Genomic DNA, 72,089 nt, shown 5'->3' with positions numbered 1-72,089 from the left:
AACCAATCAGAAACTAGAGCTGTTTTAGTAAGGCACTGTTGGTGGGTTACTATCTGCTGTAAATCTTGTAAAAAATTTGCAGATTCACTACATTCCAAACAACTGCCGATTTGTCCACTAACGCAAAAAGTTTGAGAAAAATGGTATCATATGATAAAATCTTCCCCTACTTCTCTGCTTTTCAAATCCACAATCGATTTCAAAATCGCATCAACCAATCAGAAACTAGAGCTGTTTTAGTAAGGCACTGTTGGTGGGTTACTATCTGCTGTAAATCTTGTCAAAAATTAGCAGATTCACTACATTCCAAACAACTGCCGATTTGACCACTAACGCAACAAGTTTGAGAAAAATGGTATCATATGATAAAATCTTCCCCTACTTCTCTGCTTTTCAAATCCACAATCGATTTCAAAATCGCATCAACCAATCAGAAACTAGAGCTGTTTTAGTAAGGCACTGTTGGTGGGTTACTATCTGCTGTAAATCTTTTCAGAAAATAGCAGATTCACTTCATTCCAAACAACTGCCGATTTGACCACTAACGCAACAAGTTTGAGAAAAATGGTATCATATGATAAAATCTTCCCCTACTTCTCTGCTTTTCAAATATACAATCGATTTCAAAATCGCATCATCCAATCAGAAACTAGAGCTGTTTTAGAAAGGCACTGTTGGTGGGTTACTATCTGCTGTAAATCTTTTCAGAAAATAGCAGATTCACTTCATTCCAAACAACTGCCGATTTGACCACTAACGCAACAAGTTTGAGAAAAATGGTATCATATGATAAAATCTTCCCCTACTTCTCTGCTTTTCAAATCCACAATTGATTTCAAAATCGCATCAACCAATCAGAAACTAGAGCTGTTTTAGTAAGGCACTGTTGGTGGGTTACTATCTGCTGTAAATCTTGTCAAAAATTAGCAGATTCACTACATTCCAAACAACTGCCGATTTGACCACTAACGCAACAAGTTTGAGAAAAATGGTATCATATGATAAATCTTCCCCTACTACTCTGCTTTTCAAATCCACAATCGATTTCAAAATCGCATCATCCAATCAGAAACTAGAGCTGTTTTAGAAAGGCACTGTTGTTGGGTTACTATCAGCTTTCAATCTTTTCAGAAAATAGAAGATTCACTTCATTCCAAACAACTGCCGATTTGACCACTAACGCAACAAGTTTGAGAAAAATGGTATCATATGATAAAATCTTCCCCTACTTCTCTGCTTTTCAAATCCACAATCAATTTCAAAATCGCATCAACCAATCAGAAACTAGAGCTGTTTTAGTAAGGCACTGCTGGTGGGTTACTATCTGCTGTAAATCTTGTCAAAAATTAGCAGATTCACTACATTCCAAACAACTGCCGATTTGACCACTAACGCAAAAAGTTTGAGAAAAATGGTATCATATGATAAAATCTTCCCCTACTTCTCTGCTTTTCAAATCCACAATCGATTTCAAAATCGCATCAACCAATCAGAAACTAGAGCTGTTTTAGTAAGGCACTGTTGGTGGGTTACTATCTGCTGTAAATCTTGTCAAAAATTAGCAGATTCACTACATTCCAAACAACTGCCGATTTGACCATTAACGCAACAAGTTTTGAGAAAAATGGTATCATATGATAAAATCTTCCCCTACTTCTCTGCTTTTCAAATCCACAATCGATTTCAAAATCGCATCAACCAATCAGAAACTAGAGCTGTTTTAGTAAGGCACTGTTGGTGGGTTACTATCTGCTGTAAATCTTGTCAAAAATTAGCAGATTCACTACATTCCAAACAACTGCCGATTTGACCATTAACGCAACAAGTTTTGAGAAAAATGGTATCATATGATAAAATCTTCCCCTACTTCTCTTCTTTTCAAATCCACAATCAATTTCAAAATCGCATCAACCAATCAGAAACTAGAGCTGATTTAGTAAGGCACTGCTGGTGGGTTACTATCTGCTGTAAATCTTGTCAAAAATTAGCAGATTCACTACATTCCAAACAACTGCCGATTTGACCACTAACGCAACAAGTTTGAGAAAAATGGTATCATATGATAAAATCTTCCCCTACTTCTCTGCTTTTCAAATATACAATCGATTTCAAAATCGCATCATCCAATCAGAAACTAGAGCTGTTTTAGAAAGGCACTGTTGGTGGGTTACTATCTGCTGTAAATCTTTTCAGAAAATAGCAGATTCACTTCATTCCAAACAACTGCCGATTTGACCACTAACGCAACAAGTTTGAGAAAAATGGTATCATATGATAAAATCTTCCCCTACTTCTCTGCTTTTCAAATCCACAATTGATTTCAAAATCGCATCAACCAATCAGAAACTAGAGCTGTTTTAGTAAGGCACTGTTGGTGGGTTACTATCTGCTGTAAATCTTGTCAAAAATTAGCAGATTCACTACATTCCAAACAACTGCCGATTTGACCACTAACGCAACAAGTTTGAGAAAAATGGTATCATATGATAAATCTTCCCCTACTACTCTGCTTTTCAAATCCACAATCGATTTCAAAATCGCATCATCCAATCAGAAACTAGAGCTGTTTTAGAAAGGCACTGTTGTTGGGTTACTATCAGCTTTCAATCTTTTCAGAAAATAGAAGATTCACTTCATTCCAAACAACTGCCGATTTGACCACTAACGCAACAAGTTTGAGAAAAATGGTATCATATGATAAAATCTTCCCCTACTTCTCTGCTTTTCAAATCCACAATCAATTTCAAAATCGCATCAACCAATCAGAAACTAGAGCTGTTTTAGTAAGGCACTGCTGGTGGGTTACTATCTGCTGTAAATCTTGTCAAAAATTAGCAGATTCACTACATTCCAAACAACTGCCGATTTGACCACTAACGCAAAAAGTTTGAGAAAAATGGTATCATATGATAAAATCTTCCCCTACTTCTCTGCTTTTCAAATCCACAATCGATTTCAAAATCGCATCAACCAATCAGAAACTAGAGCTGTTTTAGTAAGGCACTGTTGGTGGGTTACTATCTGCTGTAAATCTTGTCAAAAATTTGCAGATTCACTACATTCCAAACAACTGCCGATTTGACCATTAACGCAACAAGTTTTGAGAAAAATGGTATCATATGATAAAATCTTCCCCTACTTCTCTGCTTTTCAAATCCACAATCGATTTCAAAATCGCATCAACCAATCAGAAACTAGAGCTGTTTTAGTAAGGCACTGTTGGTGGGTTACTATCTGCTGTAAATCTTGTCAAAAATTAGCAGATTCACTACATTCCAAACAACTGCCGATTTGACCATTAACGCAACAAGTTTTGAGAAAAATGGTATCATATGATAAAATCTTCCCCTACTTCTCTTCTTTTCAAATCCACAATCAATTTCAAAATCGCATCAACCAATCAGAAACTAGAGCTGATTTAGTAAGGCACTGCTGGTGGGTTACTATCTGCTGTAAATCTTGTCAAAAATTAGCAGATTCACTACATTCCAAACAACTGCCGATTTGACCACTAACGCAACAAGTTTGAGAAAAATGGTATCATATGATAAAATCTTCCCCTACTTCTCTGCTTTTCAAATCCACAATCAATTTCAAAATCGCATCAACCAATCAGAAACTAGAGCTGTTTTAGTAAGGCACTGCTGGTGGGTTACTATCTGCTGTAAATCTTGTCAAAAATTAGCAGATTCACTACATTCCAAACAACTGCCGATTTGACCACTAACGCAACAAGTTTGAGAAAAATGGTATCAGATGATAAAATCTTCCCCTACTTCTCTGCTTTTCAAATCCACAATCAATTTCAAAATCGCATCAACCAATCAGAAACTAGAGCTGTTTTAGTAAGGCACTGTTGGTGGGTTACTATCTGCTGTAAATCTTGTAAAAAATTTGCAGATTCACTACATTCCAAACAACTGCCGATTTGTCCACTAACGCAAAAAGTTTGAGAAAAATGGTATCATATGATAAAATCTTCCCCTACTTCTCTGCTTTTCAAATCCACAATCGATTTCAAAATCGCATCAACCAATCAGAAACTAGAGCTGTTTTAGTAAGGCACTGTTGGTGGGTTACTATCTGCTGTAAATCTTGTCAAAAATTAGCAGATTCACTACATTCCAAACAACTGCCGATTTGACCACTAACGCAACAAGTTTGAGAAAAATGGTATCATATGATAAAATCTTCCCCTACTTCTCTGCTTTTCAAATCCACAATCGATTTCAAAATCGCATCAACCAATCAGAAACTAGAGCTGTTTTAGTAAGGCACTGTTGGTGGGTTACTATCTGCTGTAAATCTTTTCAGAAAATAGCAGATTCACTTCATTCCAAACAACTGCCGATTTGACCACTAACGCAACAAGTTTGAGAAAAATGGTATCATATGATAAAATCTTCCCCTACTTCTCTGCTTTTCAAATATACAATCGATTTCAAAATCGCATCATCCAATCAGAAACTAGAGCTGTTTTAGAAAGGCACTGTTGGTGGGTTACTATCTGCTGTAAATCTTTTCAGAAAATAGCAGATTCACTTCATTCCAAACAACTGCCGATTTGACCACTAACGCAACAAGTTTGAGAAAAATGGTATCATATGATAAAATCTTCCCCTACTTCTCTGCTTTTCAAATCCACAATTGATTTCAAAATCGCATCAACCAATCAGAAACTAGAGCTGTTTTAGTAAGGCACTGTTGGTGGGTTACTATCTGCTGTAAATCTTGTCAAAAATTAGCAGATTCACTACATTCCAAACAACTGCCGATTTGACCACTAACGCAACAAGTTTGAGAAAAATGGTATCATATGATAAATCTTCCCCTACTACTCTGCTTTTCAAATCCACAATCGATTTCAAAATCGCATCATCCAATCAGAAACTAGAGCTGTTTTAGAAAGGCACTGTTGTTGGGTTACTATCAGCTTTCAATCTTTTCAGAAAATAGAAGATTCACTTCATTCCAAACAACTGCCGATTTGACCACTAACGCAACAAGTTTGAGAAAAATGGTATCATATGATAAAATCTTCCCCTACTTCTCTGCTTTTCAAATCCACAATCAATTTCAAAATCGCATCAACCAATCAGAAACTAGAGCTGTTTTAGTAAGGCACTGCTGGTGGGTTACTATCTGCTGTAAATCTTGTCAAAAATTAGCAGATTCACTACATTCCAAACAACTGCCGATTTGACCACTAACGCAAAAAGTTTGAGAAAAATGGTATCATATGATAAAATCTTCCCCTACTTCTCTGCTTTTCAAATCCACAATCGATTTCAAAATCGCATCAACCAATCAGAAACTAGAGCTGTTTTAGTAAGGCACTGTTGGTGGGTTACTATCTGCTGTAAATCTTGTCAAAAATTAGCAGATTCACTACATTCCAAACAACTGCCGATTTGACCATTAACGCAACAAGTTTTGAGAAAAATGGTATCATATGATAAAATCTTCCCCTACTTCTCTGCTTTTCAAATCCACAATCGATTTCAAAATCGCATCAACCAATCAGAAACTAGAGCTGTTTTAGTAAGGCACTGTTGGTGGGTTACTATCTGCTGTAAATCTTGTCAAAAATTAGCAGATTCACTACATTCCAAACAACTGCCGATTTGACCATTAACGCAACAAGTTTTGAGAAAAATGGTATCATATGATAAAATCTTCCCCTACTTCTCTTCTTTTCAAATCCACAATCAATTTCAAAATCGCATCAACCAATCAGAAACTAGAGCTGATTTAGTAAGGCACTGCTGGTGGGTTACTATCTGCTGTAAATCTTGTCAAAAATTAGCAGATTCACTACATTCCAAACAACTGCCGATTTGACCACTAACGCAACAAGTTTGAGAAAAATGGTATCATATAATGAAATCTTCCCCTACTACTCTGCTTTTCAAATATACAATCGATTTCAAAATCGCATCATCCAATCAGAAACTAGAGCTGTTTTAGAAAGGCACTGTTGTTGGGTTACTATCTGCTGTAAATCTTTTCAGAAAATAGCAGATTCACTTCATTCCAAACAACTGCCGATTTGACCATTAACGCAACAAGTTTGAGAAAAATGGTATCATATGATAAAATCTTCCCCTACTTCTCTGCTTTTCAAATATACAATCGATTTCAAAATCGCATCATCCAATCAGAAACTAGAGCTGTTTTAGAAAGGCACTGTTGGTGGGTTACTATCTTCTGTAAATCTTTTCAGAAAATAGCAGATTCACTTCATTCCAAACAACTGCCGATTTGACCACTAACGCAACAAGTTTGAGAAAAATGGTATCAGATGATAAAATCTTCCCCTACTTCTCTGCTTTTCAAATCCACAATCAATTTCAAAATCGCATCAACCAATCAGAAACTAGAGCTGTTTTAGTAAGGCACTGTTGGTGGGTTACTATCTGCTGTAAATCTTGTCAAAAATTAGCAGATTCACTACATTCCAAACAACTGCCGATTTGACCACTAACGCAACAAGTTTGAGAAAAATGCTATCATATAATGAAATTTTCCCCTACTACTCTGCTTTTCAAATCCACAATCGATTTCAAAATCGCATCATCCAATCAGAAACTAGAGCTGTTTTAGAAAGGCACTGTTGTTGGGTTACTATCTGCTGTAAATCTTTTCAGAAAATAGCAGATTCACTTCATTCCAAACAACTGCCGATTTGACCACTAACGCAACAGGTTTGAGAAAAATGGTATCATATGATAAAATCTTCCCCTACTTCTCTGCTTTTCAAATCCACAATCGATTTCAAAATCGCATCAACCAATCAGAAATTAGAGCTGTTTTAGTAAGGCGCTGTTTGTGGGTTACTATCTGCTGTAAATCTTGTCAAAAATTAGCAGATTCACTACATTTCAAACAACTGCCGATTTGACCACTAACGCAACAAGTTTGAGAAAAATGGTATCATATAATGAAATCTTCCCCTACTACTCTGCTTTTCAAATCCACAATCGATTTCAAAATCGCATCAACCAATCAGAAACTAGAGCTGTTTTAGTAAGGCACTGTTGGTGGGTTACTATCTGCTGTAAATCTTGTCAAAAATTAGCAGATTCACTACATTCCAAACAACTGCCGATTTGATCACTAACGCAACAAGTTTGAGAAAAATGGTATCATATAAAGAAATCTTCCCCTACTACTCTGCTTTTCAAATCCACAATCGATTTCAAAATCGCATCATCCAATCAGAAACTAGAGCTGTTTTAGAAAGGCACTGTTGGTGGGTTACTATCTGCTGTAAATCTTTTCAGATAATAGCAGATTCACTTCATTCCAAACAACTGCCGATTTGACCACTAACGCAACAAGTTTGAGAAAAATGGTATCATATGATAAAATCTTCCCCTACTTCTCTGCTTTTCAAATCCACAATTGATTTCAAAATCGCATCAACCAATCAGAAACTAGAGCTGTTTTAGTAAGGCACTGTTGGTGGGTTACTATCTGCTGTAAATCTTGTCAAAAATTAGCAGATTCACTACATTCCAAACAACTGCCGATTTGACCACTAACGCAACAAGTTTGAGAAAAATGGTATCATATGATAAATCTTCCCCTACTACTCTGCTTTTCAAATCCACAATCGATTTCAAAATCGCATCATCCAATCAGAAACTAGAGCTGTTTTAGAAAGGCACTGTTGTTGGGTTACTATCAGCTTTAAATCTTTTCAGAAAATAGAAGATTCACTTCATTCCAAACAACTGCCGATTTGACCACTAACGCAACAAGTTTGAGAAAAATGGTATCATATGATAAAATCTTCCCCTACTTCTCTGCTTTTCAAATCCACAATTGATTTCAAAATCGCATCAACCAATCAGAAACTAGAGCTGTTTTAGTAAGGCACTGTTGGTGGGTTACTATCTTCTGTAAATCTTGTCAAAAATTAGCAGATTCACTACATTCCAAACAACTGCCGATTTGACCACTAACGCAACAAGTTTGAGAAAAATGGTATCATATGATAAATCTTCCCCTACTACTCTGCTTTTCAAATCCACAATCGATTTCAAAATCGCATCATCCAATCAGAAACTAGAGCTGTTTTAGAAAGGCACTGTTGTTGGGTTACTATCAGCTTTAAATCTTTTCAGAAAATAGAAGATTCACTTCATTCCAAACAACTGCCGATTTGACCACTAACGCAACAAGTTTGAGAAAAATGGTATCATATGATAAAATCTTCCCCTACTTCTCTGCTTTTCAAATCCACAATCAATTTCAAAATCGCATCAACCAATCAGAAACTAGAGCTGATTTAGTAAGGCATGGCTGGTGGGTTACTATCTGCTGTAAATCTTGTCAAAAATTAGCAGATTCACTACATTCCAAACAACTGCCGATTTGACCACTAACGCAACAAGTTTGAGAAAAATGGTATCATATAATGAAATCTTCCCCTACTACTCTGCTTTTCAAATATACAATCGATTTCAAAATCGCATCATCCAATCAGAAACAAGAGCTGTTTTAGAAAGGCACTGTTGTTGGGTTACTATCAGCTTTAAATCTTTTCAGAAAATAGAAGATTCACTTCATTCCAAACAACTGCCGATTTGACCACTAACGCAACAAGTTTGAGAAAAATGGTATCATATGATAAAATCTTCCCCTACTTCTCTGCTTTTCAAATCCACAATCAATTTCAAAATCGCATCAACCAATCAGAAACTAGAGCTGTTTTAGTAAGGCACTGCTGGTGGGTTACTATCTGCTGTAAATCTTGTCAAAAATTAGCAGATTCACTACATTCCAAACAACTGCCGATTTGACCACTAACGCAACAAGTTTGAGAAAAATGGTATCAGATGATAAAATCTTCCCCTACTTCTCTGCTTTTCAAATCCACAATCAATTTCAAAATCGCATCAACCAATCAGAAACTAGAGCTGTTTTAGTAAGGCACTGTTGGTGGGATACTATCTGCTGTAAATCTTGTAAAAAATTTGCAGATTCACTACATTCCAAACAACTGCCGATTTGTCCACTAACGCAAAAAGTTTGAGAAAAATGGTATCATATGATAAAATCTTCCCCTACTTCTCTGCTTTTCAAATCCACAATCGATTTCAAAATCGCATCAACCAATCAGAAACTAGAGCTGTTTTAGTAAGGCACTGTTGGTGGGTTACTATCTGCTGTAAATCTTGTCAAAAATTAGCAGATTCACTACATTCCAAACAACTGCCGATTTGACCACTAACGCAACAAGTTTGAGAAAAATGGTATCATATGATAAAATCTTCCCCTACTTCTCTGCTTTTCAAATCCACAATCGATTTCAAAATCGCATCAACCAATCAGAAACTAGAGCTGTTTTAGTAAGGCACTGTTGGTGGGTTACTATCTGCTGTAAATCTTTTCAGAAAATAGCAGATTCACTTCATTCCAAACAACTGCCGATTTGACCACTAACGCAACAAGTTTGAGAAAAATGGTATCATATGATAAAATCTTCCCCTACTTCTCTGCTTTTCAAATATACAATCGATTTCAAAATCGCATCATCCAATCAGAAACTAGAGCTGTTTTAGTAAGGCACTGTTGGTGGGATACTATCTGCTGTAAATCTTGTAAAAAATTTGCAGATTCACTACATTCCAAACAACTGCCGATTTGTCCACTAACGCAAAAAGTTTGAGAAAAATGGTATCATATGATAAAATCTTCCCCTACTTCTCTGCTTTTCAAATCCACAATCGATTTCAAAATCGCATCAACCAATCAGAAACTAGAGCTGTTTTAGTAAGGCACTGTTGGTGGGTTACTATCTGCTGTAAATCTTGTCAAAAATTAGCAGATTCACTACATTCCAAACAACTGCCGATTTGACCACTAACGCAACAAGTTTGAGAAAAATGGTATCATATGATAAAATCTTCCCCTACTTCTCTGCTTTTCAAATCCACAATCGATTTCAAAATCGCATCAACCAATCAGAAACTAGAGCTGTTTTAGTAAGGCACTGTTGGTGGGTTACTATCTGCTGTAAATCTTTTCAGAAAATAGCAGATTCACTTCATTCCAAACAACTGCCGATTTGACCACTAACGCAACAAGTTTGAGAAAAATGGTATCATATGATAAAATCTTCCCCTACTTCTCTGCTTTTCAAATATACAATCGATTTCAAAATCGCATCATCCAATCAGAAACTAGAGCTGTTTTAGAAAGGCACTGTTGGTGGGTTACTATCTGCTGTAAATCTTTTCAGAAAATAGCAGATTCACTTCATTCCAAACAACTGCCGATTTGACCACTAACGCAACAAGTTTGAGAAAAATGGTATCATATGATAAAATCTTCCCCTACTTCTCTGCTTTTCAAATCCACAATTGATTTCAAAATCGCATCAACCAATCAGAAACTAGAGCTGTTTTAGTAAGGCACTGTTGGTGGGTTACTATCTGCTGTAAATCTTGTCAAAAATTAGCAGATTCACTACATTCCAAACAACTGCCGATTTGACCACTAACGCAACAAGTTTGAGAAAAATGGTATCATATGATAAATCTTCCCCTACTACTCTGCTTTTCAAATCCACAATCGATTTCAAAATCGCATCATCCAATCAGAAACTAGAGCTGTTTTAGAAAGGCACTGTTGTTGGGTTACTATCAGCTTTAAATCTTTTCAGAAAATAGAAGATTCACTTCATTCCAAACAACTGCCGATTTGACCACTAACGCAACAAGTTTGAGAAAAATGGTATCATATGATAAAATCTTCCCCTACTTCTCTGCTTTTCAAATCCACAATCAATTTCAAAATCGCATCAACCAATCAGAAACTAGAGCTGTTTTAGTAAGGCACTGCTGGTGGGTTACTATCTGCTGTAAATCTTGTCAAAAATTAGCAGATTCACTACATTCCAAACAACTGCCGATTTGACCACTAACGCAAAAAGTTTGAGAAAAATGGTATCATATGATAAAATCTTCCCCTACTTCTCTGCTTTTCAAATCCACAATCGATTTCAAAATCGCATCAACCAATCAGAAACTAGAGCTGTTTTAGTAAGGCACTGTTGGTGGGTTACTATCTGCTGTAAATCTTGTCAAAAATTAGCAGATTCACTACATTCCAAACAACTGCCGATTTGACCATTAACGCAACAAGTTTTGAGAAAAATGGTATCATATGATAAAATCTTCCCCTACTTCTCTGCTTTTCAAATCCACAATCGATTTCAAAATCGCATCAACCAATCAGAAACTAGAGCTGTTTTAGTAAGGCACTGTTGGTGGGTTACTATCTGCTGTAAATCTTGTCAAAAATTAGCAGATTCACTACATTCCAAACAACTGCCGATTTGACCATTAACGCAACAAGTTTTGAGAAAAATGGTATCATATGATCAAATCTTCCCCTACTTCTCTTCTTTTCAAATCCACAATCGATTTCAAAATCGCATCATCCAATCAGAAACTAGAGCTGTTTTAGAAAGGCACTGTTGTTGGGTTACTATCTGCTGTAAATCTTTTCAGAAAATAGCAGATTCACTTCATTCCAAACAACTGCCGATTTGACCACTAACGCAACAAGTTTGAGAAAAATGGTATCATATGATAAAATCTTCCCCTACTTCTCTGCTTTTCAAATATACAATCGATTTCAAAATCGCATCATCCAATCAGAAACTAGAGCTGTTTTAGAAAGGCACTGTTGGTGGGTTACTATCTTCTGTAAATCTTTTCAGAAAATAGCAGATTCACTTCATTCCAAACAACTGCCGATTTGACCACTAACGCAACAAGTTTGAGAAAAATGGTATCATATGATAAATCTTCCCCTACTACTCTGCTTTTCAAATCCACAATCGATTTCAAAATCGCATCATCCAATCAGAAACTAGAGCTGTTTTAGAAAGGCACTGTTGTTGGGTTACTATCAGCTTTAAATCTTTTCAGAAAATAGAAGATTCACTTCATTCCAAACAACTGCCGATTTGACCACTAACGCAACAAGTTTGAGAAAAATGGTATCATATGATAAAATCTTCCCCTACTTCTCTGCTTTTCAAATCCACAATCAATTTCAAAATCGCATCAACCAATCAGAAACTAGAGCTGTTTTAGTAAGGCACTGCTGGTGGGTTACTATCTGCTGTAAATCTTGTCAAAAATTAGCAGATTCACTACATTCCAAACAACTGCCGATTTGACCACTAACGCAACAAGTTTGAGAAAAATGGTATCATATAATGAAATCTTCCCCTACTACTCTGCTTTTCAAATCCACAATCGATTTCAAAATCGCATCATCCAATCAGAAACTAGAGCTGTTTTAGAAAGGCACTGTTGTTGGGTTACTATCTGCTGTAAATCTTGTCAAAAATTAGCAGATTCACTACATTCCAAACAACTGCCGATTTGACCACTAACGCAAAAAGTTTGAGAAAAATGGTATCATATAATTAAATCTTCCCCTACTACTCTGCTTTTCAAATCCACAATCGATTTCAAAATCGCATCATCCAATCAGAAACTAGAGCTGTTTTAGTAAGGCACTGCTGGTGGGTTACTATCTGCTGTAAATCTTGTCAAAAATTAGCAGATTCACTACATTCCAAACAACTGCCGATTTGACCACTAACGCAACAAGTTTGAGAAAAATGGTATCAGATGATAAAATCTTCCCCTACTTCTCTGCTTTTCAAATCCACAATCAATTTCAAAATCGCATCAACCAATCAGAAACTAGAGCTGTTTTAGTAAGGCACTGTTGGTGGGTTACTATCTGCTGTAAATCTTGTCAAAAATTAGCAGATTCACTACATTCCAAACATCTGCCGATTTGACCACTAACGCAACAAGTTTGAGAAAAATGGTATCATATAATGAAATCTTCCCCTACTACTCTGCTTTTCAAATATACAATCGATTTCAAAATCGCATCATCCAATCAGAAACTAGAGCTGTTTTAGAAAGGCACTGTTGTTGGGTTACTATCTGCTGTAAATCTTTTCAGAAAATAGCAGATTCACTTCATTCCAAACAACTGCCGATTTGACCACTAACGCAACAAGTTTGAGAAAAATGGTATCATATGATAAAATCTTCCCCTACTTCACTGCTTTTCAAATCCACAATCAATTTCAAAATCGCATCAACCAATCAGAAACTAGAGCTGTTTTAGAAAGGCACTGTTGTTGGGTTACTATCTGCTGTAAATCTTTTCAGAAAATAGCAGATTCACTTCATTCCAAACAACTGCCGATTTGACCACTAACGCAACAGGTTTGAGAAAAATGGTATCATGTGATAAAATCTTCCCCTACTTCTCTGCTTTTCAAATCCACAATCGATTTCAAAATCGCATCAACCAATCAGAAATTAGAGCTGTTTTAGTAAGGCGCTGTTTGTGGGTTACTATCTGCTGTAAATCTTGTCAAAAAATAGCAGATTCACTACATTCCAAACAACTGCCGTTTTGACCACTAACGCAACAAGTTTGAGAAAAATGGTATCATATAATGAAATCTTCCCCTACTACTCTGCTTTTCAAATCCACAATCGATTTCAAAATCGCATCAACCAATCAGAAACTAGAGCTGTTTTAGTAAGGCACTGTTGGTGGGTTACTATCTGCTGTAAATCTTGTCAAAAATTAGCAGATTCACTACATTCCAAACAACTGCCGATTTGATCACTAACGCAACAAGTTTGAGAAAAATGGTATCATATAAAGAAATCTTCCCCTACTACTCTGCTTTTCAAATCCACAATCGATTTCAAAATCGCATCATCCAATCAGAAACTAGAGCTGTTTTAGAAAGGCACTGTTGGTGGGTTACTATCTGCTGTAAATCTTTTCAGAAAATAGCAGATTCACTTCATTCCAAACAACTGCCGATTTGACCACTAACTCAACAAGTTTGAGAAAAATGGTATCATATAATTAAATCTTCCCCTACTACTCTGCTTTTCAAATCCACAATCGATTTCAAAATCGCATCATCCAATCAGAAACTAGAGCTGTTTTAGAAAGGCACTGTTGGTGGGTTAATATATGCTGTAAATCTTGTCAAAAATGAGCAGATTCACTACATTCCAAACAACTGCCGATTTGACCACTAACGCAACAAGTTTGAGAAAAATGGTATCATATAATGAAATCTTCCCCTACTACTCTGCTTTTCAAATCCACAATCGATTTCAAAATCGCATCAACCAATCAGAAACTAGAGCTGTTTTAGTAAGGCGCTGTTGGTGGGTTACTATCTGCTGTAAATCTTGTCAAAAATTAGCAGATTCACTACATTCCAAACAACTGCCGATTTGACCACTAACGCACCAAGTTTGAGAAAAATGGTATCATATGATAAAATCTTCCCCTACTTCACTGCTTTTCAAATCCACAATCAATTTCAAAATCGCATCAACCAATCAGAAACTAGAGCTGTTTTAGTAAGGCACTGTTGGTGGGTTACTATCTGCTGTAAATCTTGTCAAAAATTAGCAGATTCACTACATTCCAAACAACTGCCGATTTGACCACTAACGCAACAAGTTTGAGAAAAATGCTATCATATAATGAAATTTTCCCCTACTACTCTGCTTTTCAAATCCACAATCGATTTCAAAATCGCATCATCCAATCAGAAACTAGAGCTGTTTTAGAAAGGCACTGTTGTTGGGTTACTATCTGCTGTAAATCTTTTCAGAAAATAGCAGATTCACTTCATTCCAAACAACTGCCGATTTGACCACTAACGCAACAGGTTTGAGAAAAATGGTATCATGTGATAAAATCTTCCCCTACTTCTCTGCTTTTCAAATCCACAATCGATTTCAAAATCGCATCAACCAATCAGAAATTAGAGCTGTTTTAGTAAGGCGCTGTTTGTGGGTTACTATCTGCTGTAAATCTTGTCAAAAAATAGCAGATTCACTACATTCCAAACAACTGCCGTTTTGACCACTAACGCAACAAGTTTGAGAAAAATGGTATCATATAATGAAATCTTCCCCTACTACTCTGCTTTTCAAATCCACAATCGATTTCAAAATCGCATCAACCAATCAGAAACTAGAGCTGTTTTAGTAAGGCACTGTTGGTGGGTTACTATCTGCTGTAAATCTTGTCAAAAATTAGCAGATTCACTACATTCCAAACAACTGCCGATTTGATCACTAACGCAACAAGTTTGAGAAAAATGGTATCATATAAAGAAATCTTCCCCTACTACTCTGCTTTTCAAATCCACAATCGATTTCAAAATCGCATCATCCAATCAGAAACTAGAGCTGTTTTAGAAAGGCACTGTTGGTGGGTTACTATCTGCTGTAAATCTTTTCAGAAAATAGCAGATTCACTTCATTCCAAACAACTGCCGATTTGACCACTAACTCAACAAGTTTGAGAAAAATGGTATCATATAATTAAATCTTCCCCTACTACTCTGCTTTTCAAATCCACAATCGATTTCAAAATCGCATCATCCAATCAGAAACTAGAGCTGTTTTAGAAAGGCACTGTTGGTGGGTTAATATATGCTGTAAATCTTGTCAAAAATGAGCAGATTCACTACATTCCAAACAACTGCCGATTTGACCACTAACGCAACAAGTTTGAGAAAAATGGTATCATATAATGAAATCTTCCCCTACTACTCTGCTTTTCAAATCCACAATCGATTTCAAAATCGCATCAACCAATCAGAAACTAGAGCTGTTTTAGTAAGGCGCTGTTGGTGGGTTACTATCTGCTGTAAATCTTGTCAAAAATTAGCAGATTCACTACATTCCAAACAACTGCCGATTTGACCACTAACGCAACAAGTTTGAGAAAAATGGTATCATATAATGAAATCTTCCCCTACTACTCTGCTTTTCAAATCCACAATCGATTTCAAAATCGCATCATCCAATCAGAAACTAGAGCTGTTTTAGAAAGGCACTGTTGTTGGGTTACTATCTGCTGTAAATCTTTTCAGAAAATTGCAGATTCACTTCATTCCAAACAACTGCCGATTTGACCACTAACGCAACAAGTTTGAGAAAAATGGTATCATATGATAAAATCTTCCCCTACTTCTCTGCTTTTCAAATCCACAATCAATTTCAAAATTGCATCAACCAATCAGAAACTAGAGCTGTTTTAGTAAGGCACTGTTGGTGGGTTACTATCTGCTGTAAATCTTGTCAAAAATTAGCAGATTCACTACATTCCAAACAACTGCCGATTTGACCACTAACGCACCAAGTTTGAGAAAAATGGTATCATATAATGAAATCTTCCCCTACTACTCTGCTTTTCAAATCCACAATCGATTTCAAATTCGCATCATCCAATCAGAAACTAGATCTGTTTTAGAAAGGCACTGTTGGTGGGTTACTATCTGCTGTAAATCTTTTCAGAAAATACCAGATTCACTTCATTCCAAACAATTGCCGATTTGACCACTAACGCATCAAGTTTGAGAAAAATGGTCTCATATAATTAAATCCTCCCCTACTACTCTGCTTTTCAAATCCACAATCGATTTCAAAATCGCATCATCCAATCAGAAACTAGAGCTGTTTTAGAAAGGCACTGTTGGTGGGTTAATATATGCTGTAAATCTTGTCAAAAATTAGCAGATTCACTACATTCCAAACAACTGCCGATTTGACCACTAACGCAACAATTTTGAGAAAAATGGTATCATATAATGAAATCTTCCCCTACTACTCTGCTTTTCAAATCCACAATCGATTTCAAAATCGCATCAACCAATCAGAAACTAGAGCTGTTTTAGTAAGGCGCTGTTGGTGGGTTACTATCTGCTGTAAATCTTTTCAGAAAATAGCAGATTCACTTCATTCCAAACAACTGCCGATTTGACCACTAACGCAACAGGTTTGAGAAAAATGGTATCATATGATAAAATCTTCCCCTACTTCTCTGCTTTTCAAATCCACAATCGATTTCAAAATCGCATCAACCAATCAGAAACTAGAGCTGTTTTAGTAAGGCGCTGTTGGTGGGTTACTATCTGCTGTAAATCTTGTCAAAAATTAGCAGATTCACTACATTCCAAACAACTGCCGATTTGACCACTAACGCAACAAGTTTGAGAAAAATGGTATCATATAATGAAATCTTCCCCTACTACTCTGCTTTTCAAATCCACAATCGATTTCAAAATCGCATCATCCAATCAGAAACTAGAGCTGTTTTAGAAAGGCACTGTTGTTGGGTTACTATCTGCTGTAAATCTTTTCAGAAAATACCAGATTCACTTCATTCCAAACAATTGCCGATTTGACCACTAACGCAACAAGTTTGAGAAAAATGGTCTCGTATAATTAAATCCTCCCCTACTACTCTGCTTTTCAAATCCACAATCGATTTCAAAATCGCATCATCCAATCAGAAACTAGAGCTGTTTTAGAAAGGCACTGTTGGTGGGTTAATATATGCTGTAAATCTTGTCAAAAATTAGCAGATTCACTACATTCCAAACAACTGCCGATTTGACCACTAACGCAACAATTTTGAGAAAAATGGTATCATATAATGAAATCTTCCCCTACTACTCTGCTTTTCAAATCCACAATCGATTTCAAAATCGCATCAACCAATCAGAAACTAGAGCTGTTTTAGTAAGGCGCTGTTGGTGGGTTACTATCTGCTGTAAATCTTTTCAGAAAATAGCAGATTCACTTCATTCCAAACAACTGCCGATTTGACCACTAACGCAACAGGTTTGAGAAAAATGGTATCATATGATAAAATCTTCCCCTACTTCTCTGCTTTTCAAATCCACAATCGATTTCAAAATCGCATCAACCAATCAGAAACTAGAGCTGTTTTAGTAAGGCGCTGTTGGTGGGTTACTATCTGCTGTAAATCTTGTCAAAAATTAGCAGATTCACTACATTCCAAACAACTGCCGATTTGACCACTAACGCAACAAGTTTGAGAAAAATGGTATCATATAATGAAATCTTCCCCTACTACTCTGCTTTTCAAATCCACAATCGATTTCAAAATCGCATCATCCAATCAGAAACTAGAGCTGTTTTCGAAAGGCACTGTTGGTGGGTTACTATCTGCTGTAAATCTTTTCAGAAAATACCAGATTCACTTCATTCCAAACAATTGCCGATTTGACCACTAACGCAACAAGTTTGAGAAAAATGGTCTCATATAATTAAATCCTCCCCTACTACTCTGCTTTTCAAATCCACAATCGATTTCAAAATCGCATCATCCAATCAGAAACTAGAGCTGTTTTAGAAAGGCACTGTTGGTGGGTTAATATATGCTGTAAATCTTGTCAAAAAATACCAGATTCACTTCATTCCAAACAATTGCCGATTTGACCACTAACGCAACAAGTTTGAGAAAAATGGTCTCATATAATTAAATCCTCCCCTACTACTCTGCTTTTCAAATCCACAATCGATTTCAAAATGGCATCAACCAATCAGAAACTAGAGCTGTTTTAGTAAGGCGCTGTTGGTGGGTTACTATCTGCTGTAAATCTTTTCAGAAAATAGCAGATTCACTTCATTCCAAACAACTGCCGATTTGACCACTAACGCAACAAGTTTGAGAAAAATGGTATCATATGATAAAATCTTCCCCTACTTCTCTGCTTTTCAAATCCACAATCGATTTCAAAATCGCATCAACCAATCAGAAACTAGAGCTGTTTTAGTAAGGCACTGTTGGTGGGTTACTATCTGCTGTAAATCTTGTCAAAAATTAGCAGATTCACTACATTCCAAAAAACTGCCGATTTGACCACTAACGCAACAAGTTTGAGAAAAATGGTATCATATAATGAAATCTTCCCCTACTACTCTGCTTTTCAAATCCACAATCGATTTCAAAATCACATCATCCAATCAGAAACTAGAGCTGTTTTAGAAAGGCACTGTTGTTGGGTTACTATCTGCTGTAAATCTTTTCAGAAAATAGCAGATTCACTTCATTCCAAACAACTGCCGATTTGACCACTAACGCAACAAGTTTGAGAAAAATGGTATCATATGATAAAATCTTCCCCTACTTCTCTGCTTTTCAAATCCACAATCAATTTCAAAATCGCATCAACCAATCAGAAACTAGAGCTGTTTTAGTAAGGCGCTGTTGATGGGTTACTATCTGCTGTAAATCTTGTCAAAAATTAGCAGATTCACTACATTCCAAACAACTGCCGATTTGACCACTAACGCAACAAGTTTGAGAAAAATGGTATCATATAATTAAATCTTCCCCTACTACTCTGCTTTTCAAATCCACAATCGATTTCAAAATCGCATCATCCAATCAGAAACTAGAGCTGTTTTAGTAAGGCACTGCTGGTGGGTTACTATCTGCTGTAAATCTTGTCAAAAATTAGCAGATTCACTAAATTCCAAACAACTGCCAATTTGACCACTAACGCAACAAGTTTGAGAAAAATGGTATCATATAATTAAATCTTCCCCTACTACTCTGCTTTTCAAATCCACAATCGATTTCAAAATCGCATCATCCAATCAGAAACTAGAGCTGTTTTAGTAAGGCACTGCTGGTGGGTTACTATCTGCTGTAAATCTTGTCAAAAATTAGCAGATTCACTACATTCCAAACAACTGCCGATTTGACCACTAACGCAACAAGTTTGAGAAAAATGGTATCATATGATAAAATCTTCCCCTACTTCTCTGCTTTTCAAATCCACAATCGATTTCAAAATCGCATCAACCAATCAGAAACTAGAGCTGTTTTAGTAAGGCGCTGTTGATGGGTTACTATCTGCTGTCAATTTTGTCAAAAATTAGCAGATTCACTACATTCCAAACAACTGCCGATTTGACCACTAACGCAACAAGTTTGAGAAAAATGGTATCATATAATGAAATCTTCCCCTACTACTCTGCTTTTCAAATCCACAATCGATTTCAAAATTGCATCAACCAATCAGAAACTAGAGCTGTTTTAGTAAGGCGCTGTTGGTGGGTTACTATCTGCTGTAAATCTTTTCAGAAAATAGCAGATTCACTTCATTCCAAACAACTACCGATTTGACCACTAACACAACAAGTTTGAGAAAAATGGTCTCATATGATAAAATCTTCCCCTACTTCTCTGCTTTTCAAATCCACAATCGATTTCAAAATCGCATCAACCAATCAGAAACTAGAGCTGTTTTAGTAAGGCGCTGTTGGTGGGTTACTATCTGCTGTAAATCTTGTCAAAAATTAGCAGATTCACTACATTCCAAACAACTGCCGATTTGACCACTAACGCAACAAGTTTGAGAAAAATGGTATCATATAATGAAATCTTCCCCTACTACTCTGCTTTTCAAATCCACAATCGATTTCAAAATCGCATCATCCAATCAGAAACTAGAGCTGTTTTAGAAAGGCACTGTTGTTGGGTTACTATCTGCTGTAAATCTTTTCAGAAAATAGCAGATTCACTTCATTCCAAACAACTGCCGATTTGACCACTAACGCAACAAGTTTGAGAAAAATGGTATCATATGATAAAATCTTCCCCTACTTCTCTGCTTTTCAAATCCACAATCAATTTCAAAATTGCATCAACCAATCAGAAACTAGAGCTGTTTTAGAAAGGCACTGTTGGTGGGTTACTATCTGCTGTAAATCTTTTCAGAAAATAGCAGATTCACTTCATTCCAAACAACTGCCGATTTGACCACTAACGCAACAAGTTTGAGAAAAATGGTATCATATGATAAAATCTTCCCCTACTTCTCTGCTTTTCAAATCCACAATCAATTTCAAAATTGGATCAACCAATCAGAAACTAGAGCTGTTTTAGTAAGGCACTGTTGGTGGGTTACTATCTGCTGTAAATCTTGTCAAAAAGTAGCAGATTCACTACATTCCAAAAAACTGCCGATTTGACCACTAACGCAACAAGTTTGAGAAAAATGGTATCATATAATGAAATCTTCCCCTACTACTCTGCTTTTCAAATCCACAATCGATTTCAAAATCGCATCATCCAATCAGAAACTAGAGCTGTTTTAGAAAGGCACTGTTGTTGGGTTACTATCTGCTGTAAATCTTTTCAGAAAATAGCAGATTCACTTCATTCCAAACAACTGCCGATTTGACCACTAACGCAACAAGTTTGAGAAAAATGGTATCATATGATAAAATCTTCCCCTACTTCTCTGCTTTTCAAATCCACAATCAATTTCAAAATCGCATCAACCAATCAGAAACTAGAGCTGTTTTAGTAAGGCACTGTTGGTGGGTACTATCTGCTGTAAATCTTGTCAAAAATTAGCAGATTCACTACATTCCAAACAACTGCCGATTTGACCACTAACGCAAAAAGTTTGAGAAAAATGGTATCATATGATAAAATCTTCCCCTACTTCTCTGCTTTTCAAATCCACAATCGATTTCAAAATCGCATCAACCAATCAGAAACTAGAGCTGTTTTAGTAAGGCGCTGTTGATGGGTTACTATCTGCTGTAAATCTTGTCAAAAATTAGCAGATTCACTACATTCCAAACAACTGCCGATTTGAACACTAACGCAACAAGTTTGAGAAAAATGGTATCATATAATTAAATCTTCCCCTACTACTCTGCTTTTCAAATCCACAATCGATTTCAAAATCGCATCATCCAATCAGAAACTAGAGCTGTTTTAGTAAGGCACTGCTGGTGGGTTACTATCTGCTGTAAATCTTGTCAAAAATTAGCAGATTCACTACATTCCAAACAACTGCCGATTTGACCACTAACGCAACAAGTTTGAGAAAAATGGTATCATATGATAAAATCTTCCCCTACTTCTCTGCTTTTCAAATCCACAATCAATTTCAAAATTGCATCAACCAATCAGAAACTAGAGCTGTTTTAGTAAGGCACTGTTGTTGGGTTACTATCTGCTGTAAATCTTTTCAGAAAATACCAGATTCACTTCATTCCAAACAATTGCCGATTTGACCACTAACGCAACAAGTTTGAGAAAAATGGTCTCATATAATTAAATCCTCCCCTACTACTCTGCTTTTCAAATCCACAATCGATTTCAAAATCGCATCATCCAATCAGAAACTAGAGCTGTTTTAGAAAGGCACTGTTGGTGGGTTAATATATGCTGTAAATCTTGTCAAAAATTAGCAGATTCACTACATTCCAAACAACTGCCGATTTGACCACTAACGCAACAATTTTGAGAAAAATGGTATCATGTAATGAAATCTTCCCCTACTACTCTGCTTTTCAAATCCACAATCGATTTCAAAATGGCATCAACCAATCAGAAACTAGAGCTGTTTTAGTAAGGCGCTGTTGATGGGTTACTATCTGCTGTCAATCTTGTCAAAAATTAGCAGATTCACTACATTCCAAAAAACTGCCGATTTGAACACTAACGCAACAAGTTTGAGAAAAATGGTATCATATAATGAAATCTTCCCCTACTACTCTGCTTTTCAAATCCACAATCGATTTCAAAATCGCATCATCCAATCAGAAACTAGAGCTGTTTTAGAAAGGCACTGTTGTTGGGTCACTATCTGCTGTAAATCTTTTCAGAAAATAGCAGATTCACTTCATTCCAAACAACTGCCGATTTGACCACTAACGCAACAAGTTTGAGAAAAATGGTATCATATGATAAAATCTTCCCCTACTTCTCTGCTTTTCAAATCCACAATCAATTTCAAAATCGCATCAACCAATCAGAAACTAGAGCTGTTTTAGTAAGGCGCTGTTGATGGGTTACTATCTGCTGTAAATCTTGTCAAAAATTAGCAGATTCACTACATTCCAAACAACTGCCGATTTGACCACTAACGCAACAAGTTTGAGAAAAATGGTATCATATAATTAAATCTTCCCCTACTACTCTGCTTTTCAAATCCACAATCGATTTCAAAATCGCATCATCCAATCAGAAACTAGAGCTGTTTTAGTAAGGCACTGCTGGTGGGTTACTATCTGCTGTAAATCTTGTCAAAAATTAGCAGATTCACTAAATTCCAAACAACTGCCGATTTGACCACTAACGCAACAAGTTTGAGAAAAATGGTATCATATAATTAAATCTTCCCCTACTACTCTGCTTTTCAAATCCACAATCGATTTCAAAATCGCATCATCCAATCAGAAACTAGAGCTGTTTTAGTAAGGCACTGCTGGTGGGTTACTATCTGCTGTAAATCTTGTCAAAAATTAGCAGATTCACTACATTCCAAACAACTGCCGATTTGACCACTAACGCAACAAGTTTGAGAAAAATGGTATCATATGATAAAATCTTCCCCTACTTCTCTGCTTTTCAAATCCACAATCGATTTCAAAATCGCATCAACCAATCAGAAACTAGAGCTGTTTTAGTAAGGCGCTGTTGATGGGTTACTATCTGCTGTCAATTTTGTCAAAAATTAGCAGATTCACTACATTCCAAACAACTGCCGATTTGACCACTAACGCAACAAGTTTGAGAAAAATGGTATCATATAATGAAATCTTCCCCTACTACTCTGCTTTTCAAATCCACAATCGATTTCAAAATTGCATCAACCAATCAGAAACTAGAGCTGTTTTAGTAAGGCGCTGTTGGTGGGTTACTATCTGCTGTAAATCTTTTCAGAAAATAGCAGATTCACTTCATTCCAAACAACTACCGATTTGACCACTAACGCAACAAGTTTGAGAAAAATGGTCTCATATGATAAAATCTTCCCCTACTTCTCTGCTTTTCAAATCCACAATCGATTTCAAAATCGCATCAACCAATCAGAAACTAGAGCTGTTTTAGTAAGGCGCTGTTGGTGGGTTACTATCTGCTGTAAATCTTGTCAAAAATTAGCAGATTCACTACATTCCAAACAACTGCCGATTTGACCACTAACGCAACAAGTTTGAGAAAAATGGTATCATATAATGAAATCTTCCCCTACTACTCTGCTTTTCAAATCCACAATCGATTTCAAAATCGCATCATCCAATCAGAAACTAGAGCTGTTTTAGAAAGGCACTGTTGTTGGGTTACTATCTGCTGTAAATCTTTTCAGAAAATAGCAGATTCACTTCATTCCAAACAACTGCCGATTTGACCACTAACGCAACAAGTTTGAGAAAAATGGTCTCATATGATAAAATCTTCCCCTACTTCTCTGCTTTTCAAATCCACAATCGATTTCAAAATCGCATCAACCAATCAGAAACTAGAGCTGTTTTAGTAAGGCGCTGTTGGTGGGTTACTATCTGCTGTAAATCTTGTCAAAAATTAGCAGATTCACTACATTCCAAACAACTGCCGATTTGACCACTAACGCAACAAGTTTGAGAAAAATGGTATCATATAATGAAATCTTCCCCTACTACTCTGCTTTTCAAATCCACAATCGATTTCAAAATCGCATCATCCAATCAGAAACTAGAGCTGTTTTAGTAAGGCACTGCTGGTGGGTTACTATCTGCTGTAAATCTTGTCAAAAATTAGCAGATTCACTACATTCCAAACAACTGCCGATTTGACCACTAACGCAACAAGTTTGAGAAAAATGGTATCATATGATAAAATCTTCCCCTACTTCTCTGCTTTTCAAATCCACAATCGATATCAAAATCGCATCAACCAATCAGAAACTAGAGCTGTTTTAGTAAGGCGCTGTTGATGGGTTACTATCTGCTGTCAATTTTGTCAAAAATTAGCAGATTCACTACATTCCAAACAACTGCCGATTTGACCACTAACGCAACAAGTTTGAGAAAAATGGTATCATATAATGAAATCTTCCCCTACTACTCTGCTTTTCAAATCCACAATCGATTTCAAAATTGCATCAACCAATCAGAAACTAGAGCTGTTTTAGTAAGGCGCTGTTGGTGGGTTACTATCTGCTGTAAATCTTTTCAGAAAATAGCAGATTCACTTCATTCCAAACAACTACCGATTTGACCACTAACGCAACAAGTTTGAGAAAAATGGTCTCATATGATAAAATCTTCCCCTACTTCTCTGCTTTTCAAATCCACAATCGATTTCAAAATCGCATCAACCAATCAGAAACTAGAGCTGTTTTAGTAAGGCGCTGTTGGTGGGTTACTATCTGCTGTAAATCTTGTCAAAAATTAGCAGATTCACTACATTCCAAACAACTGCCGATTTGACCACTAACGCAACAAGTTTGAGAAAAATGGTATCATATAATGAAATCTTCCCCTACTACTCTGCTTTTCAAATCCACAATCGATTTCAAAATCGCATCATCCAATCAGAAACTAGAGCTGTTTTAGAAAGGCACTGTTGTTGGGTTACTATCTGCTGTAAATCTTTTCAGAAAATAGCAGATTCACTTCATTCCAAACAACTGCCGATTTGACCACTAACGCAACAAGTTTGAGAAAAATGGTATCATATGATAAAATCTTCCCCTACTTCTCTGCTTTTCAAATCCACAATCAATTTCAAAATTGCATCAACCAATCAGAAACTAGAGCTGTTTTAGTAAGGCACTGTTGGTGGGTTACTATCTGCTGTAAATCTTTTCAGAAAATAGCAGATTCACTTCATTCCAAACAACTGCCGATTTGACCACTAACGCAACAAGTTTGAGAAAAATGGTATCATATGATAAAATCTTCCCCTACTTCTCTGCTTTTCAAATCCACAATCAATTTCAAAATTGGATCAACCAATCAGAAACTAGAGCTGTTTTAGTAAGGCACTGTTGGTGGGTTACTATCTGCTGTAAATCTTGTCAAAAAGTAGCAGATTCACTACATTCCAAAAAACTGCCGATTTGACCACTAACGCAACAAGTTTGAGAAAAATGGTATCATATAATGAAATCTTCCCCTACTACTCTGCTTTTCAAATCCACAATCGATTTCAAAATCGCATCATCCAATCAGAAACTAGAGCTGTTTTAGAAAGGCACTGTTGTTGGGTTACTATCTGCTGTAAATCTTTTCAGAAAATAGCAGATTCACTTCATTCCAAACAACTGCCGATTTGACCACTAACGCAACAAGTTTGAGAAAAATGGTATCATATGATAAAATCTTCCCCTACTTCTCTGCTTTTCAAATCCACAATCAATTTCAAAATCGCATCAACCAATCAGAAACTAGAGCTGTTTTAGTAAGGCACTGTTGGTGGGTACTATCTGCTGTAAATCTTGTCAAAAATTAGCAGATTCACTACATTCCAAACAACTGCCGATTTGACCACTAACGCAACAAGTTTGAGAAAAATGGTATCATATGATAAAACCTTCCCCTACTTCTCTGCTTTTCAAATCCACAATCGATTTCAAAATCGCATCAACCAATCAGAAACTAGAGCTGTTTTAGTAAGGCGCTGTTGATGGGTTACTATCTGCTGTAAATCTTGTCAAAAATTAGCAGATTCACTACATTCCAAACAACTGCCGATTTGACCACTAACGCAACAAGTTTGAGAAAAATGGTATCATATGATAAAATCTTCCCCTACTTCTCTGCTTTTCAAATCCACAATCAATTTCAAAATTGCATCAACCAATCAGAAACTAGAGCTGTTTTCGAAAGGCACTGTTGGTGGGTTACTATCTGCTGTAAATCTTTTCAGAAAATACCAGATTCACTTCATTCCAAACAATTGCCGATTTGACCACTAACGCAACAACTTTGAGAAAAATGGTCTCATACAATTAAATCCTCCCCTACTACTCTGCTTTTCAAATCCACAATCGATTTCAAAATCGCATCATCCAATCAGAAACTAGAGCTGTTTTAGAAAGGCACTGTTGGTGGGTTAATATATGCTGTAAATCTTGTCAAAAATTAGCAGATTCACTACATTCCAAACAACTGCCGATTTGACCACTAACGCAACAATTTTGAGAAAAATGGTATCATGTAATGAAATCTTCCCCTACTACTCTGCTTTTCAAATCCACAATCGATTTCAAAATGGCATCAACCAATCAGAAACTAGAGCTGTTTTAGTAAGGCGCTGTTGGTGGGTTACTATCTGCTGTAAATCTTTTCAGAAAATAGCAGATTCACTTCATTCCAAACAACTGCCGATTTGACCACTAACGCAACAAGTTTGAGAAAAATGGTATCATATGATAAAATCTTCCCCTACTTCTCTGCTTTTCAAATCCACAATCGATTTCAAAATCGCATCAACCAATCAGAAACTAGAGCTGTTTTAGTAAGGCACTGTTGGTGGGTTACTATCTGCTGTAAATCTTGTCAAAAATTAGCAGATTCACTACATTCCAAAAAACTGCCGATTTGACCACTAACGCAACAAGTTTGAGAAAAATGGTATCATATAATGAAATCTTCCCCTACTACTCTGCTTTTCAAATCCACAATCGATTTCAAAATCGCATCATCCAATCAGAAACTAGAGCTGTTTTAGAAAGGCACTGTTGTTGGGTTACTATCTGCTGTAAATCTTTTCAGAAAATAGCAGATTCACTTCATTCCAAACAACTGCCGATTTGACCACTAACGCAACAAGTTTGAGAAAAATGGTATCATATGATAAAATCTTCCCCTACTTCTCTGCTTTTCAAATCCACAATCAATTTCAAAATCGCATCAACCAATCAGAAACTAGAGCTGTTTTAGTAAGGCGCTGTTGATGGGTTACTATCTGCTGTAAATCTTGTCAAAAATTAGCAGATTCACTACATTCCAAACAACTGCCGATTTGACCACTAACGCAACAAGTTTGAGAAAAATGGTATCATATAATTAAATCTTCCCCTACTACTCTGCTTTTCAAATCCACAATCGATTTCAAAATCGCATCATCCAATCAGAAACTAGAGCTGTTTTAGTAAGGCACTGCTGGTGGGTTACTATCTGCTGTAAATCTTGTCAAAAATTAGCAGATTCACTACATTCCAAACAACTGCCGATTTGACCACTAACGCAACAAGTTTGAGAAAAATGGTATCATATGATAAAATCTTCCCCTACTTCTCTGCTTTTCAAATCCACAATCGATTTCAAAATCGCATCAACCAATCAGAAACTAGAGCTGTTTTAGTAAGGCGCTGTTGATGGGTTACTATCTGCTGTCAATTTTGTCAAAAATTAGCAGATTCACTACATTCCAAACAACTGCCGATTTGACCACTAACGCAACAAGTTTGAGAAAAATGGTATCATATAATGAAATCTTCCCCTACTACTCTGCTTTTCAAATCCACAATCGATTTCAAAATTGCATCAACCAATCAGAAACTAGAGCTGTTTTAGTAAGGCGCTGTTGGTGGGTTACTATCTGCTGTAAATCTTTTCAGAAAATAGCAGATTCACTTCATTCCAAACAACTACCGATTTGACCACTAACACAACAAGTTTGAGAAAAATGGTCTCATATGATAAAATCTTCCCCTACTTCTCTGCTTTTCAAATCCACAATCGATTTCAAAATCGCATCAACCAATCAGAAACTAGAGCTGTTTTAGTAAGGCGCTGTTGGTGGGTTACTATCTGCTGTAAATCTTGTCAAAAATTAGCAGATTCACTACATTCCAAACAACTGCCGATTTGACCACTAACGCAACAAGTTTGAGAAAAATGGTATCATATAATGAAATCTTCCCCTACTACTCTGCTTTTCAAATCCACAATCGATTTCAAAATCGCATCATCCAATCAGAAACTAGAGCTGTTTTAGAAAGGCACTGTTGTTGGGTTACTATCTGCTGTAAATCTTTTCAGAAAATAGCAGATTCACTTCATTCCAAACAACTGCCGATTTGACCACTAACGCAACAAGTTTGAGAAAAATGGTATCATATGATAAAATCTTCCCCTACTTCTCTGCTTTTCAAATCCACAATCAATTTCAAAATTGCATCAACCAATCAGAAACTAGAGCTGTTTTAGAAAGGCACTGTTGGTGGGTTACTATCTGCTGTAAATCTTTTCAGAAAATAGCAGATTCACTTCATTCCAAACAACTGCCGATTTGACCACTAACGCAACAAGTTTGAGAAAAATGGTATCATATAATGAAATCTTCCCCTACTTCTCTGCTTTTCAAATCCACAATCAATTTCAAAATCGCATCAACCAATCAGAAACTAGAGCTGTTTTAGTAAGGCACTGTTGGTGGGTACTATCTGCTGTAAATCTTGTCAAAAATTAGCAGATTCACTACATTCCAAACAACTGCCGATTTGACCACTAACGCAACAAGTTTGAGAAAAATGGTATCATATGATAAAATCTTCCCCTACTTCTCTGCTTTTCAAATCCACAATCGATTTCAAAATCGCATCAACCAATCAGAAACTAGAGCTGTTTTAGTAAGGCACTGCTGGTGGGTTACTATCTGCTGTAAATCTTGTCAAAAATTAGCAGATTCACTAAATTCCAAACAACTGCCGATTTGACCACTAACGCAACAAGTTTGAGAAAAATGGTATCATATAATTAAATCTTCCCCTACTACTCTGCTTTTCAAATCCACAATCGATTTCAAAATCGCATCATCCAATCAGAAACTAGAGCTGTTTTAGTAAGGCACTGCTGGTGGGTTACTATCTGCTGTAAATCTTGTCAAAAATTAGCAGATTCACTACATTCCAAACAACTGCCGATTTGACCACTAACGCAACAAGTTTGAGAAAAATGGTATCATATGATAAAATCTTCCCCTACTTCTCTGCTTTTCAAATCCACAATCGATTTCAAAATCGCATCAACCAATCAGAAACTAGAGCTGTTTTAGTAAGGCGCTGTTGATGGGTTACTATCTGCTGTCAATTTTGTCAAAAATTAGCAGATTCACTACATTCCAAACAACTGCCGATTTGACCACTAACGCAAGAAGTTTGAGAAAAATGGTATCATATGATAAAATCTTCCCCTACTTCTCTGCTTTTCAAATCCACAATCAATTTCAAAATCGCATCAACCAATCAGAAACTAGAGCTGTTTTAGTAAGGCGCTGTTGATGGGTTACTATCTGCTGTAAATCTTGTCAAAAATTAGCAGATTCACTACATTCCAAACAACTGCCGATTTGACCACTAACGCAACAAGTTTGAGAAAAATGGTATCATATAATTAAATCTTCCCCTACTACTCTGCTTTTCAAATCCACAATCGATTTCAAAATCGCATCATCCAATCAGAAACTAGAGCTGTTTTAGTAAGGCACTGCTGGTGGGTTACTATCTGCTGTAAATCTTGTCAAAAATTAGCAGATTCACTAAATTCCAAACAACTGCCGATTTGACCACTAACGCAACAAGTTTGAGAAAAATGGTATCATATAATTAAATCTTCCCCTACTACTCTGCTTTTCAAATCCACAATCGATTTCAAAATCGCATCATCCAATCAGAAACTAGAGCTGTTTTAGTAAGGCACTGCTGGTGGGTTACTATCTGCTGTAAATCTTGTCAAAAATTAGCAGATTCACTACATTCCAAACAACTGCCGATTTGACCACTAACGCAACAAGTTTGAGAAAAATGGTATCATATGATAAAATCTTCCCCTACTTCTCTGCTTTTCAAATCCACAATCGATTTCAAAATCGCATCAACCAATCAGAAACTAGAGCTGTTTTAGTAAGGCGCTGTTGATGGGTTACTATCTGCTGTCAATTTTGTCAAAAATTAGCAGATTCACTACATTCCAAACAACTGCCGATTTGACCACTAACGCAACAAGTTTGAGAAAAATGGTATCATATAATGAAATCTTCCCCTACTACTCTGCTTTTCAAATCCACAATCGATTTCAAAATTGCATCAACCAATCAGAAACTAGAGCTGTTTTAGTAAGGCGCTGTTGGTGGGTTACTATCTGCTGTAAATCTTTTCAGAAAATAGCAGATTCACTTCATTCCAAACAACTACCGATTTGACCACTAACGCAACAAGTTTGAGAAAAATGGTCTCATATGATAAAATCTTCCCCTACTTCTCTGCTTTTCAAATCCACAATCGATTTCAAAATCGCATCAACCAATCAGAAACTAGAGCTGTTTTAGTAAGGCGCTGTTGGTGGGTTACTATCTGCTGTAAATCTTGTCAAAAATTAGCAGATTCACTACATTCCAAACAACTGCCGATTTCACCACTAACGCAACAAGTTTGAGAAAAATGGTATCATATAATGAAATCTTCCCCTACTACTCTGCTTTTCAAATCCACAATCGATTTCAAAATCGCATCATCCAATCAGAAACTAGAGCTGTTTTAGAAAGGCACTGTTGTTGGGTTACTATCTGCTGTAAATCTTTTCAGAAAATAGCAGATTCACTTCATTCCAAACAACTGCCGATTTGACCACTAACGCAACAAGTTTGAGAAAAATGGTCTCATATGATAAAATCTTCCCCTACTTCTCTGCTTTTCAAATCCACAATTGATTTCAAAATCGCATCAACCAATCAGAAACTAGAGCTGTTTTAGTAAGGCGCTGTTGGTGGGTTACTATCTGCTGTAAATCTTGTCAAAAATTAGCAGATTCACTACATTCCAAACAACTGCCGATTTGACCACTAACGCAACAAGTTTGAGAAAAATGGTATCATATAATGAAATCTTCCCCTACTACTCTGCTTTTCAAATCCACAATCGATTTCAAAATCGCATCATCCAATCAGAAACTAGAGCTGTTTTAGTAAGGCACTGCTGGTGGGTTACTATCTGCTGTAAATCTTGTCAAAAATTAGCAGATTCACTACATTCCAAACAACTGCCGATTTGACCACTAACGCAACAAGTTTGAGAAAAATGGTATCATATGATAAAATCTTCCCCTACTTCTCTGCTTTTCAAATCCACAATCGATTTCAAAATCGCATCAACCAATCAGAAACTAGAGCTGTTTTAGTAAGGCGCTGTTGATGGGTTACTATCTGCTGTCAATTTTGTCAAAAATTAGCAGATTCACTACATTCCAAACAACTGCCGATTTGACCACTAACGCAACAAGTTTGAGAAAAATGGTATCATATAATGAAATCTTCCCCTACTACTCTGCTTTTCAAATCCACAATCGATTTCAAAATTGCATCAACCAATCAGAAACTAGAGCTGTTTTAGTAAGGCGCTGTTGGTGGGTTACTATCTGCTGTAAATCTTTTCAGAAAATAGCAGATTCACTTCATTCCAAACAACTACCGATTTGACCACTAACGCAACAAGTTTGAGAAAAATGGTCTCATATGATAAAATCTTCCCCTACTTCTCTGCTTTTCAAATCCACAATCGATTTCAAAATCGCATCAACCAATCAGAAACTAGAGCTGTTTTAGTAAGGCGCTGTTGGTGGGTTACTATCTGCTGTAAATCTTGTCAAAAATTAGCAGATTCACTACATTCCAAACAACTGCCGATTTGACCACTAACGCAACAAGTTTGAGAAAAATGGTATCATATAATGAAATCTTCCCCTACTACTCTGCTTTTCAAATCCACAATCGATTTCAAAATCGCATCATCCAATCAGAAACTAGAGCTGTTTTAGAAAGGCACTGTTGTTGGGTTACTATCTGCTGTAAATCTTTTCAGAAAATAGCAGATTCACTTCATTCCAAACAACTGCCGATTTGACCACTAACGCAACAAGTTTGAGAAAAATGGTATCATATGATAAAATCTTCCCCTACTTCTCTGCTTTTCAAATCCACAATCAATTTCAAAATTGCATCAACCAATCAGAAACTAGAGCTGTTTTAGTAAGGCACTGTTGGTGGGTTACTATCTGCTGTAAATCTTTTCAGAAAATAGCACATTCACTTCATTCCAAACAACTGCCGATTTGACCACTAACGCAACAAGTTTGAGAAAAATGGTATCATATGATAAAATCTTCCCCTACTTCTCTGCTTTTCAAATCCACAATCAATTTCAAAATTGGATCAACCAATCAGAAACTAGAGCTGTTTTAGTAAGGCACTGTTGGTGGGTTACTATATGCTGTAAATCTTGTCAAAAAGTAGCAGATTCACTAGTTTCCAAAAAACTGCCGATTTGACCACTAACGCAACAAGTTTGAGAAAAATGGTATCATATAATGAAATCTTCCCCTACTACTCTGCTTTTCAAATCCACAATCGATTTCAAAATCGCATCATCCAATCAGAAACTAGAGCTGTTTTAGAAAGGCACTGTTGTTGGGTTACTATCTGCTGTAAATCTTTTCAGAAAATTGCAGATTCACTTCATTCCAAACAACTGCCGATTTGACCACTAACGCAACAAGTTTGAGAAAAATGGTATCATATGATAAAATCTTCCCCTACTTCTCTGCTTTTCAAATCCACAATCAATTTCAAAATCGCATCAACCAATCAGAAACTAGAGCTGTTTTAGTAAGGCACTGTTGGTGGGTACTATCTGCTGTAAATCTTGTCAAAAATTAGCAGATTCACTACATTCCAAACAACTGCCGATTTGACCACTAACGCAACAAGTTTGAGAAAAATGGTATCATATGATAAAATCTTCCCCTACTTCTCTGCTTTTCAAATCCACAATCGATTTCAAAATCGCATCAACCAATCAGAAACTAGAGCTGTTTTAGTAAGGCGCTGTTGATGGGTTACTATCTGCTGTAAATCTTGTCAAAAATTAGCAGATTCACTACATTCCAAACAACTGCCGATTTGAACACTAACGCAACAAGTTTGAGAAAAATGGTATCATATAATTAAATCTTCCCCTACTACTCTGCTTTTCAAATCCACAATCGAATTCAAAATCGCATCATCCAATCAGAAACTAGAGCTGTTTTAGTAAGGCACTGCTGGTGGGTTACTATCTGCTGTAAATCTTGTCAAAAATTAGCAGATTCACTACATTCCAAACAACTGCCGATTTGACCACTAACGCAACAAGTTTGAGAAAAATGGTATCATATGATAAAATCTTCCCCTACTTCTCTGCTTTTCAAATCCACAATCAATTTCAAAATTGCATCAACCAATCAGAAACTAGAGCTGTTTTAGTAAGGCACTGTTGGTGGGTTACTATCTGCTGTAAATCTTTTCAGAAAATAGCAGATTCACTTCATTCCAAACAACTGCCGATTTGACCACTAACGCAACAAGTTTGAGAAAAATGGTATCATATAATGAAATCTTCCCCTACTACTCTGCTTTTCAAATCCACAATCGATTTCAAAATCGCATCATCCAATCAGAAACTAGAGCTGTTTTAGAAAGGCACTGTTGTTGGGTTACTATCTGCTGTAAATCTTTTCAGAAAATAGCAGATTCACTTCATTCCAAACAACTGCCGATTTGACCACTAACGCAACAAGTTTGAGAAAAATGGTATCATATGATAAAATCTTCCCCTACTTCTCTGCTTTTCAAATCCACAATCAATTTCAAAATCGCATCAACCAATCAGAAACTAGAGCTGTTTTAGTAAGGCACTGTTGGTGGGTTACTATCTGCTGTAAATCTTGTCAAAAATTAGCAGATTCACTACATTCCAAACAACTGCCGATTTGACCACTAACGCAACAAGTTTGAGAAAAATGGTATCATATGATAAAATCTTCCCCTACTTCTCTGCTTTTCAAATCCACAATCGATTTCAAAATCGCATCAACCAATCAGAAACTAGAGCTGTTTTAGTAAGGCGCTGTTGATGGGTTACTATCTGCTGTAAATCTTGTCAAAAATTAGCAGATTCACTACATTCCAAACAACTGCCGATTTGACCACTAACGCAACAAGTTTGAGAAAAATGGTATCATATAATTAAATCTTCCCCTACTACTCTGCTTTTCAAATCCACAATCGATTTCAAAATCGCATCATCCAATCAGAAACTAGAGCTGTTTTAGTAAGGCACTGCTGGTGGGTTACTATCTGCTGTAAATCTTGTCAAAAATTAGCAGATTCACTACATTCCAAACAACTGCCGATTTGACCACTAACGCAACAAGTTTGAGAAAAATGGTATCAGATGATAAAATCTTCCCCTACTTCTCTGCTTTTCAAATCCACAATCAATTTCAAAATCGCATCAACCAATCAGAAACTAGAGCTGTTTTAGTAAGGCACTGTTGGTGGGTTACTATCTGCTGTAAATCTTGTCAAAAATTAGCAGATTCACTACATTCCAAACATCTGCCGATTTGACCACTAACGCAACAAGTTTGAGAAAAATGGTATCATATAATGAAATCTTCCCCTACTACTCTGCTTTTCAAATATACAATCGATTTCAAAATCGCATCATCCAATCAGAAACTAGAGCTGTTTTAGAAAGGCACTGTTGTTGGGTTACTATCTGCTGTAAATCTTTTCAGAAAATAGCAGATTCACTTCATTCCAAACAACTGCCGATTTGACCACTAACGCAACAAGTTTGAGAAAAATGGTATCATATGATAAAATCTTCCCCTACTTCTCTGCTTTTCAAATCCACAATCGATTTCAAAATCGCATCAACCAATCAGAAACTAGAGCTGTTTTAGTAAGGCGCTGTTGATGGGTTACTATCTGCTGTCAATTTTGTCAAAAATTAGCAGATTCACTACATTCCAAACAACTGCCGATTTGACCACTAACGCAACAAGTTTGAGAAAAATGGTATCATATAATGAAATCTTCCCCTACTACTCTGCTTTTCAAATCCACAATCAATTTCAAAATCGCATCAACCAATCAGAAACTAGAGCTGTTTTAGTAAGGCACTGTTGGTGGGTTACTATCTGCTGTAAATCTTGTCAAAAATTAGCAGATTCACTACATTCCAAACAACTGCCGATTTGACCACTAACGCAACAAGTTTGAGAAAAATGGTATCATATGATAAAATCTTCCCCTACTTCTCTGCTTTTCAAATCCACAATCAATTTCAAAATTGCATCAACCAATCAGAAACTAGAGCTGTTTTAGTAAGGCACTGTTGGTGGGTTACTATCTGCTGTAAATCTTTTCAGAAAATAGCAGATTCACTTCATTCCAAACAACTGCCGATTTGACCACTAACGCAACAAGTTTGAGAAAAATGGTATCATATAATGAAATCTTCCCCTACTACTCTGCTTTTCAAATCCACAATCGATTTCAAAATCGCATCATCCAATCAGAAACTAGAGCTGTTTTAGAAAGGCACTGTTGTTGGGTTACTATCTGCTGTAAATCTTTTCAGAAAATAGCAGATTCACTTCATTCCAAACAACTGCCGATTTGACCACTAACGCAACAAGTTTGAGAAAAATGGTATCATATGATAAAATCTTCCCCTACTTCTCTGCTTTTCAAATCCACAATCAATTTCAAAATCGCATCAACCAATCAGAAACTAGAGCTGTTTTAGTAAGGCACTGTTGGTGGGTTACTATCTGCTGTAAATCTTGTCAAAAATTAGCAGATTCACTACATTCCAAACAACTGCCGATTTGACCACTAACGCAACAAGTTTGAGAAAAATGGTATCATATGATAAAATCTTCCCCTACTTCTCTGCTTTTCAAATCCACAATCGATTTCAAAATCGCATCAACCAATCAGAAACTAGAGCTGTTTTAGTAAGGCGCTGTTGATGGGTTACTATCTGCTGTAAATCTTGTCAAAAATTAGCAGATTCACTACATTCCAAACAACTGCCGATTTGACCACTAACGCAACAAGTTTGAGAAAAATGGTATCATATAATTAAATCTTCCCCTACTACTCTGCTTTTCAAATCCACAATCGATTTCAAAATCGCATCATCCAATCAGAAACTAGAGCTGTTTTAGTAAGGCACTGCTGGTGGGTTACTATCTGCTGTAAATCTTGTCAAAAATTAGCAGATTCACTACATTCCAAACAACTGCCGATTTGACCACTAACGCAACAAGTTTGAGAAAAATGGTATCAGATGATAAAATCTTCCCCTACTTCTCTGCTTTTCAAATCCACAATCAATTTCAAAATCGCATCAACCAATCAGAAACTAGAGCTGTTTTAGTAAGGCACTGTTGGTGGGTTACTATCTGCTGTAAATCTTGTCAAAAATTAGCAGATTCACTACATTCCAAACATCTGCCGATTTGACCACTAACGCAACAAGTTTGAGAAAAATGGTATCATATAATGAAATCTTCCCCTACTACTCTGCTTTTCAAATATACAATCGATTTCAAAATCGCATCATCCAATCAGAAACTAGAGCTGTTTTAGAAAGGCACTGTTGTTGGGTTACTATCTGCTGTAAATCTTTTCAGAAAATAGCAGATTCACTTCATTCCAAACAACTGCCGATTTGACCACTAACGCAACAAGTTTGAGAAAAATGGTATCATATGATAAAATCTTCCCCTACTTCTCTGCTTTTCAAATCCACAATCGATTTCAAAATCGCATCAACCAATCAGAAACTAGAGCTGTTTTAGTAAGGCGCTGTTGATGGGTTACTATCTGCTGTCAATTTTGTCAAAAATTAGCAGATTCACTACATTCCAAACAACTGCCGATTTGACCACTAACGCAACAAGTTTGAGAAAAATGGTATCATATAATGAAATCTTCCCCTACTACTCTGCTTTTCAAATCCACAATCGATTTCAAAATCGCATCATCCAATCAGAAACTAGAGCTGTTTTAGAAAGGCACTGTTGTTGGGTTACTATCTGCTGTAAATCTTTTCAGAAAATAGCAGATTCACTTCATTCCAAACAACTGCCGATTTGACCACTAACGCAACAAGTTTGAGAAAAATGGTATCATATGATAAAATCTTCCCCTACTTCTCTGCTTTTCAAATCCACAATCAATTTCAAAATCGCATCAACCAATCAGAAACTAGAGCTGTTTTAGTAAGGCACTGTTGGTGGGTTACTATCTGCTGTAAATCTTGTCAAAAATTAGCAGATTCACTACATTCCAAACAACTGCCGATTTGACCACTAACGCAACAAGTTTGAGAAAAATGGTATCATATGATAAAATCTTCCCCTACTTCTCTGCTTTTCAAATCCACAATCGATTTCAAAATCGCATCAACCAATCAGAAACTAGAGCTGTTTTAGTAAGGCGCTGTTGATGGGTTACTATCTGCTGTAAATCTTGTCAAAAATTAGCAGATTCACTACATTCCAAACAACTGCCGATTTGACCACTAACGCAACAAGTTTGAGAAAAATGGTATCATATAATTAAATCTTCCCCTACTACTCTGCTTTTCAAATCCACAATCGATTTCAAAATCGCATCATCCAATCAGAAACTAGAGCTGTTTTAGTAAGGCACTGCTGGTGGGTTACTATCTGCTGTAAATCTTGTCAAAAATTAGCAGATTCACTACATTCCAAACAACTGCCGATTTGACCACTAACGCAACAAGTTTGAGAAAAATGGTATCAGATGATAAAATCTTCCCCTACTTCTCTGCTTTTCAAATCCACAATCAATTTCAAAATCGCATCAACCAATCAGAAACTAGAGCTGTTTTAGTAAGGCACTGTTGGTGGGTTACTATCTGCTGTAAATCTTTTCAGAAAATAGCAGATTCACTTCATTCCAAACAACTGCCGATTTGACCACTAACGCAACAAGTTTGAGAAAAATGGTATCATATGATAAAATCTTCCCCTACTTCTCTGCTTTTCAAATCCACAATCAATTTCAAAATTGGATCAACCAATCAGAAACTAGAGCTGTTTTAGTAAGGCACTGTTGGTGGGTTACTATCTGCTGTAAATCTTGTCAAAAATTAGCAGATTCACTACATTCCAAAAAACTGCCGATTTGACCACTAACGCAACAAGTTTGAGAAAAATGGTATCATATAATGAAATCTTCCCCTACTACTCTGCTTTTCAAATCCACAATCGATTTCAAAATCGCATCATCCAATCAGAAACTAGAGCTGTTTTAGAAAGGCACTGTTGTTGGGTTACTATCTGCTGTAAATCTTTTCAGAAAATAGCAGATTCACTTCATTCCAAACAACTGCCGATTTGACCACTAACGCAACAAGTTTGAGAAAAATGGTATCATATGATAAAATCTTCCCCTACTTCTCTGCTTTTCAAATCCACAATCAATTTCAAAATCGCATCAACCAATCAGAAACTAGAGCTGTTTTAGTAAGGCACTGTTGGTGGGTTACTATCTGCTGTAAATCTTGTCAAAAATTAGCAGATTCACTACATTCCAAACAACTGCCGATTTGACCACTAACGCAACAAGTTTGAGAAAAATGGTATCATATGATAAAATCTTCCCCTACTTCTCTGCTTTTCAAATCCACAATCGATTTCAAAATCGCATCAACCAATCAGAAACTAGAGCTGTTTTAGTAAGGCGCTGTTGATGGGTTACTATCTGCTGTAAATCTTGTCAAAAATTAGCAGATTCACTACATTCCAAACAACTGCCGATTTGACCACTAACGCAACAAGTTTGAGAAAAATGGTATCATATAATTAAATCTTCCCCTACTACTCTGCTTTTCAAATCCACAATCGATTTCAAAATCACATCATCCAATCAGAAACTAGAGCTGTTTTAGTAAGGCACTGCTGGTGGGTTACTATCTGCTGTAAATCTTGTCAAAAATTAGCAGATTCACTACATTCCAAACAACTGCCGATTTGACCACTAACGCAACAAGTTTGAGAAAAATGGTATCATATGATAAAATCTTCCCCTACTTCTCTGCTTTTCAAATCCACAATCAATTTAAAAACCGCATCAACCAATCAGAAACTAGAGCTGTTTTAGTAAGGCACTGTTGGTGGGTTACTATCTGCTGTAAATCTTGTCAGAAATTAGCAGATTCACTACATTCCAAACAACTGCCGATTTGACCACTAACGCAACAAGTTTGAGAAAAATGGTATCATATGATAAAATCTTCCCCTACTTCTCTGCTTTTCAAATCCACAATCGATTTCAAAATCGCATCAACCAATCAGAAACTAGAGCTGTTTTAGTAAGGCGCTGTTGATGGGTTACTATCTGCTGTAAATCTTGTCAAAAATTAGCAGATTCACTACATTCCAAACAACTGCCGATTTGACCACTAACGCAACAAGTTTGAGAAAAATGGTATCAGATGATAAAATCTTCCCCTACTTCTCTGCTTTTCAAATCCACAATCAATTTCAAAATCGCATCAACCAATCAGAAACTAGAGCTGTTTTAGTAAGGCACTGTTGGTGGGTTACTATCTGCTGTAAATCTTTTCAGAAAATAGCAGATTCACTACATTCCAAAAAACTGCCGATTTGACCACTAACGCAACAAGTTTGAGAAAAATGGTATCATATGATAAAATCTTCCCCTACTTCTCTGCTTTTCAAATCCACAATCAATTTCAAAATCGCATCAACCAATCAGAAACTAGAGCTGTTTTAGTAAGGCACTGTTGGTGGGTTACTATCTGCTGTAAATCTTGTCAAAAATTAGCAGATTCACTACATTCCAAACAACTGCCGATTTGACCACTAACGCAACAAGTTTGAGAAAAATGGTATCATATGATAAAATCTTCCCCTACTTCTCTGCTTTTCAAATCCACAATCGATTTCAAAATCGCATCAACCAATCAGAAACTAGAGCTGTTTTAGTAAGGCGCTGTTGATGGGTTACTATCTGCTGTAAATCTTGTCAAAAATTAGCAGATTCACTACATTCCAAACAACTGCCGATTTGACCACTAACGCAACAAGTTTGAGAAAAATGGTATCATATAATTAAATCTTCCCCTACTACTCTGCTTTTCAAATCCACAATCGATTTCAAAATCGCATCATCCAATCAGAAACTAGAGCTGTTTTAGTAAGGCACTGCTGGTGGGTTACTATCTGCTGTAAATCTTGTCAAAAATTAGCAGATTCACTACATTCCAAACAACTGCCGATTTGACCACTAACGCAACAAGTTTGAGAAAAATGGTATCATATGATAAAATCTTCCCCTACTTCTCTGCTTTTCAAATCCACAATCAATTTAAAAACCGCATCAACCAATCAGAAACTAGAGCTGTTTTAGTAAGGCACTGTTGGTGGGTTACTATCTGCTGTAAATCTTGTCAAAAATTAGCAGATTCACTACATTCCAAACAACTGCCGATTTGACCACTAACGCAACAAGTTTGAGAAAAATGGTATCATATGATAAAATCTTCCCCTACTTCTCTGCTTTTCAAATCCACAATCGATTTCAAAATCGCATCAACCAATCAGAAACTAGAGCTGTTTTAGTAAGGCGCTGTTGATGGGTTACTATCTGCTGTAAATCTTGTCAAAAATTAGCAGATTCACTACATTCCAAACAACTGCCGATTTGACCACTAACGCAACAAGTTTGAGAAAAATGGTATCATATAATTAAATCTTCCCCTACTACTCTGCTTTTCAAATCCACAATCGATTTCAAAATCGCATCATCCAATCAGAAACTAGAGCTGTTTTAGTAAGGCACTGCTGGTGGGTTACTATCTGCTGTAAATCTTTTCAGAAAATAGCAGATTCACTTCATTCCAAACAACTGCCGATTTGACCACTAACGCAACAAGTTTGAGAAAAATGGTATCATATGATAAAATCTTCCCCTACTTCTCTGCTTTTCAAATCCACAATCAATTTCAAAATTGGATCAACCAATCAGAAACTAGAGCTGTTTTAGTAAGGCACTGTTGGTGGGTTACTATCTGCTGTAAATCTTGTCAAAAATTAGCAGATTCACTACATTCCAAAAAACTGCCGATTTGACCACTAACGCAACAAGTTTGAGAAAAATGGTATCATATAATGAAATCTTCCCCTACTACTCTGCTTTTCAAATCCACAATCGATTTCAAAATCGCATCATCCAATCAGAAACTAGAGCTGTTTTAGAAAGGCACTGTTGTTGGGTTACTATCTGCTGTAAATCTTTTCAGAAAATAGCAGATTCACTTCATTCCAAACAACTGCCGATTTGACCACTAACGCAACAAGTTTGAGAAAAATGGTATCATATGATAAAATCTTCCCCTACTTCTCTGCTTTTCAAATCCACAATCAATTTCAAAATCGCATCAACCAATCAGAAACTAGAGCTGTTTTAGTAAGGCACTGTTGGTGGGTTACTATCTGCTGTAAATCTTGTCAAAAATTAGCAGATTCACTACATTCCAAACAACTGCCGATTTGACCACTAACGCAACAAGTTTGAGAAAAATGGTATCATATGATAAAATCTTCCCCTACTTCTCTGCTTTTCAAATCCACAATCGATTTCAAAATCGCATCAACCAATCAGAAACTAGAGCTGTTTTAGTAAGGCGCTGTTGATGGGTTACTATCTGCTGTAAATCTTGTCAAAAATTAGCAGATTCACTACATTCCAAACAACTGCCGATTTGACCACTAACGCAACAAGTTTGAGAAAAATGGTATCATATAATTAAATCTTCCCCTACTACTCTGCTTTTCAAATCCACAATCGATTTCAAAATCGCATCATCCAATCAGAAACTAGAGCTGTTTTAGTAAGGCACTGCTGGTGGGTTACTATCTGCTGTAAATCTTGTCAAAAATTAGCAGATTCACTACATTCCAAACAACTGCCGATTTGACCACTAACGCAACAAGTTTGAGAAAAATGGTATCATATGATAAAATCTTCCCCTACTTCTCTGCTTTTCAAATCCACAATCAATTTAAAAACCGCATCAACCAATCAGAAACTAGAGCTGTTTTAGTAAGGCACTGTTGGTGGGTTACTATCTGCTGTAAATCTTGTCAAAAATTAGCAGATTCACTACATTCCAAACAACTGCCGATTTGACCACTAACGCAACAAGTTTGAGAAAAATGGTATCATATGATAAAATCTTCCCCTACTTCTCTGCTTTTCAAATCCACAATCGATTTCAAAATCGCATCAACCAATCAGAAACTAGAGCTGTTTTAGTAAGGCGCTGTTGATGGGTTACTATCTGCTGTAAATCTTGTCAAAAATTAGCAGATTCACTACATTCCAAACAACTGCCGATTTGACCACTAACGCAACAAGTTTGAGAAAAATGGTATCATATAATTAAATCTTCCCCTACTACTCTGCTTTTCAAATCCACAATCGATTTCAAAATCGCATCATCCAATCAGAAACTAGAGCTGTTTTAGTAAGGCACTGCTGGTGGGTTACTACCTGCTGTAAATCTTGTCAAAAATTAGCAGATTCACTACATTCCAAACAACTGCCGATTTGACCACTAACGCAACAAGTTTGAGAAAAATGGTATCAGATGATAAAATCTTCCCCTACTTCTCTGCTTTTCAAATCCACAATCAATTTCAAAATCGCATCAACCAATCAGAAACTAGAGCTGTTTTAGTAAGGCACTGTTGGTGGGTTACTAGAGCTGTTTTAGAAAGGCACTGTTGTGGGTTACTATCTGCTGTAAATCTTGTCAAAAATTAGCAGATTCACTACATTCCAAACAACTGCCGATTTGACCACTAACGCAACAAGTTTGAGAAAAATGGTATCATATAATGAAATCTTCCCCTACTACTCTGCTTTTCAAATCCACAATCGATTTCAAAATCGCATCATCCAATCAGAAACTAGAGCTGTTTTAGAAAGGCACTGTTGGTGGGTTACTATCTGCTGTAAATCTTTTCAGAAAATACCAGATTCACTTCATTCCAAACAATTGCCGATTTGACCACTAACGCAACAAGTTTGAGAAAAATGGTCTCAAATAATTAAATCCTCCCCTACTACTCTGCTTTTCAAATCCACAATCGATTTCAAAATCGCATCATCCAATCAGAAACTAGATTTGTTTTAGAAAGGCACTGTTGGCGGGTTAATATATGCTGTAAATCTTGTCAAAAATTAGCAGATTCACTACATTCCAAACAACTGCCGATTTGACCACTAACGCAACAATTTTGAGAAAAATGGTATCATATAATGAAATCTTCCCCTACTACTCTGCTTTTCAAATCCACAATCGATTTCAAAATCGCATCAACCAATCAGAAACTAGAGCTGTTTTAGTAAGGCGCTGTTGGTGGGTTACTATCTGCTGTAAATCTTTTCAGAAAATAGCAGATTCACTTCATTCCAAACAACTGCCGATTTGACCACTAACGCAACAAGTTTGAGAAAAATGGTATCATATGATAAAATCTTCCCCTACTTCTCTGCTTTTCAAATCCACAATCAATTTCAAAATTGCTTCAACCAATCAGAAACTAGAGCTGTTTTAGTAAGGCACTGTTGGTGGGTTACTATCTGCTGTAAGTCTTGTCAAAAATTAGCAGATTCACTACATTCCAAAAAACTGCCGATTTGACCACTAACGCAACTAGTTTGAGAAAAATGGTATCATATAATGAAATCTTCCCCTACTACTCTGCTTTTCAAATCCACAATCAATTTCAAAATCGCATCATCCAATCAGAAACTAGAGCTGTTTTAGAAAGGCACTGTTGTTGGGTTACTATCTGCTGTAAATCTTTTCAGAAAATAGCAGATTCACTTCATTCCAAACAACTGCCGATTTGACCACTAACGCAACAAGTTTGAGAAAAATGGTATCATATGATAAAATCTTCCCCTACTTCTCTGCTTTACAAATCCACAATCAATTTCAAAATCGCATCAACCAATCAGAAACTAGAGCTGTTTTAGTAAGGCACTGTTGGTGGGTTACTATCTGCTGTAAATCTTGTCAAAAATTAGCAGATTCACTACATTCCAAACAACTGCCGATTTGACCACTAACGCAACAATTTTGAGAAAAATGGTATCATATGATAAAATCTTCCCCTACTTCTCTGCTTTTCAAATCCACAATCGATTTCAAAATCGCATCAACCAATCAGAAACTAAAGCTGTTTTAGAAAGGCACTGTTGTGGGTTACTATCTGCTGTAAATCTTGTCAAAAATTAGCAGATTCACTACATTCCAAACAACTGCCGATTTGACCACTAACGCAACAAGTTTGAGAAAAATGGTATCATATAATGAAATCTTCCCCTACTACTCTGTTTTTCAAATCCACAATCGATTTCAAAATCGCATCATCCAATCAGAAACTAGAGCTGTTTTAGAAAGGCACTGTTGGTGGGTTACTATCTGCTGTAAATCTTTTCAGAAAATACCAGATTCACTTCATTCCAAACAATTGCCGATTTGACCACTAACGCAACAAGTTTGAGAAAAATGGTCTCATATAATTAAATCCTCCCCTACTACTCTGCTTTTCAAATCCACAATCGATTTCAAAATCGCATCATCCAATCAGAAACTAGATTTGTTTTAGAAAGGCACTGTTGGCGGGTTAATATATGCTGTAAATCTTGTCAAAAATTAGCAGATTCACTACATTCCAAACAACTGCCGATTTGACCACTAACGCAACAATTTTGAGAAAAATGGTATCATATAATGAAATCTTCCCCTACTACTCTGCTTTTCAAATCCACAATCGATTTCAAAATCGCATCAACCAATCAGAAACTAGAGCTGTTTTAGTAAGGCGCTGTTGGTGGGTTACTATCTGCTGTAAATCTTTTCAGAAAATAGCAGATTCACTTCATTCCAAACAACTGCCGATTTGACCACTAACGCAACAAGTTTGAGAAAAATGGTATCATATGATAAAATCTTCCCCTACTTCTCTGCTTTTCAAATCCACAATCAATTTCAAAATTGCATCAACCAATCAGAAACTAGAGCTGTTTTAGTAAGGCACTGTTGGTGGGTTACTATCTGCTGTAAATCTTTTCAGAAAATAGCAGATTCACTTCATTCCAAACAACTGCCGATTTGACCACTAACGCAACAAGTTTGAGAAAAATGGTATCATATGATAAAATCTTCCCCTACTTCTCTGCTTTTCAAATCCACAATCAATTTCAAAATTGCATCAACCAATCAGAAACTAGAGCTGTTTTAGTAAGGCACTGTTGGTGGGTTACTATCTGCTGTAAATCTTGTCAAAAATTAGCAGATTCACTACATTCCAAAAAACTGCCGATTTGACCACTAACGCAACTAGTTTGAGAAAAATGGTATCATATAATGAAATCTTCCCCTACTACTCTGCTTTTCAAATCCACAATCGATTTCAAAATCGCATCATCCAATCAGAAACTAGAGCTGTTTTAGAAAGGCACTGTTGTTGGGTTACTATCTGCTGTAAATCTTTTCAGAAAATAGCAGATTCACTTCATTCCAAACAACTGCCGATTTGACCACTAACGCAACAAGTTTGAGAAAAATGGTATCATATGATAAAATCTTCCCCTACTTCTCTGCTTTTCAAATCCACAATCAATTTCAAAATCGCATCAACCAATCAGAAACTAGAGCTGTTTTAGAAAGGCACTGTTGTGGGTTACTATCTGCTGTAAATCTTGTCAAAAATTAGCAGATTCACTACATTCCAAAACACTGCCGATTTGACCACTAACGCAACAAGTTTGAGAAAAATGGTATCATATAATGAAATCTTCCCCTACTACTCTGCTTTTCAAATCCACAATCGATTTCAAAATCGCATCATCCAATCAGAAACTAGAGCTGTTTTAGAAAGGCACTGTTGGTGGGTTACTATCTGCTGTAAATCTTTTCAGAAAATAGCAGATTCACTTCATTCCAAACAACTGCCGATTTGACCACTAACGCAACAAGTTTGAGAAAAATGGTATCATATGATAAAATCTTCCCCTACTTCTCTGCTTTTCAAATCCACAATCAATTTCAAAATTGCATCAACCAATCAGAAACTAGAGCTGTTTTAGTAAGGCACTGTTGGTGGGATACTATCTGCTGTAAATCTTTTCAGAAAATAGCAGATTCACTTCATTCCAAACAACTGCCGATTTGACCACTAACGCAGCAAGTTTGAGAAAAATGGTATCATATGATAAAATCTTCCCCTACTTCTCTGCTTTTCAAATCCACAATCAATTTCAAAATTGCATCAACCAATCAGAAACTAGAGCTGATTTAGTAAGGCACTGTTGGTGGGTTACTATCTGCTGTAAATCTTGTCAAAAATTAGCAGATTCACTACATTCCAAAAAACTGCGATTTGACCACTAACGCAACTAGTTTGAGAAAAATGGTATCATATAATGAAATCTTCCCCTACTACTCTGCTTTTCAAATCCACAATCGATTTCAAAATCGCATCATCCAATCAGAAACTAGAGCTGTTTTAGAAAGGCACTGTTGTTGGGTTACTATCTGCTGTAAATCTTTTCAGAAAATAGCAGATTCACTTCATTCCAAACAACTGCCGATTTGACCACTAACGCAACAAGTTTGAGAAAAATGGTATCATATGATAAAATCTTCCCCTACTTCTCTGCTTTTCAAATCCACAATCGATTTCAAAATCGCATCAACCAATCAGAAACTAGAGCTGTTTTAGAAAGGCACTGTTGTGGGTTACTATCTGCTGTAAATCTTATCAAAAATTAGCAGATTCACTACATTCCAAACAACTGCCGATTTGACCACTAACGCAACAAGTTTGAGAAAAATGGTATCATATAATGAAATCTTCCCCTACTACTCTGCTTTTCAAATCCACAATCGATTTCAAAATCGCATCATCCAATCAGAAACTAGAGCTGTTTTAGAAAGGCACTGTTGGTGGGTTACTATCTGCTGTAAATCTTTTCAGAAAATAGCAGATTCACTTCATTCCAAACAACTGCCGATTTGACCACTAACGCAACAAGTTTGAGAAAAATGGTATCATATGATAAAATCTTCCCCTACTTCTCTGCTTTTCAAATCCACAATCGATTTCAAAATCGCATCAACCAATCAGAAACTAGAGCTGTTTTAGTAAGGCGCTGTTGATGGGTTACAATTGCTGTAAATCTTGTCAAAAATTAGCAGATTCACTTCATTCCAAACAACTGCCGATTTGACCACTAACGCAACAAGTTTGAGAAAAATGGTATCATATGATAAAATCTTCCCCTACTTCTCTGCTTTTCAAATCCACAATCAATTTCAAAATCGCATCAACCAATCAGAAACCAGAGCTGTTTTAGTAAGGCACTGTTGGTGGGTTACTATCTGCTGTAAATCTTGTCAAAAATTAGCAGATTCACTACATTCCAAACAACTGCCGATTTGACCACTAATGCAACAAGTTTGAGAAAAATGGTATCATATAATGAAATCTTCCCCTACTACTCTGCTTTTCAAATCCACAATCGATTTCAAAATCGCATCATCCAATCAGAAACTAGAGCTGTTTTAGAAAGGCACTGTTGTTGGGTTACTATCTGCTGTAAATCTTTTCAGAAAATAGCAGATTCACTTCATTCCAAACAACTGCCGATTTGACCACTAACGCAACAAGTTTGAGAAAAATGGTATCATATGATAAAATCTTCCCCTACTTCTCTGCTTTTCAAATCCACAATCGATTTCAAAATCGCATCAACCAATCAGAAACTAGAGCTGTTTTAGTAAGGCGCTGTTGGTGGGTTACTATCTGCTGTAAATCTTTTCAGAAAATAGCAGATTCACTTCATTCCAAACAACTGCCGATTTGACCACTAACGCAACAAGTTTGAGAAAAATGGTATCATATGATAAAATCTTCCCCTACTTCTCTGCTTTTCAAATCCACAATCGATTTCAAAATCGCATCAACCAATCAGAAACTAGAGCTGTTTTAGAAAGGCACTGTTGTGGGTTACTATCTGCTGTAAATCTTGTCAAAAATTAGCAGATTCACTACATTCCAAACAACTGCCGATTTGACCACTAACGCAACAAGTTTGAGAAAAATGGTATCATATAATGAAATCTTCCCCTACTACTCTGCTTTTCAAATCCACAATCGATTTCAAAATCGCATCAACCAATCAGAAACTAGAGCTGTTTTAGAAAGGCACTGTTGTGGGTTACTATCTGCTGTAAATCTTGTCAAAAATTAGCAGATTCACTACATTCCAAACAACTGCCGATTTGACCACTAACGCAACAAGTTTGAGAAAAATGGTATCATATAATGAAACCTTCCCCTACTTCTCTGCTTTTCAAATCCACAATCAATTTCAAAATCGCATCAACCAATCAGAAACTAGAGCTGTTTTAGTAAGGCACAGTTGGTGGGTTACTATCTGCTGTAAATCTTGTCAAAAATTAGCAGATTCACTACATTCCAAACAACTGCCGATTTGACCACTAACGCAACAAGTTTGAGAAAAATGGTATCATATGATAAAATCTTCCCCTATTTCTCTGCTTTTCAAATCCACAATCAATTTCAAAATCGCATCAACCAATCAGAAACTAGAGCTGTTTTAGTAAGGCACTGTTGGTGGGTTGCTATCTGCTGTAAATCTTGTCAAAAATTGGCAGATTCACTACATTCCAAACAACTGCCGATTTGACCACTAACGCAACAAGTTTGAGAAAAATGGTCTCATATAATTAAATCCTCCCCTACTACTCTGCTTTTCAAATCCACAATCGATTTCAAAATCGCATCATCCAATCAGAAACTAGATTTGTTTTAGAAAGGCACTGTTGGCGGGTTAATATATGCTGTAAATCTTGTCAAAAATTAGCAGATTCACTACATTCCAAACAACTGCCGATTTGACCACTAACGCAACAATTTTGAGAAAAATGGTATCATATAATGAAATCTTCCCCTACTACTCTGCTTTTCAAATCCACAATCGATTTCAAAATCGCATCAACCAATCAGAAACTAGAGCTGTTTTAGTAAGGCGCTGTTGGTGGGTTACTATCTGCTGTAAATCTTTTCAGAAAATAGCAGATTCACTTCATTCCAAACAACTGCCGATTTGACCACTAACGAAACAAGTTTGAGAAAAATGGTATCATATCATAAAATCTTCCCCTACTTCTCTGCTTTTCAAATCCACAATCAATTTCAAAATTGCATCAACCAATCAGAAACTAGAGCTGTTTTAGTAAGGCACTGTTGGTGGGTTACTATCTGCTGTAAATCTTTTCAGAAAATAGCAGATTCACTTCATTCCAAACAACTGCCGATTTGACCACTAACGCAACAAGTTTGAGAAAAATGGTATCATATGATAAAATCTTCCCCTACTTCTCTGCTTTTCAAATCCACAATCAATTTCAAAATTGCTTCAACCAATCAGAAACTAGAGCTGTTTTAGTAAGGCACTGTTGGTGGGTACTATCTGCTGTAAGTCTTGTCAAAAATTAGCAGATTCACTACATTCCAAAAAACTGCCGATTTGACCACTAACGCAACTAGTTTGAGAAAAATGGTATCATATAATGAAATCTTCCCCTACTACTCTGCTTTTCAAATCCACAATCAATTTCAAAATCGCATCATCCAATCAGAAACTAGAGCTGTTTTAGAAAGGCACTGTTGTTGGGTTACTATCTGCTGTAAATCTTTTCAGAAAATAGCAGATTCACTTCATTCCAAACAACTGCCGATTTGACCACTAACGCAACAAGTTTGAGAAAAATGGTATCATATGATAAAATCTTCCCCTACTTCTCTGCTTTTCAAATCCACAATCAATTTCAAAATCGCATCAACCAATCAGAAACTAGAGCTGTTTTAGTAAGGCACTGTTGGTGGGTTACTATCTGCTGTAAATCTTGTCAAAAATTAGCAGATTCACTACATTCCAAACAACTGCCGATTTGACCACTAACGCAACAATTTTGAGAAAAATGGTATCATATGATAAAATCTTCCCCTACTTCTCTGCTTTTCAAATCCACAATCGATTTCAAAATCGCATCAACCAATCAGAAACTAAAGCTGTTTTAGAAAGGCACTGTTGTGGGTTACTATCTGCTGTAAATCTTGTCAAAAATTAGCAGATTCACTACATTCCAAACAACTGCCGATTTGACCACTAACGCAACAAGTTTGAGAAAAATGGTATCATATAATGAAATCTTCCCCTACTACTCTGTTTTTCAAATCCACAATCGATTTCAAAATCGCATCATCCAATCAGAAACTAGAGCTGTTTTAGAAAGGCACTGTTGGTGGGTTACTATCTGCTGTAAATCTTTTCAGAAAATACCAGATTCACTTCATTCCAAACAATTGCCGATTTGACCACTAACGCAACAAGTTTGAGAAAAATGGTCTCATATAATTAAATCCTCCCCTACTACTCTGCTTTTCAAATCCACAATCGATTTCAAAATCGCATCATCCAATCAGAAACTAGATTTGTTTTAGAAAGGCACTGTTGGCGGGTTAATATATGCTGTAAATCTTGTCAAAAATTAGCAGATTCACTACATTCCAAACAACTGCCGATTTGACCACTAACGCAACAATTTTGAGAAAAATGGTATCATATAATGAAATCTTCCCCTACTACTCTGCTTTTCAAATCCACAATCGATTTCAAAATCGCATCAACCAATCAGAAACTAGAGCTGTTTTAGTAAGGCGCTGTTGGTGGGTTACTATCTGCTGTAAATCTTTTCAGAAAATAGCAGATTCACTTCATTCCAAACAACTGCCGATTTGACCACTAACGCAACAAGTTTGAGAAAAATGGTATCATATGATAAAATCTTCCCCTACTTCTCTGCTTTTCAAATCCACAATCGATTTCAAAATCGCATCAACCAATCAGAAACTAGAGCTGTTTTATAAAGGCACTGTTGGTGGGTTACTATCTGCTGTAAATATTGTCAAAAATTAGCAGATTCACTACATTCCAAACAACTGCCGATTTGACCACTAACGCAACAAGTTTGAGAAAAATGGTATCATATGATAAAATCTTCCCCTATTTCTCTGCTTTTCAAATCCACAATCAATTTCAAAATCGCATCAACCAATCAGAAAATAGAGCTGTTTTAGTAAGGCACTGTTGGTGGGTTGCTATCTGCTGTAAATCTTGTCAAAAATTGGCAGATTCACTACATTCCAAACAACTGCCGATTTGACCACTAACGCAACAAGTTTGAGAAAAATGGTCTCATATAATTAAATCCTCCCCTACTACTCTGCTTTTCAAATCCACAATCGATTTCAAAATCGCATCATCCAATCAGAAACTAGATTTGTTTTAGAAAGGCACTGTTGGCGGGTTAATATATGCTGTAAATCTTGTCAAAAATTAGCAGATTCACTACATTCCAAACAACTGCCGATTTGACCACTAACGCAACAATTTTGAGAAAAATGGTATCATATAATGAAATCTTCCCCTACTACTCTGCTTTTCAAATCCACAATCGATTTCAAAATCGCATCAACCAATCAGAAACTAGAGCTGTTTTAGTAAGGCGCTGTTGGTGGGTTACTATCTGCTGTAAATCTTTTCAGAAAATAGCAGATTCACTTCATTCCAAACAACTGCCGATTTGACCACTAACGAAACAAGTTTGAGAAAAATGGTATCATATCATAAAATCTTCCCCTACTTCTCTGCTTTTCAAATCCACAATCAATTTCAAAATCGCATCAACCAATCAGAAACTAGAGCTGTTTTAGTAAGGCACTGTTGGTGGGTTACTATCTGCTGTAAATCTTTTCAGAAAATAGCAGATTCACTTCATTCCAAACAACTGCCGATTTGACCACTAACGCAACAAGTTTGAGAAAAATGGTATCATATGATAAAATCTTCCCCTACTTCTCTGCTTTTCAAATCCACAATCAATTTCAAAATTGCTTCAACCAATCAGAAACTAGAGCTGTTTTAGTAAGGCACTGTTGGTGGGTTACTATCTGCTGTAAGTCTTGTCAAAAATTAGCAGATTCACTACATTCCAAAAAACTGCCGATTTGACCACTAACGCAACTAGTTTGAGAAAAATGGTATCATATAATGAAATCTTCCCCTACTACTCTGCTTTTCAAATCCACAATCAATTTCAAAATCGCATCATCCAATCAGAAACTAGAGCTGTTTTAGAAAGGCACTGTTGTTGGGTTACTATCTGCTGTAAATCTTTTCAGAAAATAGCAGATTCACTTCATTCCAAACAACTGCCGATTTGACCACTAACGCAACAAGTTTGAGAAAAATGGTATCATATGATAAAATCTTCCCCTACTTCTCTGCTTTTCAAATCCACAATCAATTTCAAAATCGCATCAACCAATCAGAAACTAGAGCTGTTTTAGTAAGGCACTGTTGGTGGGTTACTATCTGCTGTAAATCTTGTCAAAAATTAGCAGATTCACTACATTCCAAACAACTGCCGATTTGACCACTAACGCAACAATTTTGAGAAAAATGGTATCATATGATAAAATCTTCCCCTACTTCTCTGCTTTTCAAATCCACAATCGATTTCAAAATCGCATCAACCAATCAGAAACTAAAGCTGTTTTAGAAAGGCACTGTTGTGGGTTACTATCTGCTGTAAATCTTGTCAAAAATTAGCAGATTCACTACATTCCAAACAACTGCCGATTTGACCACTAACGCAACAAGTTTGAGAAAAATGGTATCATATAATGAAATCTTCCCCTACTACTCTGTTTTTCAAATCCACAATCGATTTCAAAATCGCATCATCCAATCAGAAACTAGAGCTGTTTTAGAAAGGCACTGTTGGTGGGTTACTATCTGCTGTAAATCTTTTCAGAAAATACCAGATTCACTTCATTCCAAACAATTGCCGATTTGACCACTAACGCAACAAGTTTGAGAAAAATGGTCTCATATAATTAAATCCTCCCCTACTACTCTGCTTTTCAAATCCACAATCGATTTCAAAATCGCATCATCCAATCAGAAACTAGATTTGTTTTAGAAAGGCACTGTTGGCGGGTTAATATAGGCTGTAAATCTTGTCAAAAATTAGCAGATTCACTACATTCCAAACAACTGCCGATTTGACCACTAACGCAACAATTTTGAGAAAAATGGTATCATATAATGAAATCTTCCCCTACTACTCTGCTTTTCAAATCCACAATCGATTTCAAAATCGCATCAACCAATCAGAAACTAGAGCTGTTTTAGTAAGGCGCTGTTGGTGGGTTACTATCTGCTGTAAATCTTTTCAGAAAATAGCAGATTCACTTCATTCCAAACAACTGCCGATTTGACCACTAACGCAACAAGTTTGAGAAAAATGGTATCATATGATAAAATCTTCCCCTACTTCTCTGCTTTTCAAATCCACAATCAATTTCAAAATTGCTTCAACCAATCAGAAACTAGAGCTGTTTTAGTAAGGCACTGTTGGTGGGTTACTATCTGCTGTAAGTCTTGTCAAAAATTAGCAGATTCACTACATTCCAAAAAACTGCCGATTTGACCACTAACGCAACTAGTTTGAGAAAAATGGTATCATATAATGAAATCTTCCCCTACTACTCTGCTTTTCAAATCCACAATCAATTTCAAAATCGCATCATCCAATCAGAAACTAGAGCTGTTTTAGAAAGGCACTGTTGTTGGGTTACTATCTGCTGTAAATCTTTTCAGAAAATAGCAGATTCACTTCATTCCAAACAACTGCCGATTTGACCACTAACGCAACAAGTTTGAGAAAAATGGTATCATATGATAAAATCTTCCCCTACTTCTCTGCTTTTCAAATCCACAATCAATTTCAAAATCGCATCAACCAATCAGAAACTAGAGCTGTTTTAGTAAGGCACTGTTGGTGGGTTACTATCTGCTGTAAATCTTGTCAAAAATTAGCAGATTCACTACATTCCAAACAACTGCCGATTTGACCACTAACGCAACAATTTTGAGAAAAATGGTATCATATGATAAAATCTTCCCCTACTTCTCTGCTTTTCAAATCCACAATCGATTTCAAAATCGCATCAACCAATCAGAAACTAAAGCTGTTTTAGAAAGGCACTGTTGTGGGTTACTATCTGCTGTAAATCTTGTCAAAAATTAGCAGATTCACTACATTCCAAACAACTGCCGATTTGACCACTAACGCAACAAGTTTGAGAAAAATGGTATCATATAATGAAATCTTCCCCTACTACTCTGTTTTTCAAATCCACAATCGATTTCAAAATCGCATCATCCAATCAGAAACTAGAGCTGTTTTAGAAAGGCACTGTTGGTGGGTTACTATCTGCTGTAAATCTTTTCAGAAAATACCAGATTCACTTCATTCCAAACAATTGCCGATTTGACCACTAACGCAACAAGTTTGAGAAAAATGGTCTCATATAATTAAATCCTCCCCTACTACTCTGCTTTTCAAATCCACAATCGATTTCAAAATCGCATCATCCAATCAGAAACTAGATTTGTTTTAGAAAGGCACTGTTGGCGGGTTAATATATGCTGTAAATCTTGTCAAAAATTAGCAGATTCACTACATTCCAAACAACTGCCGATTTGACCACTAACGCAACAATTTTGAGAAAAATGGTATCATATAATGAAATCTTCCCCTACTACTCTGCTTTTCAAATCCACAATCGATTTCAAAATCGCATCAACCAATCAGAAACTAGAGCTGTTTTAGTAAGGCGCTGTTGTTGGGTTACTATCTGCTGTAAATCTTTTCAGAAAATAGCAGATTCACTTCATTCCAAACAACTGCCGATTTGACCACTAACGCAACAAGTTTGAGAAAAATGGTATCATATGATAAAATCTTCCCCTACTTCTCTGCTTTTCAAATCCACAATCAATTTCAAAATTGCATCAACCAATCAGAAACTAGAGCTGTTTTAGTAAGGCACTGTTCGTGGGTTACTATCTGCTGTAAATCTTTTCAGAAAATAGCAGATTCACTTCATTCCAAACAACTGCCGATTTGACCACTAACGCAACAAGTTTGAGAAAAATGGTATCATATGATAAAATCTTCCCCTACTTCTCTGCTTTTCAAATCCACAATCAATTTCAAAATTGCATCAACCAATCAGAAACTAGAGCTGTTTTAGTAAGGCACTGTTGGTGGGTTACTATCTGCTGTAAATCTTGTCAAAAATTAGCAGATTCACTACATTCCAAAAAACTGCCGATTTGACCACTAACGCAACTAGTTTGAGAAAAATGGTATCATATAATGAAATCTTCCCCTACTACTCTGCTTTTCAAATCCACAATCGATTTCAAAATCGCATCATCCAATCAGAAACTAGAGCTGTTTTAGAAAGGCACTGTTGTTGGGTTACTATCTGCTGTAAATCTTTTCAGAAAATAGCAGATTCACTTCATTCCAAACAACTGCCGATTTGACCACTAACGCAACAAGTTTGAGAAAAATGGTATCATATAATGAAATCTTCCCCTACTACTCTGCTTTTCAAATCCACAATCGATTTCAGAATCGCATCATCCAATCAGAAACTAGAGCTGTTTTAGAAAGGCACTGTTGTTGGGTTACTATCTGCTGTAAATCTTTTCAGAAAATAGCAGATTCACTTCATTCCAAACAACTGCCGATTTGACCACTAACGCAACAAGTTTGAGAAAAATGGTATCATATGATAAAATCTTCCCCTACTTCTCTGCTTTTCAAATCCACAATCGATTTCAAAATCGCATCAACCAATCAGAAACTAGAGCTGTTTTAGAAAGGCACTGTTGTGGGTTACTATCTGCTGTAAATCTTATCAAAAATTAGCAGATTCACTACATTCCAAACAACTGCCGATTTGACCACTAACGCAACAAGTTTGAGAAAAATGGTATCATATAATGAAATCTTCCCCTACTACTCTGCTTTTCAAATCCACAATCGATTTCAAAATCGCATCATCCAATCAGAAACTAGAGCTGTTTTAGAAAGGCACTGTTGGTGGGTTACTATCTGCTGTAAATCTTTTCAGAAAATAGCAGATTCACTTCATTCCAAACAACTGCCGATTTGACCACTAACGCAACAAGTTTGAGAAAAATGGTATCATATGATAAAATCTTCCCCTACTTCTCTGCTTTTCAAATCCACAATCGATTTCAAAATCGCATCAACCAATCAGAAACTAGAGCTGTTTTAGTAAGGCGCTGTTGATGGGTTACAATTGCTGTAAATCTTGTCAAAAATTAGCAGATTCACTTCATTCCAAACAACTGCCGATTTGACCACTAACGCAACAAGTTTGAGAAAAATGGTATCATATGATAAAATCTTCCCCTACTTCTCTGCTTTTCAAATCCACAATCAATTTCAAAATCGCATCAACCAATCAGAAACCAGAGCTGTTTTAGTAAGGCACTGTTGGTGGGTTACTATCTGCTGTAAATCTTGTCAAAAATTAGCAGATTCACTACATTCCAAACAACTGCCGATTTGACCACTAATGCAACAAGTTTGAGAAAAATGGTATCATATAATGAAATCTTCCCCTACTACTCTGCTTTTCAAATCCACAATCGATTTCAAAATCGCATCATCCAATCAGAAACTAGAGCTGTTTTAGAAAGGCACTGTTGTTGGGTTACTATCTGCTGTAAATCTTTTCAGAAAATAGCAGATTCACTTCATTCCAAACAACTGCCGATTTGACCACTAACGCAACAAGTTTGAGAAAAATGGTATCATATGATAAAATCTTCCCCTACTTCTCTGCTTTTCAAATCCACAATCGATTTCAAAATCGCATCAACCAATCAGAAACTAGAGCTGTTTTAGTAAGGCGCTGTTGGTGGGTTACTATCTGCTGTAAATCTTTTCAGAAAATAGCAGATTCACTTCATTCCAAACAACTGCCGATTTGACCACTAACGCAACAAGTTTGAGAAAAATGGTATCATATGATAAAATCTTCCCCTACTTCTCTGCTTTTCAAATCCACAATCGATTTCAAAATCGCATCAACCAATCAGAAACTAGAGCTGTTTTAGAAAGGCACTGTTGTGGGTTACTATCTGCTGTAAATCTTGTCAAAAATTAGCAGATTCACTACATTCCAAACAACTGCCGATTTGACCACTAACGCAACAAGTTTGAGAAAAATGGTATCATATAATGAAATCTTCCCCTACTACTCTGCTTTTCAAATCCACAATCGATTTCAAAATCGCATCAACCAATCAGAAACTAGAGCTGTTTTAGAAAGGCACTGTTGTGGGTTACTATCTGCTGTAAATCTTGTCAAAAATTAGCAGATTCACTACATTCCAAACAACTGCCGATTTGACCACTAACGCAACAAGTTTGAGAAAAATGGTATCATATAATGAAACCTTCCCCTACTTCTCTGCTTTTCAAATCCACAATCAATTTCAAAATCGCATCAACCAATCAGAAACTAGAGCTGTTTTAGTAAGGCACAGTTGGTGGGTTACTATCTGCTGTAAATCTTGTCAAAAATTAGCAGATTCACTACATTCCAAACAACTGCCGATTTGACCACTAACGCAACAAGTTTGAGAAAAATGGTATCATATGATAAAATCTTCCCCTATTTCTCTGCTTTTCAAATCCACAATCAATTTCAAAATCGCATCAACCAATCAGAAACTAGAGCTGTTTTAGTAAGGCACTGTTGGTGGGTTGCTATCTGCTGTAAATCTTGTCAAAAATTGGCAGATTCACTACATTCCAAACAACTGCCGATTTGACCACTAACGCAACAAGTTTGAGAAAAATTGTATCATATAATGAAATCTTCCCCTACTACTCTGCTTTTCAAATCCACAATCGATTTCAAAATCGCATCATCCAATCAGAAACTAGAGCTGTTTTAGAAAGGCACTGTTGTTGGGTTACTATCTGGTGTAAATCTTTTCAGAAAATAGCAGATTCACTTCATTCCAAACAACTGCCGATTTGACCACTAACGCAACAAGTTTGAGAAAAATGGTATCATATAATGAAATCTTCCCCTACTACTCTGCTTTTCAAATCCACAATCGATTTCAAAATCGCATCATCCAATCAGAAACTAGAGCTGTTTTAGAAAGGCACTGTTGTTGGGTTACTATCTGCTGTAAATCTTTTCAGAAAATAGCAGATTCACTTCATTCCAAACAACTGCCGATTTGACCACTAACGCAACAAGTTTGAGAAAAATGGTATCATATGATAAAATCTTCCCCTACTTCTCTGCTTTTTAAATCCACAATCGATTTCAAAATCGCATCAACCAATCAGAAACTAGAGCTGTTTTAGTAAGGCGCTGTTGGTGGGTTACTATCTGCTGTAAATCTTTTCAGAAAATAGCAGATTCACTTCATTCCAAACAACTGCCGATTTGACCACTAACGCAACAAGTTTGAGAAAAATGGTATCATATGATACAATCTTCCCCTACTTCTCTGCTTTTCAAATCCACAATCGATTTCAAAATCGCATCAACCAATCAGAAACTAGAGCTGTTTTAGAAAGGCACTGTTGTGGGTTACTATCTGCTGTAAATCTTGTCAAAAATTAGCAGATTCACTACATTCCAAACAACTGCCGATTTGACCACTAACGCAACAAGTTTGAGAAAAATGGTATCATATAATGAAATCTTCCCCTACTACTCTGCTTTTCAAATCCACAATCGATTTCAAAATCGCATCAACCAATCAGAAACTAGAGCTGTTTTAGTAAGGCACAGTTGGTGGGTTACTATCTGCTGTAAATCTTGTCAAAAATTAGCAGATTCACTACATTCCAAACAACTGCCGATTTGACCACTAACGCAACAAGTTTGAGAAAAATGGTATCATATGATAAAATCTTCCCCTATTTCTCTGCTTTTCAAATCCACAATCAATTTCAAAATCGCATCAACCAATCAGAAACTAGAGCTTTTTTAGTAAGGCACTGTTGGTGGGTTGCTATCTGCTGTAAATCTTGTCAAAAATTGGCAGATTCACTACATTCCAAACAACTGCCGATTTGACCACTAAAGCAACAAGTTTGAGAAAAATTGTATCATATAATGAAATCTTCCCCTACTACTCTGCTTTTCAAATCCACAATCGATTTCAAAATCGCATCATCCAATCAGAAACTAGAGCTGTTTTAGAAAGGCACTGTTGTTGGGTTACTATCTGCTGTAAATATTGTATAAAAATTAGCAGATTCACTACATTCCAAACAACTGCCAATTTGACCACTAACGCAACAAATTTGAGAAAAATTGTGTCATATTATGAAATCTTCCCCTACTTCTCTGCTTTTCAAATCCACAATCAATTTAAAAATCGCATCAACCAATCAGAAACTAGAGCTGTTTTAGAAAGGCACTGTTGCTGGGTTACTATCTGCTGTAAATCTTGTCAGAAAATAGCAGATTCACTACATTCCAAACAACTGCCGATTTGACCACTAACGCAACAAGTTTGAGAAAAATGGTATCATATGATAAAATCTTCCCCTACTTCTCTGCTTTTCAAATCCACAATCAATTTCAAAATCGCATCAACCAATCAGAAACTAGAGCTGTTTTAGTAAGGCACTGTTGGTTGGTTACTATCTAATGTAAATCTTGTCAAAAATTAGCAGATTCACTACATTCCAAACAACTGCCGATTTGACCACTAACGCAACAAGTTTGAGAAAAATGGTATCATATAATGAAATCTTCCCCTACTTCTCTGCTTTTCAAATCCACAATCAATTTCAAAATCGCATCAACCAATCAGAAACTAGAGCTGTTTTAGTAAGGCACTGTTGGTTGGTTACTATCTAATGTAAATCTTGTCAAAAATTAGCAGATTCACTACATTCCAAACAACTGCCGATTTGACCACTAACGCAACAAGTTTGAGAAAAATGGTATCATATAATGAAATCTTCCCCTACTACTCTGCTTTTCAAATCCACAATCGATTTCAAAATCGCATCATCCAATCAGAAACTAGAGCTGTTTTAGAAAGGCACTGTTGGTGGGTTACTATCTGCTGTAAATCTTTTCAGAAAATAGCAGATTCACTTCATTCCAAACAACTGCCGATTTGACCACTAACGCAACAAGTTTGAGAAAAATGGTATCATATGATAAAATCTTCCCCTACTTCTCTGCTTTTCAAATCCACAATCGATTTCAAAATCGCATCAACCAATCAGAAACTAGAGCTGTTTTAGTAAGGCGCTGTTGATGGGTTACAATTGCTGTAAATCTTGTCAAAAATTAGCAGATTCACTTCATTCCAAACAACTGCCGATTTGACCACTAATGCAACAAGTTTGAGAAAAATGGTATCATATGATAAAATCTTCCCCTACTTCTCTGCTTTTCAAATCCACAATCAATTTCAAAATCGCATCAACCAATCAGAAACCAGAGCTGTTTTAGTAAGGCACTGTTGGTAGGTTACTATCTGCTGTAAATCTTGTCAAAAATTAGCAGATTCACTACATTCCAAACAACTGCCGATTTGACCACTAACGCAACAAGTTTGAGAAAAATGGTATCATATAATGAAATCTTCCCCTACTACTCTGCTTTTCAAATCCACAATCGATTTCAAAATCGCATCATCCAATCAGAAACTAGAGCTGTTTTAGAAAGGCACTGTTGTTGGGTTACTATCTGCTGTAAATCTTTTCAGAAAATAGCAGATTCACTTCATTCCAAACAACTGCCGATTTGACCACTAACGCAACAAGTTTGAGAAAAATGGTATCATATGATAAAATCTTCCCCTACTTCTCTGCTTTTCAAATCCACAATCGATTTCAAAATCGCATCAACCAATCAGAAACTAGAGCTGTTTTAGTAAGGCACAGTTGGTGGGTTACTATCTGCTGTAAATCTTGTCAAAAATTAGCAGATTCACTACATTCCAAACAACTGCCGATTTGACCACTAACGCAACAAGTTTGAGAAAAATGGTATCATATAATGAAATCTTCCCCTACTACTCTGCTTTTCAAATCCACAATCGATTTCAAAATCGCATCAACCAATCAGAAACTAGAGCTGTTTTAGAAAGGCACTGTTGTGGGTTACTATCTGCTGTAAATCTTGTCAAAAATTAGCAGATTCACTACATTCCAAACAACTGCCGATTTGACCACTAACGCAACAAGTTTGAGAAAAATGGTATCATATGATAAAATCTTCCCCTATTTCTCTGCTTTTCAAATCCACAATCAATTTCAAAATCGCATCAACCAATCAGAAACTAGAGCTGTTTTAGTAAGGCACTGTTGGTGGGTTGCTATCTGCTGTAAATCTTGTCAAAAATTGGCAGATTCACTACATTCCAAACAACTGCCGATTTGACCACTAACGCAACAAGTTTGAGAAAAATTGTATCATATAATGAAATCTTCCCCTACTACTCTGCTTTTCAAATCCACAATCGATTTCAAAATCGCATCATCCAATCAGAAACTAGAGCTGTTTTAGAAAGGCACTGTTGTTGGGTTACTATCTGGTGTAAATCTTTTCAGAAAATAGCAGATTCACTTCATTCCAAACAACTGCCGATTTGACCACTAACGCAACAAGTTTGAGAAAAATGGTATCATATGATGAAATCTTCCCCTACTTCTCTGCTTTTCAAATCCACAATCGATTTCAAAATCGCATCAACCAATCAGAAACTAGAGCTGTTTTATAAAGGCACTGTTGGTGGGTTACTATCTGCTGTAAATATTGTCAAAAATTAGCAGATTCACTACATTCCAAACAACTGCCAATTTGACCACTAACGCAACAAATTTGAGAAAAATGGTGTCATATGATAAAATCTTCCCCTACTTCTCTGCTTTTCAAATCCACAATCGATTTCAAAATCGCATCAACCAATCAGAAACTAGAGCTGTTTTAGTAAGGCACTGTTGGTGGGTTACTATCTGCTGTAAATCTTGTCAAAAATTAGCAGATTCACTACATTCCAAACAACTGCCGATTTGACCACTAACGCAACAAGTTTGAGAAAAATGGTATCATATAATGAAATCTTCCCCTACTACTCTGCTTTTCAAATCCACAATCGATTTCAAAATCACATCATCCAATCAGAAACTAGAGCTGTTTTAGAAAGGCACTGTTGTTGGGTTACTATCTGCTGTAAATCTTTTCAGAAAATAGCAGATTCACTTCATTCCAAACAACTGCCGATTTGACCACTAACGCAACAAGTTTGAGAAAAATGGTATCATATGATAAAATCTTCCCCTACTTCTCTGCTTTTTAAATCCACAATCGATTTCAAAATCGCATCAACCAATCAGAAACTAGAGCTGTTTTAGTAAGGCGCTGTTGGTGGGTTACTATCTGCTGTAAATCTTTTCAGAAAATAGCAGATTCACTTCATTCCAAACAACTGCCGATTTGACCACTAACGCAACAAGTTTGAGAAAAATGGTATCATATGATACAATCTTCCCCTACTTCTCTGCTTTTCAAATCCACAATCGATTTCAAAATCGCATCAACCAATCAGAAACTAGAGCTGTTTTAGAAAGGCACTGTTGTGGGTTACTATCTGCTGTAAATCTTGTCAAAAATTAGCAGATTCACTACATTCCAAACAACTGCCGATTTGACCACTAACGCAACAAGTTTGAGAAAAATGGTATCATATAATGAAATCTTCCCCTACTACTCTGCTTTTCAAATCCACAATCGATTTCAAAATCGCATCAACCAATCAGAAACTAGAGCTGTTTTAGTAAGGCACAGTTGGTGGGTTACTATCTGCTGTAAATCTTGTCAAAAATTAGCAGATTCACTACATTCCAAACAACTGCCGATTTGACCACTAACGCAACAAGTTTGAGAAAAATGGTATCATATGATAAAATCTTCCCCTATTTCTCTGCTTTTCAAATCCACAATCAATTTCAAAATCGCATCAACCAATCAGAAACTAGAGCTTTTTTAGTAAGGCACTGTTGGTGGGTTGCTATCTGCTGTAAATCTTGTCAAAAATTGGCAGATTCACTACATTCCAAACAACTGCCGATTTGACCACTAAAGCAACAAGTTTGAGAAAAATTGTATCATATAATGAAATCTTCCCCTACTACTCTGCTTTTCAAATCCACAATCGATTTCAAAATCGCATCATCCAATCAGAAACTAGAGCTGTTTTAGAAAGGCACTGTTGTTGGGTTACTATCTGCTGTAAATATTGTCAAAAATTAGCAGATTCACTACATTCCAAACAACTGCCAATTTGACCACTAACGCAACAAATTTGAGAAAAATTGTGTCATATTATGAAATCTTCCCCTACTTCTCTGCTTTTCAAATCCACAATCAATTTAAAAATCGCATCAACCAATCAGAAACTAGAGCTGTTTTAGAAAGGCACTGTTGCTGGGTTACTATCTGCTGTAAATCTTGTCAGAAAATAGCAGATTCACTACATTCCAAACAACTGCCGATTTGACCACTAACGCAACAAGTTTGAGAAAAATGGTATCATATGATAAAATCTTCCCCTACTTCTCTGCTTTTCAAATCCACAATCAATTTCAAAATCGCATCAACCAATCAGAAACTAGAGCTGTTTTAGTAAGGCACTGTTGGTTGGTTACTATCTAATGTAAATCTTGTCAAAAATTAGCAGATTCACTACATTCCAAACAACTGCCGATTTGACCACTAACGCAACAAGTTTGAGAAAAATGGTATCATATAATGAAATCTTCCCCTACTTCTCTGCTTTTCAAATCCACAATCAATTTCAAAATCGCATCAACCAATCAGAAACTAGAGCTGTTTTAGTAAGGCACTGTTGGTTGGTTACTATCTAATGTAAATCTTGTCAAAAATTAGCAGATTCACTACATTCCAAACAACTGCCGATTTGACCACTAACGCAACAAGTTTGAGAAAAATGGTATCATATAATGAAATCTTCCCCTACTACTCTGCTTTTCAAATCCACAATCGATTTCAAAATCGCATCATCCAATCAGAAACTAGAGCTGTTTTAGAAAGGCACTGTTGGTGGGTTACTATCTGCTGTAAATCTTTTCAGAAAATAGCAGATTCACTTCATTCCAAACAACTGCCGATTTGACCACTAACGCAACAAGTTTGAGAAAAATGGTATCATATGATAAAATCTTCCCCTACTTCTCTGCTTTTCAAATCCACAATCGATTTCAAAATCGCATCAACCAATCAGAAACTAGAGCTGTTTTAGTAAGGCGCTGTTGATGGGTTACAATTGCTGTAAATCTTGTCAAAAATTAGCAGATTCACTTCATTCCAAACAACTGCCGATTTGACCACTAACGCAACAAGTTTGAGAAAAATGGTATCATATGATAAAATCTTCCCCTACTTCTCTGCTTTTCAAATCCACAATCAATTTCAAAATCGCATCAACCAATCAGAAACCAGAGCTGTTTTAGTAAGGCACTGTTGGTAGGTTACTATCTGCTGTAAATCTTGTCAAAAATTAGCAGATTCACTACATTCCAAACAACTGCCGATTTGACCACTAACGCAACAAGTTTGAGAAAAATGGTATCATATAATGAAATCTTCCCCTACTACTCTGCTTTTCAAATCCACAATCGATTTCAAAATCGCATCATCCAATCAGAAACTAGAGCTGTTTTAGAAAGGCACTGTTGTTGGGTTACTATCTGCTGTAAATCTTTTCAGAAAATAGCAGATTCACTTCATTCCAAACAACTGCCGATTTGACCACTAACGCAACAAGTTTGAGAAAAATGGTATCATATGATAAAATCTTCCCCTACTTCTCTGCTTTTCAAATCCACAATCGATTTCAAAATCGCATCAACCAATCAGAAACTAGAGCTGTTTTAGTAAGGCACAGTTGGTGGGTTACTATCTGCTGTAAATCTTGTCAAAAATTAGCAGATTCACTACATTCCAAACAACTGCCGATTTGACCACTAACGCAACAAGTTTGAGAAAAATGGTATCATATGATAAAATCTTCCCCTATTTCTCTGCTTTTCAAATCCACAATCAATTTCAAAATCGCATCAACCAATCAGAAACTAGAGCTTTTTTAGTAAGGCACTGTTGGTGGGTTGCTATCTGCTGTAAATCTTGTCAAAAATTGGCAGATTCACTACATTCCAAACAACTGCCGATTTGACCACTAAAGCAACAAGTTTGAGAAAAATTGTATCATATAATGAAATCTTCCCCTACTACTCTGCTTTTCAAATCCACAATCGATTTCAAAATCGCATCATCCAATCAGAAACTAGAGCTGTTTTAGAAAGGCACTGTTGTTGGGTTACTATCTGCTGTAAATATTGTCAAAAATTAGCAGATTCACTACATTCCAAACAACTGCCAATTTGACCACTAACGCAACAAATTTGAGAAAAATGGTGTCATATTATGAAATCTTCCCCTACTTCTCTGCTTTTCAAATCCACAATCAATTTAAAAATCGCATCAACCAATCAGAAACTAGAGCTGTTTTAGAAAGGCACTGTTGCTTGGTTACTATCTGCTGTAAATCTTGTCAGAAAATAGCAGATTCACTACATTCCAAACAACTGCCGATTTGACCACTAACGCAACAAGTTTGAGAAAAATGGTATCATATGATAAAATCTTCCCCTACTTCTCTGCTTTTCAAATCCACAATCAATTTCAAAATCGCATCAACCAATCAGAAACTAGAGCTGTTTTAGTAAGGCACTGTTGGTTGGTTACTATCTAATGTAAATCTTGTCAAAAATTAGCAGATTCACTACATTCCAAACAACTGCCGATTTGACCACTAACGCAACAAGTTTGAGAAAAATGGTATCATATAATGAAATCTTCCCCTACTTCTCTGCTTTTCAAATCCACAATCAATTTCAAAATCGCATCAACCAATCAGAAACTAGAGCTGTTTTAGTAAGGCACTGTTGGTTGGTTACTATCTAATGTAAATCTTGTCAAAAATTAGCAGATTCACTACATTCCAAACAACTGCCGATTTGACCACTAACGCAACAAGTTTGAGAAAAATGGTATCATATAATGAAATCTTCCCCTACTACTCTGCTTTTCAAATCCACAATCGATTTCAAAATCGCATCATCCAATCAGAAACTAGAGCTGTTTTAGAAAGGCACTGTTGGTGGGTTACTATCTGCTGTAAATCTTTTCAGAAAATAGCAGATTCACTTCATTCCAAACAACTGCCGATTTGACCACTAACGCAACAAGTTTGAGAAAAATGGTATCATATGATAAAATCTTCCCCTACTTCTCTGCTTTTCAAATCCACAATCAATTTCAAAATCGCATCAACCAATCAGAAACCAGAGCTGTTTTAGTAAGGCACTGTTGGTGGGTTACTATCTGCTGTAAATCTTGTCAAAAATTAGCAGATTCACTACATTCCAAACAACTGCCGATTTGACCACTAACGCAACAAGTTTGAGAAAAATGGTATCATATAATGAAATCTTCCCCTACTACTCTGCTTTTCAAATCCACAATCGATTTCAAAATCGCATCATCCAATCAGAAACTAGAGCTGTTTTAGAAAGGCACTGTTGTTGGGTTACTATCTGCTGTAAATCTTTTCAGAAAATAGCAGATTCACTTCATTCCAAACAACTGCCGATTTGACCACTAACGCAACAAGTTTGAGAAAAATGGTATCATATGATAAAATCTTCCCCTACTTCTCTGCTTTTCAAATCCACAATCGATTTCAAAATCGCATCAACCAATCAGAAACTAGAGCTGTTTTAGTAAGGCGCTGTTGGTGGGTTACTATCTGCTGTAAATCTTTTCAGAAAATAGCAGATTCACTTCATTCCAAACAACTGCCGATTTGACCACTAACGCAACAAGTTTGAGAAAAATGGTATCATATGATAAAATCTTCCCCTACTTCTCTGCTTTTCAAATCCACAATCGATTTCAAAATCGCATCAACCAATCAGAAACTAGAGCTGTTTTAGAAAGGCACTGTTGTGGGTTACTATCTGCTGTAAATCTTGTCAAAAATTAGCAGATTCACTACATTCCAAACAACTGCCGATTTGACCACTAACGCAACAAGTTTGAGAAAAATGGTATCATATAATGAAATCTTCCCCTACTACTCTGCTTTTCAAATCCACAATCGATTTCAAAATCGCATCAACCAATCAGAAACTAGAGCTGTTTTAGAAAGGCACTGTTGTGGGTTACTATCTGCTGTAAATCTTGTCAAAAATTAGCAGATTCACTACATTCCAAACAACTGCCGATTTGACCACTAACGCAACAAGTTTGAGAAAAATGGTATCATATAATGAAATCTTCCCCTACTTCTCTGCTTTTCAAATCCACAATCAATTTCAAAATCGCATCAACCAATCAGAAACTAGAGCTGTTTTAGTAAGGCACAGTTGGTGGGTTACTATCTGCTGTAAATCTTGTCAAAAATTAGCAGATTCACTACATTCCAAACAACTGCCGATTTGACCACTAACGCAACAAGTTTGAGAAAAATGTTATCATATGATAAAATCTTCCCCTATTTCTCTGCTTTTCAAATCCACAATCAATTTCAAAATCACATCAACCAATCAGAAACTAGAGCTGTTTTAGTAAGGCACTGTTGGTGGGTTGCTGTCTGCTGTAAATCTTGTCAAAAATTGGCAGATTCACTACATTCCAAACAACTGCCGATTTGACCACTAACGCAACAAGTTTGAGAAAAATTGTATCATATAATGAAATCTTCCCCTACTACTCTGCTTTTCAAATCCACAATCGATTTCAAAATCGCATCATCCAATCAGAAACTAGAGCTGTTTTAGAAAGGCACTGTTGTTGGGTTACTATCTGGTTTAAATCTTTTCAGAAAATAGCAGATTCACTTCATTCCAAACAACTGCCGATTTGACCACTAACGCAACAAGTTTGAGAAAAATGGTATCATATGATGAAATCTTCCCCTACTTCTCTGCTTTTCAAATCCACAATCGATTTCAAAATCGCATCAACCAATCAGAAACTAGAGCTGTTTTATAAAGGCACTGTTGGTGGGTTACTATCTGCTGTAAATATTGTCAAAAATTAGCAGATTCACTACATTCCAAACAACTGCCAATTTGACCACTAACGCAACAAATTTGAGAAAAATGGTGTCATATGATAAAATCTTCCCCTACTTCTCTGCTTTTCAAATCCACAATCGATTTCAAAATCGCATCAACCAATCAGAAACTAGAGCTGTTTTAGTAAGGCACTGTTGGTGGGTTACTATCTGCTGTAAATCTTGTCAAAAATTAGCAGATTCACTACATTCCAAACAACTGCCGATTTGACCACTAACGCAACAAGTTTGAGAAAAATGGTATCATATAATGAAATCTTCCCCTACTTCTCTGCTTTTCAAATCCACAATCAATTTCAAAATCGCATCAACCAATCAGAAACTAGAGCTGTTTTAGTAAGGCACAGTTGGTGGGTTACTATCTGCTGTAAATCTTGTCAAAAATTAGCAGATTCACTACATTCCAAACAACTGCCGATTTGACCACTAACGCAACAAGTTTGAGAAAAATGTTATCATATGATAAAATCTTCCCCTATTTCTCTGCTTTTCAAATCCACAATCAATTTCAAAATCACATCAACCAATCAGAAACTAGAGCTGTTTTAGTAAGGCACTGTTGGTGGGTTGCTGTCTGCTGTAAATCTTGTCAAAAATTGGCAGATTCACTACATTCCAAACAACTGCCGATTTGACCACTAACGCAACAAGTTTGAGAAAAATTGTATCATATAATGAAATCTTCCCCTACTACTCTGCTTTTCAAATCCACAATCGATTTCAAAATCGCATCATCCAATCAGAAACTAGAGCTGTTTTAGAAAGGCACTGTTGTTGGGTTACTATCTGGTTTAAATCTTTTCAGAAAATAGCAGATTCACTTCATTCCAAACAACTGCCGATTTGACCACTAACGCAACAAGTTTGAGAAAAATGGTATCATATGATGAAATCTTCCCCTACTTCTCTGCTTTTCAAATCCACAATCGATTTCAAAATCGCATCAACCAATCAGAAACTAGAGCTGTTTTATAAAGGCACTGTTGGTGGGTTACTATCTGCTGTAAATATTGTCAAAAATTAGCAGATTCACTACATTCCAAACAACTGCCAATTTGACCACTAACGCAACAAATTTGAGAAAAATGGTGTCATATGATAAAATCTTCCCCTACTTCTCTGCTTTTCAAATCCACAATCGATTTCAAAATCGCATCAACCAATCAGAAACTAGAGCTGTTTTAGTAAGGCACTGTTGGTGGGTTACTATCTGCTGTAAATCTTGTCAAAAATTAGCAGATTCACTACATTCCAAACAACTGCCGATTTGACCACTAACGCAACAAGTTTGAGAAAAATGGTATCATATAATGAAATCTTCCCCTACTACTCTGCTTTTCAAATCCACAATCGATTTCAAAATCGCATCATCCAATCAGAAACTAGAGCTGTTTTAGAAAGGCACTGTTGTTGGGTTACTATCTGCTGTAAATCTTTTCAGAAAATAGCAGATTCACTTCATTCCAAACAACTGCCGATTTGACCACTAACGCAACAAGTTTGAGAAAAATGGTATCATATGATAAAATCTTCCCCTACTTCTCTGCTTTTCAAATCCACAATCGATTTCAAAATCGCATCAACCAATCAGAAACTAGAGCTGTTTTAGTAAGGCGCTGTTGGTGGGTTACTATCTGCTGTAAATCTTTTCAGAAAATAGCAGATTCACTTCATTCCAAACAACTGCCGATTTGACCACTAACGCAACAAGTTTGAGAAAAATGGTATCATATGATAAAATCTTCCCCTACTTCTCTGCTTTTCAAATCCACAATCGATTTCAAAATCGCATCAACCAATCAGAAACTAGAGCTGTTTTAGAAAGGCACTGTTGTGGGTTACTATCTGCTGTAAATCTTGTCAAAAATTAGCAGATTCACTACATTCCAAACAACTGCCGATTTGACCACTAACGCAACAAGTTTGAGAAAAATGGTATCATATAATGAAATCTTCCCCTACTACTCTGCTTTTCAAATCCACAATCGATTTCAAAATCGCATCAACCAATCAGAAACTAGAGCTGTTTTAGAAAGGCACTGTTGTGGGTTACTATCTGCTGTAAATCTTGTCAAAAATTAGCAGATTCACTACATTCCAAACAACTGCCGATTTGACCACTAACGCAACAAGTTTGAGAAAAATGGTATCATATAATGAAACCTTCCCCTACTTCTCTGCTTTTCAAATCCACAATCAATTTCAAAATCGCATCAACCAATCAGAAACTAGAGCTGTTTTAGTAAGGCACAGTTGGTGGGTTACTATCTGCTGTAAATCTTGTCAAAAATTAGCAGATTCACTACATTCCAAACAACTGCCGATTTGACCACTAACGCAACAAGTTTGAGAAAAATGGTATCATATGATAAAATCTTCCCCTATTTCTCTGCTTTTCAAATCCACAATCAATTTCAAAATCGCATCAACCAATCAGAAACTAGAGCTGTTTTAGTAAGGCACTGTTGGTGGGTTGCTATCTGCTGTAAATCTTGTCAAAAATTGGCAGATTCACTACATTCCAAACAACTGCCGATTTGACCACTAACGCAACAAGTTTGAGAAAAATTGTATCATATAATGAAATCTTCCCCTATTACTCTGCTTTTCAAATCCACAATCGATTTCAAAATCGCATCATCCAATCAGAAACTAGAGCTGTTTTAGAAAGGCACTGTTGTTGGGTTACTATCTGGTGTAAATCTTTTCAGAAAATAGCAGATTCACTTCATTCCAAACAACTGCCGATTTGACCACTAACGCAACAAGTTTGAGAAAAATGGTATCATATGATGAAATCTTCCCCTACTTCTCTGCTTTTCAAATCCACAATCGATTTCAAAATCGCATCAACCAATCAGAAACTAGAGCTGTTTTATAAAGGCACTGTTGGTGGGTTACTATCTGCTGTAAATATTGTCAAAAATTAGCAGATTCACTACATTCCAAACAACTGCCAATTTGACCACTAACGCAACAAATTTGAGAAAAATGGTGTCATATGATAAAATCTTCCCCTACTTCTCTGCTTTTCAAATCCACAATCGATTTCAAAATCGCATCAACCAATCAGAAACTAGAGCTGTTTTAGTAAGGCACTGTTGGTGGGTTACTATCTGCTGTAAATCTTGTCAAAAATTAGCAGATTCACTACATTCCAAACAACTGCCGATTTGACCACTAACGCAACAAGTTTGAGAAAAATGGTATCATATAATGAAATCTTCCCCTACTACTCTGCTTTTCAAATCCACAATCGATTTCAAAATCGCATC

Source organism: Coregonus lavaretus, assembly GCF_964263955.1.
Source record: "Coregonus lavaretus genome assembly, chromosome: 22".
Lineage (NCBI taxonomy): Eukaryota > Metazoa > Chordata > Actinopteri > Salmoniformes > Salmonidae > Coregonus > Coregonus lavaretus.
Note: the sequence above shows the minus strand (reverse complement) of the source record.